Here is a 72089-nt window from a genome sequence, read left to right as displayed (position 1 = left end):
TTTGTTGGTCTCTGAGAACACCTGCTTCCTACATGCTCGCAGACAGTTTTGGCTAGACTAAGGAAGAAATGATCAGTGGCTCGTACATATTTGCCATTCACTAAGACTTTGCTAGAGGACATCGCTTACAGAAAACTTTAGAAGTTTCCAGGATGTCTTGAGAATCAGATTTAACCAACATTTATGGAGTTAAGAACATACCTGTGTGCAACAAGGCGAGTGCTATTCTCCATGGCGCTATTCTTGTTTTCCTGTTAGTGCCATGTAGAAAAATTATTTTTCTCCACTACTATAATGTCATTTCATAAAAACTTTTAACAAAATAGCTTTGTAGGGCGTGCAAATAAATATAGAGAGCAATGTGATGGACATCAAGCAAATCTTGGCATGAGCAAAGTGTACCTCGCGTGACAAAGACCTCACTGACTGCACTGATAGGTCGCTTAACTCAAGCATAACATTCTGATTTTGCAGTTGTGGTAGTGGATTTCCTATTTGCTTGTCGCTTTTTAACAGAGAAGCTGTTAAGCCAGCCGTGTTTTGTGGTTCGTATCAAGAAATAAAAGAGAATAAACTTTCTCGTCAAGGCGGGATTCGAACCCGCGAACCCACGGTTCCAAGGCGAGCTTCGTAACCACTAGGCTATAGAGCCACTTTTTTTTTTTTTTTTGAACATGGTATTTATGATTTGGAAGAGCAGAAGCCTGCAACATGTTTTTGGCAACCAAAGTTTTCTATGTCTTTCAGGTTCTTCACTGCGCAAGGCTTTACATTCAACGTTTTCATCGGATTTTTTTTTATCGTTCATATGGTCTTCCAGTTTTGAACCTATGAGACGCGACAACATTTTTCGACCAGTGAGTGCTGGAGGGCTAGGCTTGGTGCATTTATATGTGCGACAGTTGGTCTCGCGCTTTTTCTTTTTTCGGGATAGCTCTCATCCGGTATTACGAGCTTTCATGCAGGTTAACCTGGTTCATGTCCTGCCAGAATTGGTGGTGTCCTCAGATTTATTTCTAGACCTTGTTTATGGGGGTTTATGCGTGAGGTTTATTTTTCTATTTCTTTTCTGACTGTTCGATTTTCTAAAGATTATTTGTTTACTGTGTCACGAAAAAATATTTACAACGATTTAATATTGATGTTGTTCCCTTCGCCGTTTTATCGATCCGCATACATCACATTACCTGGACGTGATGTGCTCGCGAGAGTGCGCAAAATGCCAGTTCCCCCTTCTACAAAAACTTTTTTTTACAAAATACACACTGAAACATTGCCCGTTAAACATGGCTGCATAAAAAGAATATTTTCGTTTCGTCTGTTAACTGTCGCCTATGTGACGTGCCTGAAACCATTGAACACTGTTTTATTGTTTGTAAAGATGCCATTTTATTTTGGGATGTTATCCATAGAAATTTGCAAAAATATTTTGATCTAAATTCTCACAGTATCCGATATCTTGTTGCACCGTATGAAGATGTTCCATTCGATGCTTTTACTGATAGGCCTTCATAGCCTATGGAAATCTCGTATGCAAGACCGAAATGCAGAAAAAAACAATTTCCTCGAGATCACATTTCGTTCAGATGATCATACACTTAAAGGACTTTTACGACCAAGAAGAATGTCAGCCGGCTTGGTATCCACTTTTGATTAGGTGTTTAACTTCCCCTTACAAGTTTTTGCTGTGAAGGACGGTGTTGCTGTGTGTGACGTTATCTTCATGTGGACTGCTCGTTGACGTTTGATTAGTTATGTCCACCTAGTGCTCATATTATTGTAAATAGTTCCTGTAAATACAACATTTCATTCATTGAAATAAATACCATGTTCAAAAAAAAAAGTGGCTGTATGGCCTAGTGGTTACGACGCTCGCTTTGGGACGGGGGGCACGCGGGCTCGAACCCGGCCTAGGCAATATAGTTTATTTTATTTTCTGCCTTGTTGGTTTTTTGATACGCACCACGAACCACAAATTACGGCTGGCTTAAACAGCGTCGCTGTTAAAAGTTTTATGTGATGAAGTTGCGTCGTACCGCCAATAGGTATCCGTTGCCGTCACCGGCGTGCGCCTTTGCTGCTTTATCTGGTCGATCGCGGTGCGCGAGTGTCCTCACCTAAAAAAGATATCTATCGTACACCGTGGCCTACAGTTACCAATTTTAATGCGATGGCGTTCAAGGCCCCGTGTCGCAGAAAATCCAGTGTCGGCGTCCGCGGCCGAGAAAATCATCCCCAAGAGAGAGAATAAACTTTATTACATATATCGTGGAGACCAGTTGTGCCTCGAAGGTCCGGGACCTTAGTCCGGGACCCCATAGGTAGCAGCCACCGCCTCGTCACGGTCGACCAGCCATTGCTGGCCAGTGGCCGTCGCGTCGGTCAGCCGCTCCTCCCAGGTAGTGAGGGTGGGTTTCGGAAGGGAAGGAACGTTGGGAATGTCTTGGCAAAGCCAGACCATATGCAGTTGGGTGGGGCGGTCGCCGCAGTGCTGGGCATTATGCTGGACCACGGGAGGGGTAGAAGTAGGAATAGAAAGGGGTGTCGGGAAAGTATTTGTATGTAGTTGTTGCCAACAGACGAGACTGTCGGCGAGTAAGGGAAAGATTAAGGGGGGGGGGGGGGCGTAGTGTTGCCGAGTGAGGCGTATCTGAGCAAGTTAAGGTGCGTACGAGAAAGGTTGCGGTCGGATGATGGCAGAGCGATATCCCAGTGGCTCGGTATGAGAGTTCTCGGGCCAGCGAATGAGCGCGCTCATTACCGGGGATCGCTGCGTGCCCAGGCACCCAGACCAACCAAAAATTATGCGAGGTGGATGATAGAAAGGACTGGAGTATGGACGTGATGGTAGGATGTAAAGTGTTGAAAAGAAAACGGCCGACAAGCTGCCTGGGAGTCTGTGAGAATATGATTGGGGGTAGAAGGAGGGAGAGAAGAGGTGGAAAGGATTACCCTAGCAATCGCACGTTCTTCCGGCAGGGAGATATCGGTTAATGAACGTTCCGAGGCTGCCAATACAGTCATGAGTTCAGAGTCCACTGCTACCGTGACTGCCCCACGAACAGCGCTGCAGCCCACGGGGCATTCGCGCCGCAAGTAACGCAACCGATGATCCCGGCGGGCAGTATAGCATATAGGGTGCATATGGCGGGGAATATGAGATACCATGAGCTTGGCACGCGCTGCTGGGGAAAGGCCCGTCGATGTAAGGACTCTAGCGCTGGGTGGGCAACCAAGTGAATTAAGAAGATTCCGTCGCTGAGGCGTAGTACTCAAGCACGTCAGCTGGGCGGCCTGGTGGGCTTTTATAAGTTCCTCTAAAGTGTTAGTCATCCCAAGGCGCTCCATGCTAAGAGCAACCGTGTGCATAGGAAGGCCAATTGCAAGTTTCTGCGCTTTCCGTAATACGGTAGACATACGTGCGCGTTCAGTGTGAGTTAAGTTGTGGTAAGGTAGGTAGTATAGTAGGCGTGAGTGTATCAAGGCCTCTACAAGGTGTAAGGCAACAGGCTCTTTGAAGCCCTGTCGGTGGTTAGACACTCCCCGAAGCATATGCATGATTTGGTTACATTGGGTGGTAAGTTGGCGAAGTGTATGTGTTGCTTCAGCGTTGGCTTGTAAAGTGAAACCAAACACCTTTATGAACGATTTACGTTTAACGGGTTTCGGCATCTAATGTGATGTTACGAGACAAGTCTTTCTGTCCGCGAGCGTGTTTTGTGACGAGGAGTAGCTCCGACTTGGCAGGGTAACATGTGAGACATCCACGCCGACGTATTGCTCGATGGTGGTAGCTGCTTCCTACAAAGGGGTTTAAATGTGCCCGAGGGAGCCTGTCGTAACCCAGACAGTGATATCGGCTGCATAAAGAGCCTGATGAACATCCGAGATCTGATCGAGGAGGAGAGGGAGACCTCGCATGGCAAGGTTGAATAGGAGTGGAGACAGCACGGAGCTTTGCGTAGTGCCGCGGTTTAAGACGAATTCAGTAGGGGAGCGGAGATCACCGATGACAAGGCTGGCAGATCAGTCACGAAGAATGTTTCGGACGTAGTTATACACATAACTGTTCAAGAATCAAATCGTGGGAGAGGTTTTCGAACGCCGCCGTTGAAGTCTATGGCTAAGACGGCGCGATATTGTGTAGAACTTGGTAAGTTTATGACATTGTGTTTCAGGCGGAGCACTATGTCCTGTGTAGATATGCCACCACGATAACCATAACGGGCGTAGGGAAGCGCGTAGGTGTCAGAAAGAAATTTATGCAAGCGGAGCTGCACAATTTTCTCGGGGACTTTGCCAAGGCCCGAGGTGAAAGAAATCGGGCGCATGTTCTCTAAGGAGAGGGGTTTTCCTGGCTTGGGAATCAGAACTACTGTGGCCTCTTTACACTCGTTTGGTAAGGTACGGGATTTCCATACTTCATTCAAGTAACTCGTAAGTTTATTGGTGTCAGAATCAGAGAGGTTATAAAGTAACGAATATCGGATTCGGTCGGGACCAGGGGATGTGTTACGACGAATGTCGGTGAGCACAGCGCGAAGCTCAGTGACAGTTATAGGTGCGTTAAGATAAGCCAGTGTGTTGGGAGGACCCGTGTACGCCGCGTAGCGTGGCGCGTCTGGTGGTGGGAGATACCGACGTCGTAACTGTGCAAGGCATTCAGTGTCTGAAATGTTAGTTATGTGGAGAAGTTTTCTAATGCTTCTGGATTTCTCTGATTTTGCTTGGCCGGGCTCTATTAGATGGCGTAGCAGAGACCAGGTACGCGTAGTACTTAGATTTCATTAAGTTTATCACACAGTGAGTGCCAGTTTTGACTGGTAAGGCTCTCAGCGTAACGAACAGCCTCAGCAGAGAGCTGTGCGATGCGCAGCCTCAGCTTTCTGTTATGACGCTGGTGGTGCCGCCGTTTGCTTATGCTACGGCGCGCGTCCCATAAGTGGACGAAGTGGGCATCGGTGTCTGGTGCATCAGACGTTGTGGTGAGGGTGTACGTGTGAACATATAGCCGTGCTTGCAGTGTCTGAACCCAATCGGTAAGCGTGTCGGTTGCGGAAGTGGTGCCAAAGGCTGCGTGGAAGGCAGGACCAGTCTGTTAGTCGGATCTGGCGTGCCTCCCCCACAAAGTCTTTTGTATTATTTCGGGTAGCAATGATTAAGTGGTCACTACCTAAGTACTCGTCAAAGTTGTGCCAGGTGCAGGAATGACGACCATGATAAAGGGTAAGATCTGGGCAATGTGTCCCGAGAAACGCTTGTGCGTGGTAGACTAGGAAGGGTGCGAGGTTTCTGAAGGAATATGACGTTCGGTGGAGCAATGTGTGTTTGAAGATACTGTATGGGGCTTCCACGCTTCTTTCTGAAGCTACGGAAGTTTCACTGCCACACCGTGAGTTCCGAACAGGCGCTTGGTGTGGCGGGTACCTGCGCGTTACATTTCGCCATTTTGTGAAATTGTCCTGCTGGACCAAAGTGTGGAGCTTGCGGCCTTTGGGTGTGTCATGAAGATATCCCCAAGTGGTATGAGGGGCGGTGAAGTCACCCGCGATAAGTGTAGATCTACCCTTACACTGCGCTACTTCAAACAATATGTCGAAACGTGCATGGCATTCTTTGGGGCGGCTATAAGCATTAAGCAGGCGGAGAGGTTGTGTGTTGCACTTGCGGGCGCTGCTGGGAAGAAGCTCAAGCAGGACATGTGGAATGTCTTGGTTATCCAATGTATAGTCGACCACCACATGTGCCCGCCTGACTAGCGTAGTCACGAGGTGGTGCCAATTGGGATCATTATTTATGTGCAGCGTATAGTACGTATCCAGGTAGACTAGGAAGGGTGCGAAGGTTCCTGAAGGAATATGACGTTCGGTGGAGAAATGTGGGTTTGAAGATACTGTATGCATGGGGCTTCGACGCTTCCTTCTGAAGCTACGGCAGTTCCACTGCCACACCGTGAGTTCCGAACAGACGCTTGGTGTGGCAGGTACCTGCGCGTTACATTTCGCCATCACTGTGACTTGGGCTATCTTGACGGGATGAAGTTTAGCTGCATCCCGCTATAAAGGAAGGCGGTGCGCCCGTTTCGGTCGGCGTGCTACGAGTTCGGCTACAGTGTCTGTCAATTTAGCAATGGCGACTTCAAGGCGTGTAAGTCGATCCTCCGTATACAGAGGCCGGATGTAGAAACTGTTGTTCGAGTAATGTGGTGAGAGTGTCAAGGCTCTGCTCAAGCCGGGTGACGCGCGTCGCTAACATAGCCATAGGATCAGCGTCAATAGGCTCTGGTATATCCATGGGGGCTGGCTGTGAAATCGGAGTTACAGGGGTGGGGTTGGGCAAAGATGTTGTTGTTGGGAGGTTGGAGTAGCTAGGTGTTGTGAATACGCAGGGGATGAAAGAGGGGTGGTTGAAGCGGCCGACCAACTTACACGATACGGAGGTACTGTGGCCTCTGACAGGAGCCTCCGACCCGCAGTTCTCGGAAGGTTTGCACTGGAAGGTCGAGGTCGCGACTTGCTGCGCGACTTGTGGCTTCTCTTAGTTCGGGATTTGGACCGTCGGCGACGATGAGCGAGGAGTCCTGCTCCTAGAGCGGCTGGACGAACGGCGCTGAAGGAGTGTTGGATCTGGAAGCGGCCACGTCTGGTGAAAACGATGGTGGTGGTGGGCGTGGTGAACGCCGGAGTCGGGTAGCTTGATAATCAGCTTTGTTTGCTGCCTGTATACTTGGACAGGCTGGATCTGTAGCAGGGTGAGCGCCGTTGCAGTTGGCGCAGTTCGGGGCACATGGGTGAGGGGCATTGCGCACCGGCAGAGCGACAGCGCCGATGGGGCAGCGAAGATGCTGTGGCGTCAGGCAAACGTCAGCCATGTGGCCGAGTTTAAGACATATTATGCATTGTTGCGCACGGGGATAGTGTGGCTTACACTGGTATATTGCCCTCTGTATATAGGGCATGGTGTATGGTATTATATGGCCATGAAAACTTATCAGAGCTGTTTCCGTCTTTCCCATCATCGGGGCAGACAATATCGTGAAACCCGGGGGTGTCCAGGTTGCGTATTTCTATTTACGCCAAAGCCAAGTGCTCGACCGCTGGCGCCGCCATGCGCCGCTCACGCGTACCATGTTTCTAGCCGTACGGCCGCCTGGATCGGCGCGCGGCGCCGATTCAGGCGACCGTGCTAGCCGCCGCCAGTTGGAACGGAGAACACGCTCTGCTGGTGGTGACTAGGCACAACTGTGGCTGCTGTTAAGGGCTCGATGCTATTCTAAATAAACGCATCACTGTTTTGATGATCCAAATATAATCTCACTATCAGGGAGGGAGCAGTTTACCTGACTGGAGCAGTATTTTTTTATTTGGGGGGTTGCTACGCTGCACTCCGCAACACCCCGACGACCGCCGCTTCGCGTCGGCGCCCGACACCATGGCTGCCGCCGTGGCACAGTGGTTCAACCGACCGCACCACCAAAATGAGAGGAAAAAAAGGAAATGGTGATACAAAAAAAAAACAAAAAAGTTTCAAGCCAAGGTGGGATTCGAACCCGCGTACCACGCAGTTCCTAAGCGAGCGTCGTAACCACTACGCCATAAAGCCACTTTTTTTTTCTTTCTTTCATGGTATTTATTACGAATACGTAAGATATTTTCATAGCGGCCATAACAGTTTTAGCCGCGTCTATAAGCACAAAGAAAACACTTCACAGTACAATTATTACAGTAAGAGTCTCTAAAAGGGAGGCAAAAGGATACACTTCATCAACAATGGATACCTGTCTGGTTGGGAGTCTCCTGATCATAAAAGTCTTTCAGTTGTGAAATCATCCGAATGAAACGTGACTTCGAAGATACATTTGGTTCTGCATTCCGGTATAGCATGCGAGTTTTCCATAAACTGTGCAACGCCATAAGTAGGAGCATGTCAAATACGCCATACAGCCACTCTTCCGGAGCGCGCATTCATGCGAACCATATGATTGCGTTCGAGCACCTTCGGCGAAAGAAACCACCTTGAAACATGGTACGCGCGAGCGGCGCATGGCGGCGCCAGCGGTCGAGCACTGAGCTTGGGCGCAAATACAAAAACGCGTCCAGGTTGGCCATTAATTCTGCTGAGGTCGTGTGGGCTTCGAATCCGTGTACAACTCTGCGTAAGGAATTGTCTGGGGGTGCCAGATAGCTGGAGACTTGGTGGGAGGTGGCTTGAATGGTGAGAGTAGTGAGCTGGGCCAGTTTTTAGGTTACACATTTCCGTGTGGATACAAAGAAAGACAGCCGGGTGCTTATGTTCCTGTATTTCGACTTGCGTTTTTTTGTATTCGTTGTGGGTGAGGGAAGCCGCAGCACTCACCGCAGACATGAGTTGGTCAGGTCACTGGGTGGTCACGACAAAGTCTCCTTGCGGTCGCAAGATGACCTTGTGGCCATGAAGTCGGGAGGAGAAGCTAGTCGTGGCTGTAGGCTTGTTGACGGCGTGTTCTTCCGCCGATTCACAAGCGTCCAACCTTAAAAATCAGGCTTAGATCCCTAGGAGGCGAGCGTTGAAGAAAGTCACATGCGTTGAACGTGGGAACGATGAACGCTGAACAGACGCGGGGCAACCGGGGCTGCAGTGGCCAGGCGTCGGAGACGAACGCGGCCTCCGATGCCTTGCTACGGCCTTTCACCTCTACAATGCTTCGTCGAGAGACCCAGGAAGGAGAGATGCAAACATAGCGAAAATGGCCAGGAATCAGTCGGTAGGCTCAGGTATTTCACCTTCCCGTAGTCCAGGCGATGAGAGCAAGCGACTGGTGGTACTCACATTACAAAGAATACAGAGGTAATGGTGTTAGGAGTGAAAACCGGCGGAGCGTGAAGAAGATGCGTTTGGCAATAACGAACCCCGGCAGCATCTCAACATCATCCCCAACCACACAGGCCATCCGAATGTATTTAGGTACATGTATATGCCACGCCTTCTTATATGACGTGCGGTATATGGGTGTTATATATTGCCACATCATTCTATCATTAATGTTGCTCATACCTTGTCTTGCATTCTTCGCAAAGCTATTCATTGGAATTTTGAGAATGACAATCCACAAGCAAATGTCATGAAACAAAACACCCACAGCGCATGCCTTTTATGTTAAAACTTCTCAGACTAAAAAATTAAAAGTACGAACCAAAATCGGAAACCTCAAAATTATGTCATTTTTTTGGCGTGGCTTTGCACTATCTCCGAGATCGCCACACGCAAGAGGCCGCATTTCTACCAGAAAGCTCGCCTTCGTGCATAGCGTTCGCCGCCAATGTTTCCCGATAACCATTACGGTTGCATAAGCTGCAGTAGTTAGGAAGCGTGAGAAGCAGTCGGGGGTCTTTGAATACTATCGCGTTCCACTCTTAAAAGCGAAGCGTAAGCCACAGAGCACCCATACAAACTTAGAGAAGGGAAATTGTACCGTCCACTGTACAATGAAAATAAGTGTAGCGGTGGCCTTGTGAACTAAAATATGACACCGAGAGATGGCACTGGCAAATTCAAAACTACTATCATCATCATTACGTAGTGAGCAGTATGGCCGCTATGGTAGCGGTTCGTGGGGGTGCGACTGTTTTCACAACAAATCCGCGCAGAGGCGGGGTCTCGCCTCGATGACGTTTTACCATTTTCTTGTTTTTTCTTCCTCTCTGTTTGGTGGCGTTCCAACGCCGCCGTTGGAGCGGAGAACACGCTGGGCTGGTGGTGACTAGGCACCACTGTGGCTGCTGTTAATGGATCGATGGTATTCCTAAATAAACGCATCACTGTTTTGATACAAATATAATCTCACTATCAGGGAGGGAGCAGTCTACCTGACTGGAGCAGCATCTTTTTATTTGGGGTGTTTCGCGTGGGTACCCGTCACCGCGGCTTCCGCCGTGGCACCGGGGTACAACCGACCACACCGCCAAACAGAGAAGAAAAAAAGAAAACGGTGATATCAAGCGAAAAAAAAGTTTCAAGCCGAGGCGGGAATCGAACCCACATGCCCCCGGTCTCTAAGCGAGCGTCGTAACCACTAGGTCACAAGGCCACATTGTCTTTCTTTATTAAATGGGAGCAGAATCTTCAGCAACGCAAGAAACAAGGCGCTACAGGTACATACTCAAAAGTCAGGCAAGCATGTGCACGCGTCCAATAAAGGCATCCAGTCCGGCGCTGTTCCTTGAGCAGCGTTCACACTACGAACGTAGGCAGCAGATTCCCGAAAAAACGACCGAGTGCTTCGCAGTGGTTCAGCGTATCTGTCACACATTCTACTGAGCCAGAGATTATCTAGACCAACTACTATGAACATGTCATATGGTGGGTCACAGGTATCTTTAAAAGGTAAGAAACGAATTGTGTATGGTGGGATGTCTAAATCTTTTTTAAGTGTTCTTTGGAGAATGTCCCAGAAGAACACGGCATCCCTACAATCGACAAAACAGTGATCAATCGTATCAGCATGTGGACACAAACTGCAGTTTGTAGACCACGGCACGAAACAGCCCCTTTTTTTCTAACCAGGTTTTGACAGGAAGGGTTGCCGAATGTAAGTTAAAGAAAAAAGTTTTGATCCCTGGAGGAATGATCATTCGACGCACACGCTTAACTACATCTAAGTAGCAACCTTCGAAATAAGGCGCACGATAATGGGGAACAGGAAATAATGTGTCTATCAGTGCTGCAGAAATTTTTTTACGGGATGCAGTGAAAATATAATCCAAGCTAAAGCGAGCTGTAAGAAAGAGAAAGCCTTCGAAAACCCGTTTCAAGAAGCCCCAAGGAGCAGGTGGCGCATCTCTGACAGATGACGACACAACTATTTCTCGAAGGTAATTCATTAATCGAAGTTCTAACATCTGTCTTAGAAAAGGACTGTTTACATCACGAAAGAAGAATAACCGGGAGACAAGTTGCCTAACAAAAAGGTGAACTAGGACTAGACCACACAGCTACGCTTCCAGATAATGCGTCCATACGAACAGGGGTACAACCGACCGGTTTAAAGCCGAGGCGGGCGTCGTTACGTCATCGGGGCGAGGCCCCTCCCCTGCATAGATTTGTTGTGAAAACAGTCGCAACCGGTTCGTGAGACTCGTCGCGCTGCGCACTCGCTGGTTTTGGGTGTTTTGTTACCGCTTTCGGGGCGGTATTTGTGTGTACTGTACTCTAACATGACTGCAGATTTCCTTATTATGTCGCCAGGTGACCGAGAGGCCTCATCTGGCACTAAAACACTTCAAACAAGTAAGCTTACATTGTTTACTGTCAATGGTGAATGAAGCAGTACATGCTCACAATTTTAGTACGGCTCAGGAGACTTTGTCCGTCACTGAGTTTACAACATAAATAAACACACATAGCCATCTATTTAATGGAATCCAAAGCTGAAATCGCGCAAAGTTTTCTCATCGTGTTCGGCGTGCCGCTAAAGCAAGGGGAACAAAGCTTCAGACAGCGATATTTATGTTATATTGATTTATTACCCTCGTACTTGTATTGCGTACAGTGCGAAAAGCGCTAGGAACAAAAAATGAACACAGAATCTAGTGGCTAAGCAAAGATACTTAGGTAACTTTCTTTGACAATACAATTTACCCTGCTTTCACTAGATTTGCGAGCGTTGATATTGCAATTTTCTGTGCACAGAAACTACTGTTTGTGTGCTTTTTTCAGTGTAAGGGCCCTAGCAAACAACCTTTTGTTCACGGGAGGCAGGTGATCATTCACATAAATTGCCCTATCGGAGCTACCAGAGAAGCCAACATCAGAAGTGCTCGGACGGACCTTACGCGCTTTACGGACAAAGTCGTTTTTCTTGTCCCGGCAACAAAACCGCGTGAAAATGTTCTTTTCATCTGTTTTAGTTGAGACGCGATGAATTGTATCAAAGTCGCTGGGCGTTAGAGGACATTGAATAGCTTCACCCAACCGTTTCACAATGGCCGCACAGTTTTCTCCCTGAGCGACTGGTACGCCCCTAATTTCAACATTATTTACCCGCGAGTACTGCTAGAGTTCCGCAACTCCTCTAGTTAGAGCCTCATTTTGCGCAACAAGTTACTTGTTGGCTAGTGTCAATTCATCCTGTTTTACCTTAATATAATCAAAACTGTCACACAGAAATCGCACACTCTCACTTAGGTACGCATGTTCCCCGAGGCCTTCGTTAGCCAACTTCTCCTTAATTTTGACTGTTAAATCATTAGCGAGAGTGTCAAGACTAGAGCGAAGCAGTGACTCAAGTAATTCAATTTTTTTCGCCAGCTCCGCATTAGACGGCATGATTAGCAAAGGTAGCAAAAACACCCACGAAAAAAGTAACGTACAAGGAGGCAGCAGTCACGGCAAGAAGCAATACAACAATCGCGTGTAGAAAACAGACACCAACCTGCAGAGCAAGTAGGAATCAGTCAGCACAGGTTCTAGTTGCCGGAACCGCTGCCTCAAAAATAACCAACAAAAAACCACCTGCGTTCTGTTTTCCAGAAAGAGGGGTCTGCACCCCGATACTGACATTGAGTTGCAGGGTGAACACGTGCCCGAAAGAACAGAACATACATTTTTAGGCGTGATTCTAGATACGAAGCTTACATTTGTGGCACACATACGGTATGTAAGAAAGAAATGTATGAAAACAATGAATATTCTAAAAGTGTTGTCACGCACCGCTTGGGGTAGTGACACAAAATGTCTTTTGAATTTGTATAAGAGCCTCATGCTCACAAGATTAGATTACGGCACCATAGTGTACCATTCCGCTATGCCAAGCGCCCTAAGGATGCTGGATCCTGCACACCATCTAGGCATCCGCCTAGCCACTGGTGCCTTCAGGACAAGTCCTGTGGCAAGCCTTTATGTACAGGTGGACGTGTGGTCCCTTGACATGCAACGTTCCTCCTTAAGCCTCAACTATTTCCTGAAAGCAAACTCGAATCCGGAACATCCGTCCTTCTCAACCGTAAATGATATGACCAGTGTCACACTCTTTAATAACCAGCCGACATCAAGAGAACCCTTCTCACTGCATGTAAGGAAAATTAGTGAAGAAATGGACATCCCACTGCTTGAAAATACTTTGATGGCCCCAGCAAAGCCAGTGCCACCGTGGCTGTGGCAACTCATAGAGTGTGATACCTCGTTTGTAGAGGTCACAAAAGACGCTCCAGAGGCACACGTCCAGATGCATTTTCTAGAAATCCAGTTCAAGTACTCGTCCTGCACTCAGTTTTACACTGACGCTTTCAAGTCACATGCAGAGGTATCTTATGCAGTAGGCGGCCCATCGTTCTCCGAGTCCGATGTACTGCACCCGGAAACAAGCATTTTTACGGCTGAGGCCTATGCACTTTTATCGGTTGTGAAGAGTATAGGCAAATCAAAAATGAAAACATCAATATTATTTACAGACTCCCTAAGCGTCGTAAAAGCCTTAATGACTCTACATAGACACAAAAACGCTGTACTTATTGAATTATATTCTGCTCTGTGCAAAACATACATGTCTAACCAGCATATTATTATATGCTGGGTGCCTGGCCATAGAGGCATCGAGGGAAATGTCCTGGCTGATCAAATGGTCACACCAACTGCATCGCGAGCCCTTAACCCTACCGCTTTTATTCCTGTCAGAGATCTGAAGCCCTACTTGAGAAAGAAACTTCGAAGCCACTGGCAGCGCATGTGGGATGCCGAAGCGAACAATAAGCTCCACTTAATTAAGCTGCAGATAGGTCCCTGGCATCCCGTTACGGAAATACGAAGAACTAAGGTCCTATTCTCTCATCTGAGAATAGGACATACATATGGCAGCCACAATTTCCTCTTAACTAGCAATGACCTGCCAACCTGTGGTAGATGTGGAGAGAGGCTTACCGTGCTCCACGTCCTCGCGGAGTGCAGGGAAGCCGAAAGAGAGAGAAAAAGGCACTTTCCTCTAGCGTACCGGTACCGTGTCCCTCTCCATCCCGCTATGTTTCTTGGTGACGAACCTCTGTTTAACACCAAAGCTGTCCTGGATTTTCTGAGCGATGTTGTATTGCATGTTATTTGCCCAATAGTTTCGTAGCACATCCTCTCTCTAGATGATGTCGCCGCGATAGTAGTTTTGCATAGCACGTGCCTCCAGGCCCTAGCGCTTCAAGGGGTGTGTCAAGGCAGTAGAGCTTTTTGAAAAGTTTTATCTGTGATATACTTTTGTTTATCGTCATTATCTTGCAATTTGTTCTTTAGTGTTCATTAGTGCACCTTATTAGTCATTGCCATAATTTTATTACATATATGTTTTACGCATTTTACTGCGACTGTTTTTGGGCCCTTTTACAGCCATGACACATATATCTTTCGCAGTTCACCGCTCCATTGTCAACTCATGAACATTGGCCTGGCACTCTTTGGACATACCTGGCCCTTGCGCCATTAAACACCATACATCATCATGAACGTCTGGTGATACTGAAACTATGTGCAATATTCCAAATTGTTTGAAACAATAAATAAAATGTATACCTCAAAAATGTGTATTTTTGTTTGAATATATCGTCCTTGCGTGGCATGAAAATACATTTGACATTAAATAAATCGTACAATCTAGTTTTGACAAAAATGTTTTCATGCAAGATAACCTTAACCCCTCTTGTGGCTTAAAAACAACTGTGAGCTTTCTGAGATGGTTTATAATATTCACATCGAATGCAAACCCAAATTCAATTCATGTGTCACAAGTACAACTTAGAATTGTCGTAACGCTATAAATTTTAAATTCGTAAGCATTTTTATGCCTACAGAACGAGGCAACCCGCGCGTTCGTCTGTCACGTACGACGAATCGCTATAAGCTAATGTAGAAAACAAAATAAGTTGGAAAGGTGCTGCGTTTAAAAACTACGACCCCACGCTCGGAATCCGAGCGGCTTACCCCCTCGGCAAAACACCCACTCTTGCCGAAGGTGAATATATCTGAACCATATGAATGTATTGTACTGCTGGCACAAAACAAATGGGAAAGACACAGATGGTGCTACAGTACACACGCTGCAACGATGTTGGCGGCACGGTTCGGCTCATAGTGGAGGGCAGGGTCCCGCTGAAGGCTGCGGAAGCGGCTCTTCAGCAGCCCAATGCACCGCTCCAACACGGGCCGCATGGCAGCACATGCACTATTGTACCTGCCTTCGGCATTGTGCGTCGGAGGATTGCTTGGGACCGGAGTCCGGAGCCATGGTCTCAGAGCGTAGCCAACGTCCCCTGCGTGATCATCAAAATGTTATTAAATCATATCTGTCTGCAGAAGGTTGAATCAGTGACACCTGGGTTATGTAACATACGCCTACTACAGTGAGGCTGTAATAAAAGAATGTACAGGCCGAGCACCTGACGCTGCTGTAATCAACACATGTTACAATAGCTGGTACATAGAAAATAGTAATATGTATCATACAGCAAGGTGGCTGTCCAGGCGAGTAGGTCTTCATTTTTGAATATCAGCGAAAAAAGAATGTGACAAGACATGCGCTGTAGCTCAACCTGCACATAATCATCATGCTAGCGCGAGGGCTTCAGAAGCCCAGGCGAAACGTCAGCGAAGAGTCGTGGACACCCAATTAAGGGAGCGCGATGTTGAGGCCAAACGTGAGCGTCGTCTTGCCCTCTAGGAACCCGACAACGGTGGTGCACGCCTCGGCGACGCTAACGTCAACTTGCCCGGTGCGACGGCCAGGTTTCCAAGCGAATTTCTCAACCGGAACGCTCATGATAGACGTGTTCGGTTGGGTGATGCCCAACGACGATACGCCCGTTCTCATCGTGGGGGCAATATTCACTACAGCAGACCCACCATAGTCGCTGGCTTCCATCTTCTCAGAATTTTTTTTTTTGGCTTCTACTGCTGAACTGCGCACGGTCTTGGTGCGGAATCGTTTTATTACTTAGCAAAAATGATTGCCAACCATCTTTAACAAGCCTCCACCAAATCTGTGCCACATGAAATTTCATAAAATAGACGCAAGACGACCGGTGATGTGAGGAAATGTTTATGTTGTTCTATATAAATGCTCGTTCCGGGATTTTTGTGCATTCATCCAACGTTGTGGCACCAGGTATAGCAGCAGTAGTTTACGTATGAAGCTCCACCGGACAGCATCAGCAGAAAAAAAGTTAATTACAAGCGTGTATTATTTTAGTATTTAGACAATATAGGAATACTGCGTGTAGAGCCGAAACGTGCGAAAGCGGTGAATGAGCGGCATTATGAACAAAAGCAATTCGCTTTTACATAGATGGTGTAAAAAATAAACGACTCGTCCCAAACCATACTTAAAATACGAATAAAACATCTGATTTCCAAGCATTTTCCCGTTACTTGGCCTTATTTCGTGCAATATAATAGCACAACTACACGGGCGACTGCACGTTTCCAAAACAACTTGGCATAAGCCGACGCGATGGTACGTTACGTACACAGAGATGGCCAAAACAGGCTCCCAGCCAGACCATGCTACTCGCTTACAGAATGCCGTGCTCGCACTCAAGACAAATGCGTGGGTTCAAAGCCTGTTTTAAGTCGACCAGAAGAACGAATTTTCAAGTGACAAGTTCCTGGTTTTGAGCTCCCCGGTGTTATCATTTGCGCGTTCTGCCGGCGCAAGCAACACACTCCCGTGTTATCACTCTTGGGAATCACTCGTCGCGTTTTCGACAAGCGTGAGTAGGAAAAGAAGGTACATGTTGTATGGGGGCCATAAAAAGCGTCAAAAACTTGTCCCACTAATATTCAGTACAGGCGAAACTAAATCTGTCCCCAAGACCAAGCTGTTTTTCGCTAACTGCGTCACAACGCAAGGCGCGGCGGGCGTGCCGCAAAAGTAATCCAAAAATTAACGAAATAATTACAATAATGTTAGGGGGTCAGAGAAAGCGTCAGAAACGTGTCCTAGTAAGATTCAGTGCACGCGAAACTGACTGCGTCACACGGTCGAACTGCTTTTCGCTAACTGCGTCACAAAGGCGGGTATGGCGGAGCGTCCAAAAAAAAAAAGAAAACTACCGAAATAAGTTACAATAATATTGGGGCTGGTAGGAGGCGTCGCAAACATGTCCCAGTACGATTAATTATCTCAATTTAACTGCGCCAGCACGCCCGAGCTGTTTTAACGCGAAAGCATCATAAGCCCCATTACGCGAAAATCCGGCGTTGTCGGCGGCATGACCGAAAGATCGTACCAATAATGGCCCACGGCGCGAAGAATAAAAACACGCCAGAATTGTTCGGAGTGATGTCAAATTTGTCACGTAGGTTTCTGGAAACAAAGTCAGTTATTGGAAATTAGACAGAAATTGGAAATTTCTGTCTAGCTGGAAATCGAACCCGGGCCTCCAGGGCGCGAGACGAGCACGTTTCCACAACGCCACGGTGACTCCACAATTACGCTTCACTAAAGTTGTGCATAGTGCGTGCTTCATTGGAAACGGCACGTCAGTGCTTCCGTCACTGCCACCCACGTGTCACTTGCTCTTCGGATTTCACCGGCGTTGTGTCTACGGCAATGCACTCTTGACACCAAATCATGAGTGTATAAAATGAGGTGTGCCTAGGGCGTGCGTCAAGGCACATTTCACGTCGCAGCCTCCCGCATGTCACTTTCTCTTCGGATTTCATTGTTGCTGTGTCTACTCCATGGGATGCTCTCCGAAGCGTCTAGTTCAGCGGCAGCTGGGAAACGTGGTCGCCCACAGCATTTCTATGCCTACACAGCGAGAAAACCCATCCGACTTTCCGTCGGTCCGTCCGTCCGTCACGTAAGACAATATCTATATCAACATAGGGCCCGCAGCAGCGAGATAAGTGACCTTTGAGCTACCTCTCGGTTCAACGCGAACTGCGGATGGCGCGCAGTTTAAGTCTGGTTCGAATTCTGAGGAAGATGTGAAAGAAGACAGCTGTATTAAGGCAGCATCGAATTAACAAACACTGCAGGCTACGTTGCTGCCTAAACAACATGGTGGCTGAGCAGGATCCTTCATTTCAAATACATGTAGAACGCAGAAATGCTCACGTGACATTTCTAAAATTTGGCTTCGTTCCATGTTTTCGATTTCGTCATTCACGTGCTTTTTCCCCTTCGTCATACTCTGTTCCTTTCTTCGCGTCAGTAATGGGGTTAAGCTATTCGGCTTGTTTTGTTTGGTCGAAAAACTATGAGCCTTTGCATTTCGATGCTATTTCAATAACTTCTCTTAATTACTTCACCAATAGGTCACAGTGTGGTAAACTTGATCACATATACGTAATCCTAGGTCAGTGAAATTTGGTGTAGCACAGAAAAGTAGACGCGGTCATCACCATGCTTGATCACGTGGTGATGCGTCCATGGCTTGCCTCCTTTGCTTCTGTTGCCTCTGTGTTTACAATGAATGTGCATAACGCCGGTGTGGCTAAGCAAGCCCCTCTTTTTGGAGGATATTGTTGACGGTGACTGGGTGGACGGCACGAAGCTTTGGCCGCAGCTTCAGATGACATGTAAAAACGTTTTCGGAGCTCATTACGCTTTGTACTAACGCCGCCACCAGCGTACACGGTGCTGGTAGTATAAGTACGGCGTGAAATGTATTCCAAGCTTTCCAAACTTTCTGCTTCTGAATGAAATCATGATCAGGGTCTATTGTTCTTCGTTCTTTATTTGCCAATCACACTAATGCAGCGGCTTGTCATGTTTCTGACTTAGTAACGTTCCTCAGTGTAATCCCTGTTCGATTGCTTATTCTCTGAATAATTTCTCGCTCATGTGCACAGTTTCGGTACACTTTATCTTGCCGCGAACAATGCTTGGAACGTTGATGGACTGCACTTTGTAATAGCTTGTAGCAAAGACGTAATATCTCTACTCACTCCCTTACTCTCTTTACCGTCACGAAACGTTCAGTTTCAAACATTCGGGCGCTTTCGGTGCAGTTGTCACGCATGCTTCTGAGCATTGATTCAAGAGGGTTCATTCACTTATTCTTGATACGTGGGCGATGTAGTAGGCATAATTTGCGTGCAATGTGGGGTGGATGCTTGTAGGTAAAGTCAGGAAGTGACAATATTCCTTTTGTCACTGTGTGACGAGCGGCCCACTCTTGCCGAGATTCCAAGGTTGAAGCTCTTTCTGTGATAATTACTTATACAGCGTTGGCGGATGAGCCATTTTTTTATCCTCGAAGGCTGCAGTACATCTCAAAGTGCCGGCAACACGGGCAGATGCAGCAGTGGTCCATGAAATTGGCAACACAAATTAATTCCATTCCTTCAAAAAATTACGGGCGATGCTTAAAACTTTCGAAGAATGGGAAGGTGAAAGCCTAGTTGGACCCACGGCGATGTGGAATGAAGCTCTGATCCAACGCGGCGACGTATAAAAGGCGCGCGAGCGCGCTGCGAGCGTGCTTCCGCTAAAGACCCTATATAAGAAATTGCGCTACTGAGCACGAGATCGCGGGATCGAATCCCGGCCGCGGCGGCCGCATTTCGATGGAGGGGAAATGCAAAAACGCCCGTGTGCTTGCGTTGTAGTGCACGTTAAAGAACCCCAGGCGGTCAAAATTAATCCGGATACCTCCACTACGGCGTGCCTCATAATCAGAACTGGTTTTGGCACGTAAAACCCCATAAAGAAGAAGTATATAAGTACCGCCATCCTTTGATCAAAGCCGCTTCTCTCTCTCCTGTATCTCCGATTGGACGATGAAAGCGCACGCTTTCACTTCTTTATAGTTAGTTTTTTTTTTCCGCCTCAGAGCCATGTTGAAAGTCACACTGCGCAGCCGCAGTCGCCGGCGGCGCGGTGGCGCGCGCCCGGCCTGAAAGCTTCAACATGGACTTTCTAGTTGCGCCACCGTCGACTTGCTTGCGCAAGCAAAAATTAAAGAAAAAAAAAGAGCTTTAGGAGAGGAGATGGCGGAGGAAAGAGTACATGGCGGTACTTTTACTATTGACCCTTTTCACGGAGCAGTTTGCTCTAGAGGAACGAGATGGCGCTTTCCGCCGCGCGCCATACGCTGCCTCAGCGAATGCGCACGAATACGAAACCATTACTGCTTCTACCCTGCTAATGCGCGATCGATCAGCTGTCGAAAATGCAACTGGGTGTGCGCTAATGCACTGTGCCCAATTCCGACTGCAAAATGTGTAACGATAAAGGCAAGACGTGTGCGGTAGTTCGATGCAAAAATAGTGATTCACATATTAATGAATGGAATCAACCTGTGTCGCCGCTGCTATATACATAAGGACTGCCTGTGTTGCCGCCCTTCGCGAAGCACGGCTTTCCTCAAGGATAAAAAAATATAATTCATCCGCCTGCGCTTTATTGCTAACCTCCAAAGAAAGGACTTCAACTCCCAAACGTCGGCACTTGGGAGTGAGTACCACTCGTTACAAAATGAAGTAGTGCCATTTACTGGTATAGTAAGTTTCCCGCACGTTATCTACACACATCCACCCTTACTCGCACGAAATCATACGCCCACCCTATCGCCAACGTGTGAGTGAATAGGCGCACACTTGAATCAATGTGCCGAAGCATGAGTGACGGCGACTACACTGACAAGACACGAATATTGGAAGCTTGATGTTTCGTGACGGTCCATAGATTAAGCAAGGGACTAGCGATAATACGTCTTTGCTACGAGCTACCGCAAAGTACAAAACATTTAGATTCCTAGCTTTGTGCGCAGCAAGAACAAATTTATCGCAGCAGAGCACACCCGCGAGTGATTACGCTGAAAATAAACAATCAGATAGTGGCCGCATCGAGGAAATTTACTGAGTCAGAAATATGATAAGCCCCTGGTTCGAAATGTCTGCCAAATAAAGAACACAGAGCACTGATCCCGATTTAATTTATAAGCGGAAAGTTTGGACAGCTTGGAATACATTTCTAGCCCCGCTTTTAGTAGAAGCACCGTATACGCTGCTCGCGCCGTTTGGACAAGGCGTAATGAGCTCTGAAAGCACTTACATGTCCTCTAAAGCTGTGGCCAAAGCTTCGTCGTGCACGCAGTCACCGTCTACGATACGCGTCGAAACAGAGGTTTGCTGCGCCGCGCCGGCGTCACGCGCTTCCATTGTAAACGCGGAGGCAACGGAGGCGCCTGAGGCAAGCAATGGACGCGTCACCACGTGATCAAACATGGCAGCGCCCACGGGAGCGCCGCGAAAAGGGTCAATATAGGGACTTTAGCTTCCGCCGGTTCTACGGGCGGCGGCGCTGACATTTCCTTCCTCCTCCCCAGCGCTGCAAGCGCGCTTCCCCTCAATGCCCCTACTGCGCGGCTGCTGACATTTCTTCCTGCTACCCAGTGCCACCGTTGCCTATTTCCTCAACGCCCTCCGGCTTTCCGCGTGAGGGACAGTATGGGAACGCTAGCACAGAATTACATTTGTAAACGTTAGCGCTGGCCCCATTACTCTTATCCGGATACCACACACCGCCTCATATTTACTGTAGCCCCAAAGTCGTCTATATTGCATTATTGCCGCGCTTCGCTTCCCGTTTATTTTACGATAAGCGGCGTCGGATCTCGCTGTGGTAGAAGACAAATATGCGAGCAGTGGCACGAGCGCGAGGCAAACGCGAGGCGCGAGGCAAACTCGCTCACTTTTAACAGCGGAGCTGTTTAAGCCGGCCGTAATGTGTGCCGCCTGCCACTGCGTTGCCTAGCAACCACCTCGTGGAGCGTGGCGTGCTATGCTCGGGAGAGAGAAAGAGAAAATGAGAGCGAGAGAGTGAGAAAGAAATTGTAGCAGCACCAACGAGGCAACGCGCAGATGTGCTGCCGATGCCATCCGCGCTTCCCCAGTTTCCCCGCATTAGCGCTGAACGTTCGCGGTGTCCGTGACTACAGCAGGCGCCTCTGGCTAAGGGTTCGGCTGAGCTCCCACCAGCTGAGCGCTACTGCGCATGCGCCGTGCCATCATTCCCGCGTGTCGTCTGCTGCACGCCGCCCGTACACTGTGCATAGCTTTCGCCCCACTTCCCCTACGTGTTCTCGGACTGCAAATGCTTCGCGAGGCGTTCCCCGATGCCACGGACCACGAGGAAATGCTTATACACTTTGTATAACTTAGCATCACTTGGCATTACTTCGTCAGAACTTAGCCTCACTTCGTATAGCCAGGACCAGCGAGGAACCGATCCGCTCCGCTGTGTCTTTAGCCTTGCTCCACTAGTGCAGGCTACTCCGATTTTCTTCTGCACGACACCGCGACCTCGAATTATTGAGATTTAAAGGGGCCCTGAACCACCTTTTGTAGAAGTAGAGAAAACATTTGAAGTGAAAATATGCTATTTCAAAAATACTTTGCCGCAAAAAGTACTTCAATGTGTTCAACAGAAGCGGAGTAATTGGCAATCAAACCCAACCTGCGCTGTGCTCCCCCTACTTTCTTCAATGCCTTGCACTGCGAAGGCTACGGCGGAGTGGGGCGGGGCCAGAACGCTCTGCCTTCAAAACGTCACCGTGGCGCGCAGTTCACATTTTTGATTTCGGCGTCTACGCCACGCTCAACGTAAGCCACACGCGGTTGCCCTCGTAGAGCTGCAGTGCGCTTAGCCAGTGGACTCGTGGCGGCAGAACGCGGCGGCGGCGGTGTAACCGACCGCAGCGAATAATAGCAGCCGCGTATTGGAATGTGCTTTATTGCGCAAAAAAGCACACAGAAGAGAGTGAGGATCATGGCTCTGTTGAAACGAGGGCGTTTGAGAGAATGGCGACTTCGCGCTCCGCTTGCGAGCTCCACGCACTGCGTACGACAGCAAAACATGGCTGAGATGTTCGCCGCAGCGTATGCTACCCGCGGAATATTTTATTTCACCAAGCCCGAGGGCTGGTTCAGGGCCCCTTTAAGGCTTTCGCCTTAATATAACATTGACTATTTTTGCAGCCATTGCACACGTCTTTCCTATATACCGCTTCAACAATGCACCATGTACAGAGCGCAGTGCGTTAGCCAACAGTCAGTTGCATTTTCGACAGCTCATCGCATAGTAGCACGGCAGAACGGATGATGGTTTAGTATTCGCGCGCTTTCACCAAGGCAACGTCCAGCACGCCGCCGGAGTGTGCACCTTGTTCCACTGGAGCACACTGCTCCGCGAAAGGGGCCTACAGTTTTCAGCGAAAAGGGCCTACATGTTCCGAATTCAGAGCTACTGAAGTTCACATAGAGTATTTCAATACACAGACGATGCAGCATTGACTCTTGAGGCTAGTGCTATGACATAGGAATGGGAACTTTGCAAGCGGACATCAGCAAAGCAGTTGTCTAGCTAGTTCTCGCAGAATCCAATATTTATAAATCTCCAGAAAACAAATTACACAAGCGTTAAGAATACTCATCAAGCGATTTGGTTCTCTAAACAACTATTTTTATCCTCATCCAATTGTTATCTATTAAATGTACTTGTCTCTCATTCAGTATTTCAGTATTCAGTATTTCAGTATTTTCTTTTATCAGCACTTGAAGTGAAACCACTATATTGAAACCACTTTCTAAATATACAAGAGCCACGGCGGCCATGGTGTACCATCTGAGACGAAAGTACCGGGTTTATCTTATGTGTATAATCTATACGTCTATGTTAGAATCTCCTGCTACATATGGATGGAATTACATTACGCGGTAATTGCTCAGACTATAAGATGCAAGTATTAGGCTCTCTAACAAAAAACAAAAAAAAAAAACTCACAGATTAACTTACGGGACTTATCTGCAGATCAGCCACCATTAAAGATAAGGTCGGCGTTCCTAGGAGCGTCGTTTGTTCGGGAAGTTTTATACCTCATGGTACTTACACGCTATAAATACAAAATAACTACACACCACGGCAAACAAGGACGTCACACTGCACACAACAGAACGGTATATCAAACTATGTGTTTACTAAGCACTACTGTAAGAATGTGCGAAGCATCTATATACGAGATCTATTTACCGAGCTTCACGGTAACATCTTCTGCATTGTTATAAAAAATGATCAAAGATATTATAAACAGGCTTGCGCAACTGTAGGCGTTCTATACATATTTGAGCTTTTTCCTTGACTGACAAAATTTGTTAATTGTTTTTCGTTGAATTAAATATTTGTGGGGAGGAGGAGCAAGAAAGGGAACGCAGTGAGGTTAACCAGAATAACGAAACATTTGTGAATGCTTCAGCTACCTATAGTACACAATGCATTCATCTTTCTCGTTATAAATATAAACTCAGCGTGCTGACCTCCACCTACGACCTGATCTGCCAAACAAGCGCATTGTGCTTTGACGAATCAGCATAATGTATGTATATATCGAATTGAGTAAAACTGTATTTTATTGTATTGTGTCATCGAAACGCTTAGTTTGTTCACGCCACAGGAATATTTATTATGCTGCGGAGTAGACGCGCAAACAAAGTCAGCTCAAGGACATTTTGACTGCCTCCTCGTTGCTTTGGCGTTTTCGAATGTACATTTTGGGTAGCAGCATTAAAGTCGGATTAATGAAGCTGATAGCGGCTCGGGGACAATGGGATTTCTGCGCTGTGTATTGCTGACATCTCGATATACGGCGGAATGGCAATGATATAACCACGACAGCCAGAGGGCAACAAGAGGACGACGATAACATGACCATAATATGACGACCAGCATACGAAGACGATGGCGCGGTGACAACGGCATGACGGGAATCGGATGACGGAGCTTGAATGACGATATGATGGACTGGATGATGGACTGGTATGACAATGAATGTATGGCGCCGTAATGACAACATTGGCAGAGTAGCGCCGTCATAATCACGACTGAACGTAAGTGAGCATACTTACGAGGGAAGGAACGACGAAGGAATTACGTCAGTGGAACGAACAAGGTGGGTCGACGACGATCGAACAAGCACGACGACGTTATAAAAACATATGCGTGACGACGTGACGCAATGGTGATGATTCCTTGAAAATGGAATCATAATCACGGTTTGATAGCCACTGCACGATTACTACGTTTTGACAAAGAAGGAATGATTCCGATACAACGACGGTAGTTTGCAATAGCTGTGTTTCGTTAGTTGTGATGCACGGAGGACAACGCTATCCGGTGGTATTAGGGAGAACTTTGCTCTGATTCCCGTCACCGAACAACACTGCTCGCTCATTGGTGAAAATACATGCGGGTTCGCGTGTACTTCTACCAATGAAAGCACCTTCTCGCGCCTCTACATAGCAACATAGCTAACCGTGCGGTGCCGAGCAACGAGGGAAGAAAACCTAACCCTTTGAAAATAAGAGCTTGCTTAAACAAATGAAACGATATTCACAGCGACGAGAATGTCACTACTACGTGCACCATGAATACTACTTAGCCTGAAGGTTTGTCATGAAAACATCTGCTGGCGCTCACTAACGACATCTTAGTAAAGGTGAGCAGACAGCTAAATGAAAGTAACTTGACAACCTAGACTAATGTATTGACTTCCCTTGTTTTTCGTAAAGTTTCTGTTACGTCAGAGCATTGGTGACTTCCCCGTTAAAAGGTTAAATAAATTATTGCAAAGACAGCTCTCTGTACGAAATGGCTGGTGTTCGTGAACAACTTCTGCAAAAATTTTCAATTAGCATTCTTTTCGCCAATCGCAATTGTTTCTAACATGTTCGGATCTATGACGCCACCGCGCCATTGCTATCTGTGGCCTTGGCCACTAATCGGGACGCATGATGAGAATAAAAAATGAAACGGGACGTTAAAAAATGGCCTGCAGCTGTACAAAGGTTTGAAGGTTGCCATGGCCATATCCGTCACTCGTTCATTTTTAGCAGCAACATAACAATAGAAAGAGAATAAGCCTCTAACAATGGCAATAGAACTACATGCCTGCCAGCCACAAAGGGCAAAATGCTTGTCCGGAAAAGTGAGTGAACACTTGCCATTCACATGAGATGACTAGATGCCCTGGAGCGACTGATATAAGAAATCATTGACTTATTTTTCCTGAGCACACATGACCAAAATAAGCTTTTCCTCAGCATTAAATTAAATTCTGTGTGGATTATTTGCAACATCCATGAACATTGCTCACTTAAACAGGAGGTCGGTTCGGATCAAAAGCCTTTGCCTAGATAAATTCGTCATAAAATTTTCGGTTGGTTTTCTGTTATTACGTTAAGTGAAACCTGGAGCTTAGGCACTCGTGGCACATTTAGGCAGCGGAATTACAAAACGTATTACCTGATTTTATTAAAAAGTGGTGGTGGTGGCGGTGCATTCTTGGTGCCTAATGGCGTTGAACGCAATATATTACAATATTATAGTGCCATTACACCTAACTGTAAAGTGTTTTCTTTGTGTACTGGGCATATATTGTACGCTGCAGTATCTATGTTTAGTGGGCGATAACGCTACGCAATGTGTTATGGCACACCAAGCAGAGGTACTGCAGCAGTTCATGTACTTCTATTCGATAATTTCTTGTCATATATTGCCACCAATAGAGAAGTTCTTCTTGTCAAAGTCCAGAGAAGCATTGCTTTGTAAACTACTTTAGCTTAAAATGAGATTTTAAGCGTAATTATTGTGCCAACTCCGGTGACATACAAGCCAGTACACTCTAGAGTTGTTCATTATAAACTCCACGTCGAATGTACAAGTGGGTGCTGTTTATCGTTCTCTTAGCGATAATATACCAGGGTTTATGTCGTCCTTTGGCAGCTCGAGCAAAAAAAAATAACGTTCATCTCTTGAAAATTACGTTTAGCTGGCAAAAAGACTAATGCCGTTGATTTAGGAGTAAGCCTATCTTTAAAGTTCTCTGTAAAATATGCAAAACAAAATGGCATTATTACAATCAATGAGAACATGTTCAGTGTTCTGTGCTGTTTTGCACAGAATGCACATGCTTCCCCATAGCACACAAATCTTTTTTCCCCTTCAACCTCCTCTTAACAGACAAGGTTCCAATGTGAAGCTTGAAGAAAAATGTTTTAACATTCACCTCTATCCACATCTTCTTAACCATTTCGACCACGTCATTAGGCAACTAAGGCGGGTATTTGCCATCCAGCACGTCATGGTCGCTAGAGAGGTCGAGGTCGCCAGAGCTCAAGGGTTCCTGGCCACCTCCCACCTATACCGACCTAACGCATTTTAAGTCAAATTAATTTCCATTTTCTCTATCTCTCACTCGTGCCACCACCTACTAGCTGTTTTAGGTGGCCGTCACGTGCTCATTATGATGACGATATCTATACTATGGCACATAGCCACAACGCAGGCAGTACGTAGCATTCCATTGCCAACAGTCTCTTCGATATGATCGTCGCGTTTTCATGATGTTTAGGGATTTCCAATTATGGTGATGACACATAATATGACACATGCCCGCAACGCAGGATTGACCAGAATGATATCAGTGCATATTGTGCTATAAACTGACTTTTCCATATATATATATATATATATATATATATATATATATGTGTGTGTGTGTGTGTGTGTGTGTGTGTGTGTGTGTGTGTGTGTGTGTGTGTGTGCGTTGGTTGCTAGCACGGGTGAACAGCAATGAGACCGTGAGCGATGAGTTCCAAACAAAGACTAAACTTTTATTATTCTCTCACGAGACACGGGGAGGCGCATAGGCCACCAGACTTGTCTTTCAGGTGCTTAACGTGGTGTTCAAGAGTGGCGCTATAAACTAGCCATTTAAACGCGGGCCAGTTATAGCGGCGCACGGATGGCGTTCATTACAGGCCCATGTTGATGACAATTAATTTCTATATTATAGCGCATACCACCAACAGGCGATCAGCCAAGAAGCGGCGGCACATTTAAAATAAGAAGATACAAAGAAATGCAAGAAAATTTGATATTTGTCACACTGCGTAGCACCGGTGAGCGAAAGCACGTACGTGGGCCAGTAACATTTACGCCAAAAGCGCAGATATATCATGGACAACCTTATAGAATTTCATAAGGTGCATCACGAAAGCTTCACTTCGCATAGATTCCAAGTTACGCGTTCAATCTACATGATACCTTTGTGAGCGTATACGGGAAAGATACTCTAAGTCTTCATTGCATTCCCAACAGGAACACATTTGGCTATTACGTTTTCCGATTCTGTATAAGAAGAACTTCGTGTAGGCTGTGCCGACACGTAATCTATGTACGAGTAAGATCGATTTTATAGTGCAGTTGGCCTAGATCGGTATGCATCAACTTCATAAGTGGATATCTCCTGAATAATGTGCAACACTGCGTGCTACCGTCAGATGGATGGCAATTTTCTCTTGCGGGCTTCCCCACAACTGATTGGCTATATGCAGTGTTCCTGTCCTCCTAGTTGTCCATCAATTCGGCCTCACACAGCAATCTGCAAGCCTCTATGTTTAGTCGAGGAGGCAGAGCATCTGCTCTGGAAAGAAGTTGGTCCCGATTTTAGTCCCCCCCCCCCCCCCCCCCCAACAAAATAAGGACGAATTCATATTCAACTGCGAAGCCTTCCATCTGCGAAACACGCAAGGGTTTCCTTTGCAGCCACGTTCTACACTCACATGCATCACAATTTTCCCTTTCATGCACTATATATATATATATATATATATATATATATATATATATATATATATTGCGTGCTTCCACACAGCTGGTTTTTCATATTCAGTGTGCCTGTGCTTCGAGTTGCCTACCAATTCGGCCTGACGCAGCTATTTACTAACCTCGCTGTGCTCAGGTGGCACAGCGACCGCCCCGGAAAGGTCCTGGACCCGCTGCAGTGGCTTAGCAGTCACGGGATAAGATCCAGGCCGCGGTGGTTGTTTTTCGATGGGGGCAAAATGCTAAAACACCCGTGGCCCGTGCATTGGGGGCATACTAAGGATTCTCTGGTGGTGCAAATGAAATCATAGTACTCCTATATGGCGTGCCTCATAATGAAATCGTGCTTTTGACGCGTTAGCCAGAATTTATTTTAACATCTGATCTCTCACACGAAGCTTCGTCGTGGTAAGCCACAGACTGAGACGGAACGGCTACAGCGCGAGACGCCACAGCAGAGCGAAGAGCAACATTCAATTTGAATGTCAATTCTAAAAAGTATTTGTCTAATAATCATGAGAATCATAGCTCAGCCGGCATGTCAGCTCTAGCCAACGTGAGAAACCTATAGGCTATAGGCGAAACCTATATGGCCCAATGACGGTCTAAGGTTGACAGCGGCTCGCCAATGTGGACAGTGTCATTCTTATTCCTGGTCACGCTGGCGGCCACCATCTTTGTGGTGGGATGAGCTCGGGAACACAGGAACCTACATCTTACAAAGGTTAGTGCATTTGTTTTGTGCTTGTTGCAGGTGTTGTAGGGTGCGAAGTGGGAGTTTATTTGAAAACGGTGCATAAATGTTTCAGACTTTTTAAACAAACTTTTGTTTGATGAACTAAATTGCTGATAAGGCCTACGTGAATATGTGGGAGATTGATGATAGAAAAATAGGCAACAAATTGCTCTTGTAAGAAATCACCACTTAGATCACTACATGATAAGAACAGCGAGCTGCTTTACATCGCTTCACGTATTTGTGTGTCACCGCCAATACAACCAGTTGCTGTCAGTTAAACTCAAGCATTCACCTCAAAAATACTATTATGTGTCGAGTATGCAGTACAGTGGCGATTGTCGTTTAATTTCTAGAGTTTGTGAAACCTAACACCTAACTATGACAATCGTTGTGGCGTGTAAAGCTGTCTCGTTAGAACGGTAATCTATAAAATCATTGGAAAGGAGCACTACAAGCTAGAAAAATGAAATATGTCTGAACTTGCGCTGGCAGTTAGGACATTTCATAAAGTTATAAGGGGCTTGTCTGTCTAAGAAAGCTATTTCTCTGTTCAATATATACTCTCCTACTGCAATCAACCATATTTATTTTATTTATTTTTATTTTATAAATACTGCAATCACCATGCGGTGATTTTAGCAGGGCGGTACAAACATAATGAATACATTGGTATGTACAGAAAATGCAAAAGGTAATAACAAAACTGTTATTTAAATAAATACAAAGCATACAGGTTGGGAACATGCAACGTTACACTAAAGAAGTAAAACACTGTCACTGCAAACATGGTACAAACAAAATAATGTCACTGTAAACATGATAAGAAAGAAGTTAATGTTGGCGCAGAGACGACGTCATTTTTTAGCTGGTCCCAGTCCACTATTGTGCGCGGGAAAAAAGAATACTTAAAAGAGTTGCTGCGTGAGGAAAAAGGAGTTATAGTGAAATTATGTCTGCCGAGTAGCGTATCCGGAGGAGAAGGCTACGATCTTTGTTATGTCCATCTTATAATGCCCCTTTATTAGTTGATACAAGAACTTCAATCGTGAACAACGATTTATTTGTGCCAAAGAAGGAAGATTAGCCCGGTTTAAAAGTTCTGTAGCAGAAGTTCTCGTAAATGAGTTATAAATAAAACGCACGGCTCTTTTTTGAACCTGTTCTAGTTTGGCAATGTTAGTTTTTGTAAAAGGGTCCCATATAACTGCAGCGTAATCTAAAATGGGCAGTACAATGGATTTGTAAGCCAGGAGGCGAACAGAAGGGGAGGAAAACTTAAGAGCTTGCCTTAGGAAAAAGAGTTTACGGTTAGCGTTTGTAGTTACATAATCAATATGAGTATTCCAATTAAGATCGTTTGAAATCCACAGCCCTAAATATTTACACTTACTAACTTCAGAGAGGAAAGTGTTATTAATACTGTATTCAAACTGCAAAGGTTTCTTTTTATGTGTTATTCTCATGAAAACTGTTTTTTCAACGTTGATCACCATCTGCCATTCGCGGCACCAGGAAGCAACCTTCTGAAGTGCACGGTTAAGCAATAATTGATCCAATTTGGTGTTGATTTCGGAGTACAAAACACAATCGTCAGCAAAAAGTTTGATGTGAACTGGAATATCTCGTACAATATCATTGATGTATATGAGAAACAAAAGTGGCCCTAACACCGAACCCTGGGGTACTCCAGAATCCACCGCTACTGATGCAGATAAACTGTTACGAAAGGATACAAACTGTTTTCTGCGGGTTAGGTACGCAGCGATCCATTAAATTAACTGATCATTTTTTAAAACATTATGCAATTTATAGAGCAGCTTTTTGTGAGAAACTTTGTCAAATGCCTTAGAAAAATCTATTAATATATAGCGTCGATTTGCGTACAATTGTCAATTGATGTTGCAAAATCGTGGATTGTTTCTGTCAGCTGAGTACACGTCGAGAATCCTTTTCTAAAACCGTGTTGATAATTGCTTAAAAAGTTATGGTTATCAAGAAAATTTAGCATTTCAGTATCTATCAGTAGCATTTCAGTATGTGTTCGAGTAATTTGCAAGCTGTTGATGTTAGTGAAATCGGATGATAGTTGTTAATGTTCTTTGTCCTTCCACTTTTATGTAACGGTTTGATTCTGGCTGTCACCCAGTCATTCGGTAGTTCACCGTCGCGTAATGATTTATTAAATAAAACATGCAAATACTGGGACACCCACTCGGCATATTTTTGAAGAAACGAATTTGGGATGTTGTCTGGCCCTCGGGACTTCTTTACATTCAGTTTTAACAGCATAATGAAGATACCTTGTTCTGAGATTATGACGTCTGGCATACGTGGCAAGGAGACATCAAAAGAGGATAGGGCATCATCATCTTTAGTAAAAACAGATTTAAAGTGGTCGTTAAATGAATTGGATATTAATTCAAAATTATTTACAGGTTCCCAGTTAATTTCGAAGGTATCGCAGTCCAATGATTTAGGCAAAATAGCTCTCCAAAAGTTTTCCGGTGATGCTGTAATAAATTAGGTAGTGATTCCCCGAAGTAACGCTTCTTGTCTATGGCTACTTGATTCTTAATTTCAGAGGGCAAATCTGAAATGAGATTTGCACAATATGTATCGTTGGACGACGATTTTTTCCTTTTGAGTCTCTTTACACGCCTCCGTAGTTTCAGTGTCTCCCTGGAAATCCACGGATTCTTACTTTTTGTTTTCTCAACAATGTTTGGCACAAAACGCATACAACTATCCACAATATGCTTAAACCGATGCCAAAGAATATGCACGTCATCAGAACTATTGGCAAAGTCCTCAATATGAAAAGAAAGGACATCTAATATTGACACGTCATCTGCTTTAGAAAAGTTAGGAAACGTAGAAGTTTTTCTGATTTCATTTGTAGCGATAGAAGATACATGAAGCAATACAGCACGGTGATCAGAAATACCAGGACTACTTCACAGAGGGCATTAGGAAAAATGCTTCCACTAACAAAACAAAGATCTAAAATTGATTTAGACATACCCTGCACCCTCGTGTGCTCTTCAACTACTTGTGAAAGGTCAAAATCAAAGCCGATATTCAAGAGTACATCACCCGTGGTATCACTGCGCTTACCACGCGACATAGAGGACCAGTTCACATTAGGCAAGTTAAAATCTCCTGCCAAAATAATTTAATCACCGGGTTTAACATATGCGTTCATGTATTCCCGTAATTTCTCTAGAATGGTTGCGGTCCCTGCTCCCACTGCTCCCACACTGCTCCCAAAACATATGCAACATTAACATAATACACCTTGCAAAAGATGAATTCTACATTAGGTACATCTGGCATTTTTTGAATATTTAAAGATGTCTTGAAAACAATACACACACCACCACCTTTAGTGCCACGATCTTTTCTAAACAGACTAAATCCCGGTGGGACAAATTCACTGTTGTATATTGCGCTGGTCAACCACGTCTCAGTAATAACAGCAATATCTGGATTATGTACCAGTAGAAGTCCCTCAAACTCAGTAGCCTTGTTTACAATACTCCTACAGTTAACATTGAGAATTGTGAGTGACGCTTTAGACTGCGTTGTCAATTCCGTTTTTTGTAGCGTTAGCTACACTGGCCTAGCCAAGCCCGTTTCGCGCGGCACATCAAGAGCCGTGCTGCGCATGCGTAAGGATCAGTGATGTCACACGGCTTGCGCACCGGAGCCATCGGAGCCGGCACCTCTCGCGCACTCCTCCGCCGCCGCGCGCGACTCACCGCCGCCGGTCTGCGCATTCCAGAGGAGTGACGTCGTAGCCGTGGTAGACGCACTGGCGCCGGCGCGCGCTCGCTGTGCAGTCGCCGTCTGACACTGCGCTGGAGCCGCTGCGCTTCTGACTGGCGTTTGCCAGTGTGGTATAGCCATGGAGAAGGAGAGCGCAAATGCTGCTCAACAGCGCAGAAGAACGGAGAAGCTTGACTCATCGGATCCCGAAGTAGTTGCCTGGCCATTAGCGGTTGAGCGTAGAAGGAATGAACAGAAGAAGGCTAAACGTGCTGCTGAGACACTGGAGCAAAGGGACGAACGTCTAGCAAAGCGGCGTCGCCAGGAGGCTGAGCGACGTGCCCGACCACCCCTGCAGCAACAACAAAACACCGTCGATGACGTCAATCGGCTGAACCTTTGCTAACGATACGTATATCCTGGCATAGCCGAGCTAAGCCACTGCAACTTTTTTTGTATTAAGGCGCTAACGAAAACCGTTTGCCTCATCCCATCCATACATGATGCCATCAACGTTTAACTTATCATATAGAAGCTTAACTTTCGCTGCGTTTGCTTTTTCATCCGAGGCGCTTTTCCATAACTGTTTGCGTATTTCACGCACCCTTTTGGAAAAATGCTCTGACACAGAATATGTACTGTCCTTTAGTGTACTACAGGCCTTCAGTATGGATGCTTTGTCACGGTAGTCCAAGAATTTTAAAATAACAGGACGCGTTTTATTTTTCATTTTTCGACCTAGTCTGTGTATCCTTTCGATACTCGCAACGTTTACACGCAATATCTTTTTAAATACTTCTTCAGTCACTACCCTTTCAAGCGCTTCGGTAGTTTCGTTTTCAGACTCGTCTACGCCGTAAATAATCAGGTTGTTCCTCCGTCCCCTGTTTTCAAGATCGTCGACCTTTTCTACCAGTGAAGTAAGTTGTTTGTTCAATGCAGATACCGTGGTGTCAACGTCGTTAACCTTGCTGTCCAGCGCAGCTATAGAGTTGATAATTGCTTCTCAACAAGGTCGATTCGACTAGTTAGGATAGACATTTTTTGTTCCATGTTTATTTGAGATGTCTTGATCTCCTCAATCGCAGACTGCACTTTGTTCTGGCCCTCGAATAACTTATGCAGCATTTCCTTTTCAGTTGGGCCGGGGTTTTGCTCGATATCGCCGCACAGTAAAAGATCGCTAGGCAAACAAGGTACGCAACTCAAAATACACTTGACACACAGTGGGCAGGGCAGCAGCAGCAAGCAACGGTCATCACTATGGAAGCATTTATAAGAGTAGTTATTGACCTGTAGTGCAAAGCAGAATGGGTTTTTTAGCATGATGCCGGTTGTGCTGCTACAATTCCCACTCATAATATATCTCATAATATATCTCATAATATACAAAGCAACTTACCAATCAACCTATCACCCAGGTCTGTCAACGCAAAGGTGTAAGTCTGCGCGTCTTCTGTGACAGAGAATCAGAAGTTAGGCTGGTATTTAATTTCTGTTATTTTTCGCCCATCACCCTGCGGTGTGACTATTGGCAGGTTGTTGTCGATCCCATGGACCGCGAGAAAACCGCATTTGTGACCCCTGACGGGATATATACAACTTTAATGTTATGCCCCACGGTCTAGGCAATGCGCCTGGCATATTTGAGCGCATGATGGATTCGCTCCTTCAAAGCTTCAAATAATCCACCTGCTTATGTTACCTAGATGACGTTATTGCTTTTTCAAGGACATTTGCCAGCCATATTCAGTGCCTGTCGGGCATTCTCCAAGTGTTCTGCTGCGCCGGTCTTCAGCTCAACTCATTCTAGTGCCACTTTGGTCGCCGCGGAATAACAGTGCTCGGTCACCTTGGTAATTGTGAAGGAATCCGACCTGACCCAGAAAAAATTTCGACGTGCAGCATTTGCCTGTACCTTGCTCAACCAAAGACGTTCGCTTCTTCATTGGCTTTCGTTCTTACTGCCGCCATCGCTTTGTCAAAAATTTAGCTGACATCGCCCGTGTGCTCACCGACCTTCTCAAGAAGGATGAATCCTTCTTCTGGGGCCATCAGAGGCTCATGCATTTTTGCGGTTATCCGCCTTCTGACGACTTCTCTGTAGGCCTACTTCGACCCATCAGCTCCTACGGATGTTCGGATGAATGCCAGTGGATACAGAATAGGCGCAGTCGTTGCCCAGCGCCAGCATGGTCGTGACTGTGACAGCGGACGCCAGCCGCCTGCTCTCCACCCCAGAGTGAAATTACTCAATTACCGAGTGTAATAATCTTGCCCTTGTTCGGGCCATCTCCCAATTACGGCCGTACCTCTTTGGCAGCCCATTCACGAAAGTGACGGACCACCATGCGCTCTGCTGGCTTTCCTCGCTGAAACATCCTACCACCGGGCTTTTCGGTTACAAGAGTACTCGTTTTCCGTCGTGCACAAGTCTCGTAATTACATCAGGACACGGACTACCTGTCCCGTTATCCCGTGGATCCACCCGACAGCAGGAACCCTGACACTGATGCCTGTGTTCGTTCTACATCTGCGTTTCTTCATTTCGGCGATGAACGGCGGTGGGATTCGGCGTTACGTTCCATCACCAACCGTCTCAGCTCCAGGGCCTCATACGAGTCGCTCAGAATGTTTACCTTCGATAGTGGAAGTTTATGCCGCCTGAGTTTATGCACAAAAGGTCCAGACCACTTGCTTGTGGTGCCCTCCCAGATGCGTTCTACTCTCATCCAGTAGCCTCACGACGAACCCACAGCAGGCCATCGTGGTGTAACACGCACTTATGAACGCGTGCGGCGTCGTTTCTTTTTTGGCCTGGCCTTTATCGCTCCCTACAGAAGTATATTGGCAGCTGCGAACTGTGCCAACGACGCAAGAGGCCGCCGTCGCTTCCCGCCGGCCTTGTTCAACCTATCGATGTTCCGGTTGAGCTGTTCTTACCCGTCGGCCTCGATCTGCTCGGACCTTTCCCTACATCAGCATCAGGGAACCAATGGTCGCATGTCGCGACAGACTATGCCACTCGTTGAGCTATTCCTCGCCGGCTTCCAACCAGCTGTGCTACCGATATTGCCAACTTCCTTCTCCACGTGATTCCGCATCATGGTGCTCCTCGCCAGCTCCTCACCGATCGTGGTCCTTACTTCTTGTCCCTTGTCATCGACGACCTTCTCCGCTCATGTTCCACAAAACGCAAGGTAACCACCGACTATCACATTTAGACAAACAGCCTCACCGAACGACTGAATCGCACCATAACCAACGTACTCTCCTTGTACGTTTCCGTCGACCACCGCGACTGGGATGCTACATTACCCTTTGTTATATTCGCCTATAATTCGTCACGCCACGATACTGCCGGTGGTTCACCGTTCTATCTTATTTTGGCCGTGAACCGACACTACCCATGTATACTTTACGACCAGTCGCTCCAAAACCATGAGAGTACACGCAACCTATCAACCTGGTCAGTCAACGCAGGTCTGTCTGCCCGTCTCTTGTGACATATAAGCATAAGTTAGGCTGTTAATAAATCTCAATCAAAATAGTATTGCTTGCATCCTAGTAGTGGTACGAGCTCTGTTGAAGGGGTCACACCATGTCAATGGGCAAACCATCTCTACATCCTGCGCTATGCATGTTGCATTGGTTTTCTAAATTGTATGTTTGTAAACGTTAGCAGTGAATGGTTCTTTACTGTATGAATAGAAGTATGAATAGAAGTATGAAAAGAACCCCCTAAAAATCAATATCGTGCCAGTGTTTCCCCACAAAGCTAACTTATAACCTATTTAGGCAAGTCTTAGTAATGCCAGTCCAATAATTCCCGCTTTGCAGCACGGCGGTACTATTATTGTTTATGACATGCGCGATCCGGTGCAAAACGATGGATGTCTATCTGGAATGGCAAGGCCGATACTCGCACCAAGCTTTTAACCATAAGTCGTTCTTGGGCCAGAAATCATATTGACAGTGCTACTATTGGCACCACTTTGTAAACCTTAGGCGTTCAATGACCAGTAACTATACCAATACCTTTTGAACGTTGGTGTCAACTGACGTGCCTACTGGGATGACGTAAAGTCCACCCGTTCCGAAATTATAACTTCCAAATCTGCGTGGCAACAATGAGTTGCTAGTTTATCGGTACCCTGTTCATTTGTCTTCTGTGGCGATATTTAAGCGCATTTTCTGCTTCAGATTCGTGAGATCATATTGGTATAATAAAATATATGCAATAATAGGTACCTTTGCAAACCTGTAGCATTAGATAGCCTGAATATACATTTCGACGAGAGCAGAATAAGTCTACTCGATTCCGTTGAAATTAAAAAAAAATGAAGCGCCAAATTGCGAAAGGAAACTATGCCAATTAATGAAACATTCCGTACTGTCCGTCGTTTCATATTATCGCTTAGTTATCTTAGTATGAAAATGCTTGCTGTCATGAGCGGTGATAAGTTTCTGGGTCAGAAATTAAATAACAGCACGTTGAGTGTACTTGTTCGTTAGAGAACGCCGAGTTATGCCATATTTGCAAGCCTTTTTCCGGCATTGGTGGTCTGCTGTCAAGTGCAAGTGCGGCCGGCATCGATAAGAACTGCGGAAATAAGTAAATTCCGACAAGTATGTCTTTGTTTTTTTTTTGTTTGCTGATAAGAGCAGCGAGTGCTCGCGTGAGTTTAAGTGCACCTGTCTTGAAGTGTGTTTCCTGGCAGAGTGATATGATGTGCATAGCTATGTTGCTAGTTTTAGGAGTCTGATACACAAACAAAACTAGACGGTACGGCTATCAAAAATGTAATAACGTAACAAGTGAAACAAGGCATTTTTTTTTACCTGCAGACTGACGCAATGGCTATACGCGTGGAGTTAAAAACGCCTGCCAACAAGCAGCCCTCTCAGCTGAGTGATCAGAGGCAGTGAGATGCAAAGTTCTAGTACTTTTTCCCTGGTCTTGCTCTTACCAGCCACCCTGGTCATGGGTGAGCTGGGCCCTCCGGGAGGACCCCTGAACCTTGACCACAAGTTGTACGACGCGGCAGACATTATAAAGGTAGCTAGTTCTCCTGAAGATACTACCTTGCAGTGTGCTACTTTCTAACTGTAGAAGCTTATAACTTTTGCACATGGTAGGACAGTGTGACTTGTTTTCTGTGCTCACGAGGGTTTCGACGGGAATTCAGGGCGCAGGCTCCTTTCCCAAGCGTATCACCCCTGAAGGAAGCCGAACGCCAAGCCGGGGTACGCTTGTACCCATTTGAACCAGTGGTAAGAGAATGTTGTTTACAAAGAGCAAAATTATTGAGCGGCTAGGGGGCCATTACTAGATAGTTGACATCGTGATTAGTTTCATACTCGAAGCAAACCCCCAATGTTCAGCTCACCAATTAACTGAGACGCCTTGGTTATTCCTTATTTTACGACTTTTGGTGACCTGTTTGCGGTCGCCCCGATTAGAGGACTTGCATTGTTACCATTGTACCGTGTGTGTGGTAACTCATAAGATTCGTTGCCGTTCGTATTGCGTTATAGTCATTCCACGCCAAGTACCACAGACGTAATGCTTACCATCTAAACATTTACTACTTTTCCCATAGTTATTTTGCAGTATATATTCACAGGAAAAAAATATATATGTATATTTCTTGTGACGTGAAGAGCTTCGAGTGTTTGCGAGAGTATGCGATACATGGTTATGCAAAATAATTACTGTACAAGGCATTTATTGAAATTATTTGATGGGCAATGATACAAACCTTGAAGATGAACAGACACTGGTCGTTTGTCACTATAGCTAAACTTCACATAGTTCCCACGCAATGACTTGAAAGTGTGTCTAAAGATTCGAAATTAGTTATAAAACTTTCTAATTTCTTTCGCTCAGCAGACACAAAAAGGAATGAGTATTTAAAACCCCTTGAATTGGTAGAAGACGAAGAAGAAGATACATTTGTGGCGCGGTTTCAACGCATCGCCACTGCAATTGAGACAGAATTCGGGAGAGTATTCACCTTCACGCTAGGAAAAACACTTTTATGTAGCGCGTATTGATAAGAGTAAGCTGTATCGGGAAGTGTTCATGTTGCTCTACAGTTTTCTCATTCACACTTTTCATGTAATTCTAATATGTTAGAAGTTGAAAAATTGGCGGCCGATCCACGAAGTGAATGCTGATGCTGGGGCGAAGCTCCTTGGACGATTACGGCTGCTGCTCGAGCTTTCGCTTCGGGGTCTTGCTGCCGTTGCCGGCGTGTTGCTGCTTCTCGTGCTCGTAGCTCGGGGTTAGCGTCGCGACGTTGCCGTTGGGCTGCCGCGTCTCGTTCTCTAAGTGTAGGATCAGAGACACGACGTTTGCGCTTTCGTTCGCGCTCCTCCATACTACAGTGCTAAGTGTAGCGACAGCGGCGAGGCGCCGGCGCAACACCTGCGCGCGGTCGGTATGCGCGCTGCGTGCGGTCTGCGAACGGTTCTGCGCAGGACGTCGTGCGCTTGCTCGGAGAGGGGTTTCGGAGCGGCACCGGTATAGCGCAACATCTGTGCGCGGTCGGTATGCGCACTGCGTGCGCGACGGGGAGCTACGACGACGACGGCGGCAACGGACATCGTGAGACTCCTGATAATTATTTACGACTAATTAAGAATTAGGCACAACGCAAATAATCAGTATCTCCAGGCGACGGAAAACACCATTACCTTGATTTGGTCCAGCTACGTGGCATTTGAACATTATTTAAGGTTACGCTAAAGTTAAGTGGGACAACCTCTACCAACTTTAGGTGCTGCGTTCGCTGCTGGCGTTGTGTGCCGCTTCTCCGCTGCCTGGGTTGACCCTTACGGGGCGCGTCCGTCGCCGAAATTCAGGGCGCGTTCCTTGTCGAGATGCGCTGCTCCGTCTTCCCGTCAGATTATAGCCTCGCTTAGAGCCACTGCGCTTGGTCCGAATGATTTTGCTGCGGAAACAGCGCTTGTTGGAAGTCTCCCAAAGACTTTTGTTTCATAACATCTACGTCATTGCCGGACCTGATGGCACCAGGCCCGCCCACTTCAGGCCAGAAGGGTAGCCGTATCTGTCCTGTTTCCGTTTTCGAAAGAAGCGAATGCCGTTGCAGACTTTCCCTACCCTTCATCTCACCTCGGAACAAAAGTTCGGGCGTTGTCTCTGATACCAAGAACCAATATCAAAAATATATCCAAGGAAAAATACGTAGCCTAGCGTAACACACAGGCTGCACGCCATTGTCACTGTCACACTTTGATGTAGCTTTAGTCAGTATGCGCTCTCCTCTCCTGCTAGTTTTCGCCTGAAAGTGATTGAAACATGGACAAGTGCACATACGCGTCAGTTTGTGCGCTTGTATCACTTTTTATAGATATAGGGGTACAATTGAAAAGGTCAAAACGCCACACTTTCTGCGTATCTCTGTACTATTTCAGAACGCTTAAATAAGAGAAATACACGTTGCGTAAAGAGGAGTGGTGCTAGTTATGCTTCCCTGCTGGAAGCATGACTCGGCGCCTACGATTGCAGACGCAGACATTCATAGAATGAGCAATTTGGCTGTTCCGTTTTTCCTTTGCTCGCAGCTGCACTTTTTGAGGCGATTCAAACGCTTATTCACTTCCAAAACTTACGAACATGAATGAGAATCTGAATTGTGATTGACTGGTGTAGCTTCAGGCAGCATACGCTAACACACATGGTTCCTTTGCTCGGGCATAAAAGTGCCCCTAAACCACTTCAGATACTTGTTGAACATTTAAAGTAAACCCGCAAATCACGCTCAGAATGCCGTCACGATCAACGAAATCAAAATAACAATGCCGTCCTCCTCTCCTGGCCTTTCCGGTATCCCCAGCGGTCGTCACGATGTCACCAGGGTGCATCTGGTGATGTCAACGGCGGTGACGATGTCCATTGGTCGAACAAGAACCTACGGCTTGCTGTTAGTCTGCTAGCAGGTACGCACGCTTTCCTGCTCGGCCTCGTGTTGCTCGCTTTATGCGCACTGGCGACATCGCAAGTGCCAAACTGGTAACGTTCCAACACAGGGCTTCTTCGATTTTCTACTTCTGGCTACCCACGGGCTGCCAGAGCCAGCCAGAGCGCCTTCATTTTTCTCGGGTTGCTCCGCCCACTGCGTGACGCACTTCCGCCGCGCGTTCGTTTTACTCGGGCTGGACGCCTCTGGCTACTCGCGGGCTGCCAGAACCTGCCAGGACGATTTTGTTCTGGCTGCTCTGTGGAAGTTCTCTGGCTAGCAGACGACAATGAGAGGCGATGAGCGCTCGCCGCCATCTTTGTGGGGACTTGACGGATTGCAGCGCGGGCGCTTGAGGACTTTTACCTCGCTCAGCCAACTGGCTTGCGTCGAACGCAGGCGCGCGCCGCCCCGGCTGTTGTGGTTTTGGACTTCGTCTCGCGTACTCGTCGGCGCGGTGCGTGGATCGCTGATTGCATACTTCTAGCGTTATGTTACTAGGGTTCTAACGCACCCTTCCGCCTTGCGAGGCGGTGCCATACGAGCGGCGGCGAACCATTTGAAGCTTCCTTTTGTGTGTGTGTATCCCGTGAATGCTTCTTCCCCGCCGTAACAGCGCGTGCGGCGCTGTCACGGTGGGCGCTGTCGATTATGCTTGCATGGTATTTTCATCGTGTTCCGCGCAAGTTGTTCGCGTAGTTGTAGACGCTCAATTGCCACACATCACGGTGCCTTTTCGGTTCATCTTTCTCTAATGGTATCCCTTTTCACATCGCTCTCGTATATGCGGGGATATCTTTTTTCTGCAGGTATATAGCGAAGACATCGCAGCTAGCCCGTGCTCGCTCCGTCTCTCCCTCGTATGCTTGGGTGGCAGCTCGAAACCGCCGTTGATGTTAAAAGAATGCACTGGTTGACATGAATAGTGGCCACACGTATATTAGGTTAATTATTGCTCTCATGATCGACTCAATACTATTTTTTCGCGTAAAGATTTTTCGCTGGTCACAGGTGGCGTGCATTTTTCATGCGCAAGCCGCAGCCCCAGCTCCTTCAGCACAGGAGCGGAATTTAGAGGAGCACTATCAACTGAAACACACTTTCTGAAATCGAATTCAAGCATGTCGATCGGCACGAAATTTTACCCGTTATGATGTACCCGCTTTTTCGTGTCTTATTAAATGACTTCAAATGTCGCCGGTGGGCAACCTCTCGAGGCATCCTCGAGCGATCGCTCTTTCGCGATTATTTACGTGCGATTTTGCGTCTTGGCATCGGACGCGTCGCAGGCCGTTTGTTACGCTGTGCAAAGAGAGATGCCCAGTCGCGCGAAATCTCACAAAAGGGGTCGTATTCCCGAATACAGCTGTATATTTTCAAGGTGGCAAAGCAGAAATGGGCCGACTACGCCGCGCGCGCACGGCTCATGTCGGTCGGTGCCATGCTGGTAGCATGTTTACATTTGTCCCGCGGCCAGCGCTGTCCCGGTGTTCGATTTTGCGAACCTCGGGCCGCTCCGGGTTGTCTTAGGATCCCAGCCCACGTGACTTCCTATGAGAATCGGAACTAGCTGGCTGCCGTCTGGCTGCCAGCGGGCTGCCAGAACTCCGAAAACCGCAGACGCTGACAGTCGTGCTTAGCGGTCTGATTAGCTGCGCGAACAGTCCGACGCCGTTGGCCTTTCTACACGTGCGCGGAACACAGGTTCCACAGCGGCACGCTTCGCATGAGCACGGGCCGGCACGGCAGCAACAGCGGGTAGCCGAGAAGTGCTGAGTCGCGGCCACGGAGGTCGTTACCGGCACGGTAACTCGCCGCACGCCGTTGGCCATTCGCGGGCCGCCGTTCGGCGGCGGTTTTGCTCGCGAACGGCGAGATTTCCTTGCCGTAGAGAGAATGAGACCGGGACCCATTTGTGCGGCAGCCTCACCGCCGCTGATCGCTCGACGGCGCCGATATCGTCGCTACGCCTTTTCCGGTTCACTTCAAAGCTAAAGCGGACTGCGCTTCGGAATGAATTACCGACGCTCACAAGCCGCAATATTTTCTTATCGTTGCTATCGCTCTTCGCAATTATTGTACACAAAGAAGAAAATACGCTGATATTAGCAGCACCGTCGGCTGCGATGCGAGCATAGCCGAGCCGGTCGTCTCCCGTCGGTAGCCGTGCACTGCAGCTGAGGTCGACAAGTATCGGAGCTCTCGTTCATGTTTAACGTTTGGCAGTGGATGACGTTGTTCATAAAATGTATAATTTATGCATCGCTTTCTCTAGAGGAAATTATTTTGCTTGGAACAGAAGCTGCAGCCGATGTTTGTGTCACCGGCGGCGGAGGCGCGCAGCTTCGCGGTCGTCGATTGGCCCGTTCATAGTGCTGCGGGCGGTGCGCCGGCCGAACTGCCGTCTACTTTCGACACCTCTCGCGCGGCAGACGTTCTACGAATTGACCTTCTGGAAGCCAGTTCGCCGTCGGTATATTTGCCACTAGCGTGGGCGTGCCTTCAACGGAAGTGGACAGTGTTTTGAGAAGCGCGTTGACGATGACGTTTGTCACGAGACATTTGGAGGAGCACTCGGCGAGGAGGAGAGACCAGCCGACGAGGAGAGTAGCGAAGGAAAGAGCGAAACGAGCGAGGGCCGTGTTTCTATCATCAAACGCGTGTAACTCCGCTATTACGGCACCATTTTCGGAAAATTCTCGCGGCTACGTGTTCGTTGTAGACTCGCGCACAACCGCAACACCACAACTAAGTTTCGTCCTCTGGGTGGTTTAGGGGGCCTTTAAAGCTCGGACATGCCGAAGAGTTCTGTGACTATTTCTCACCGCGTCCTCTACGTTGTTGAGTTGCATGTGGCTAAATGTCACTCTGCTTCAGTGACATCTGGAAAAACCCCGCATGTCTCTGTCAAGATCCACATTTAGGAGTTTCCTAAATATTTCGTGACTTCTTGTTCATGCTGTGTCATTACTGAGCCTTACTGAACATCTTGAACGATGGGGGTTGCTATTCATATTCTCTTTCTTTTGTTATGCGTTAAGGTAGCCCTCCTAAAGAGATGCATCCATCAGCATGATTCACTTAACTTTCTACCCAACAATTCTTTGACCAACTAAGCATATTCTTGCCGCCTGGGCTATGCTTTCCCAATGCTCTGTCCTTTCAAGGGTAATTCATATTTCATTGCCATATAATACCAAGTCTATTTATGAATATTTTGGCTATTTGTATGGGAATCAGCGCCCAAATATTCTACGGCATGCAAGGGTATGCAAGTTTGGTTCAGAACTAAAATAGCTGTACACATTTGTCCCTGTTATAATAGATTCGACGGAGTCCTCCCGCTTAGTCCTACGGGTCGAGACAGAATGCACAATAAGACGCCAAATATTTGGCAACGAAAGCTGCGTTTCAGTATTGAGCTATTCTTTGCATAAGGTGAACCTCCAGAGATAAGTTAATACATATAGGTAGTGCAGATAATGAGTTGGCTTTAGAAATGCTTGCGCATAACGTTTTTACGCTAGAATAAGAAGTGCTTTTACACTATACATAATTAGTTAGAACAATCTGTGGTAGATAGCACAATGATTGTCCTTGAGCTGTATAAGTTGAAGAGGGGGAAATTACTAGCACTAATAAGAAAAACGGATAATTACCGAAATAACAAAATGACATTACCTACATTCTTAACTACGTACTCGTATTTTGCTTACGGCACAGATCGCAATCGCAATTTCCGACGGGGTATGTATTAACTTCGAAAAAATTCTCAGGATGACACTTTAGGGAAGATATTCATCCCTAAAGTGTGCGCCGGAATGCATTGGCGTTCCAGTTCTGTGCTTGGTTGCATGAGAGAACATTTTGTCAAAAAAATAAGTGAGACAGTGCATTTTTACAACAGGTCTCACGGCGCATATAATAAAACCAGTGGCATCCTCATAAGTCGTTCCTAGTTGTAGTCTCGTAAACTCACCGGTAAGAATTCGTCAATTCCAATTTATACCAGAAAGTAATTAGAATCTAATTAGTAAATGTTTATTAATGGTCTTATAGGCATTCCTTTTTTGTGCAAATAATATCTTGCTTTTGGGGCATCCAAGTCACGAAATAGAATTATCACACCTGCCACAGATAACGTTCTGAAATTCTGCATAACCTGATAGTTTATAAAACCTTTTATACGTGAACACAGTATGCTGGTCAATCACCTGTAAGGAACATATTTTCGCTTGTAGCGAACTTTTATTCAAATGAAGGAATACGCGACGGTAGGATCCCACTCACGTTATCGCTGGCTTTCTTCCTTCAAAGAGTGCTGAGTTTAACAAGACGAATGAAATGTAATTTCTTTGCAGTTAATATCGACCTTCGACTATCTTGTGGCTATATCTGATGCGGACAACGACACAATTTTTGAGTGTATGTCTGCCAAGCGAGTGGAATTTGATCCCGAAGTATTGTCAGCCACGTATCTCTGGGTGTTCCCGTCAACAGGGTAAGCACAATCTACTAGGAGCATAAAAAACGTGTCAAGCGAAAAGAACAAGGAAGATATCCTGATATATGTAGGTCTCGGTTAAGTATCCAACACTCACTCGCCTTTAGCGGTTCTGATATACCAGAATACGTGTCTACCGTACTGTGTATATTAATGTGTAATCCAGATACATGCATAAATAATAACTGCGCTGTAGAAAATACAGTACTTCATACTCCTAGCTGCACTGCGGCTGATGATGATGATGATGATGTCTTCAGCACATGGCTCGTACCCACTTCGGGGGATTGGCCAAGAATTGAGCATAACTCCGGCTCATAATAGTTATTCGTCTTCTTTGTTCTCGTATGAATCGTAACATCATATGCCCAATTGTCAGTGATCACTTCTTCCTTGGGCGTACGCTCTTACCGTCACAATGTGCTCTATAATAATCACATCAGTATCGCCGCGCTGTAATTGTTGGAGCCTAGAACGCTTACAATATATTCGCGTATTTAACTTCCAAAGAACATTTTTATACGAGCCAACTGTAGCCTCTCTATTGCAGTTTTTCCTAAAGGCCGCTATGTTTGTGTATCTGCGTCACAGAGACAAATAGAAATGTGTCACAACGTTGCCGGCTGTCGAGGTAGTCTATATTGCCATTCTTTTTCATAGTTTTCATAAATACCGTATCAGGTGCGGCTGTATAATTATTACACAGAGTCATGCCTGCTCTCCGTACTGATGGGAATGCTTGTTTTATGTGATATATGTAATCAATCTTTGAACACCGCAATTACTAGATGGTGGCCTGTTAATGAGCCAAAGTACAGCACGAGGCAATTTTCAACGTGCTGGTTGCTGACCAAAAACGCTACAAAGCATAATATGTGGGTAAGATGTGTGGTTACAAAAAAAAAATCACCAGCCCTTCCCCTGTCGACAAAACGGGCGTAGGCGAAGCTTGTCGTGTGTGTTTCTGACCTTCGTGCTGATTTTCTTTATTTATCTCTCTTTCTCTCTCTTCCTTTCTCTATCTCCTTTCTTCCATTCTCTCTCTATTTCTCGTTCTTTCTCTGACCTTCGTGGTGACTTTCTTTATCTCTCTTTCTTTCTCTTTATGTCTCTCTATTTTTTCTTCTCTCTCTATTTCTTTCTTTCTGTCCCTCTCTATTTGTCTCGTTCTCTTTCTCTGTTTCTTTCTCTGGCCTTCGTGATGACTTTCTTTCTCTCTTTCTCTCTCTCTTTCTCACTCTCTCTTTCTTTCTCTTTCTTTCTTTTTCTCTTCCTTTCTCTGTTTCTTTCTCTCTCTTTCTCTTTTTGTTCCTGGTATGTGCCATTCAGCTTGGACCTTTTCTGCACTATCACCAGGATCGGCCCACTTTTCAGCGTCACACCACCACCACCACCACCACCGCCGACACTTGTGAGCCTACAAAGCTTAGCTTAAAAAATCGCAGTTTCGCCCGAAAGGCGAAGCACCAATAGCGATTGTAAATTAGTAGAGAGCTATTTAGAGTAAGGCTAGTAGTTTTATCTGCTGTATAAACATGGACGTTCGCTTAGGTTAGTGCGTTAGGACGTACATTAGTGCGTACGCTTACTAACTGAATTAGCAAGCATGGTGTCAGCGTGCACAAGCAAACATGAATAGGTCACACTAGATGACCACACACAACCGCTGTCAAAACGGTGGCTAAGCAAGCGCGGCCGCAGCAGTGAGCGAAGGTTAGTGCGGCCTATCGCTTCAACGGAAACTGAGCGGCCAAAGCGCAGCACATACAATGGTAGGAGTCGTGTGCAGATCGCTTTCAAGATACGGTGCGCGCGAGTGCCCACAGCCGCGCAAAGTACAAGTACGCAGTTGCTGGCAGTTCCTACCACGCTGCCTTGTCAATTTGCTCCTTTCGCGTGCGAGATTGCGTCACCAGTTCCCCTTGCGCCCGGTCGCAAGATACACAGTTGGTGCCACAGCATAACGTCACCCCCGCCCTCTTCCATCTCCCCACGGCCTTTCGCTCAACGGAAGACGTCGCGTTTGCTCTCCACCGTGCGTTCGTTCTCCTTGAAAGCACGCGTCCCTCGCGTGCTTTCGCGCGCACATACAGCATACGGAGTAGCGACGATTTTATCGCCCTTAGACTTTATGCGGAACCTCACGGTGATGGCGACGCCGACAGCACTAATCCGCTTGGAGTGCCCATATAATTGCTATCGCAATAAGATTCTCCGACGAATATGATACTGCCAAATGCGAAATTTGAGCACTCTATACGCGTTTTTATTTCACGATATATTGGCTGGCGTGAACAATCTGTCTCGTGCGGCACGTCCGAAACGGAGCGAAGTGCGGCGAGACTGCCTCCCTAATCGGGAGATCGCGAGATGCAGCGCGTCGCTGACGCGTGGGTGCGGCTCACAGCTGTCGCAGCAGACAGACCTCCGCTCATGCAGCGCTTTGGAAAATGGTGACGCGTAGAGTGAATCGATGGGCGAGCCCCCGCGAACGGAGCGTAGGCGAGCGTGCGCATCGCGGCACCCTAAAGACGCGCGCTACTCTAGCGCCATGTCGTTGCCATCATCGCCATAGGCAGTTCTGCGCGGCACTACGCTTTTCTTCTCACTATTTCGCCATACCCTCCTCCACTTTGCTCCTCGCGCTCTCTTCACTCTCGCCGTCCTTCATCACCCGCGGCTCTCCGCGTTCGCTCTCATCTTTCGTTGTGCTCGTTGGCTTGGTTACGAGGATGACGCCGATATTCGCCACAGGAACGGGCACCCAAAAGTTACTCTCTAAAAGTGCTTTCGCACTAATTGGAACCGAAAGTTGGTTTTCAAGATTTCATGAACTACCATGTCAAGATACTACCGACGGGATCCTTCTTAGGCAGGCATTTGGCGGAATCGGATGACGTCTGTGAATGTACCCGATTCCTAGTCCATGATTTTGTTTTCGCACCTGCACGCGCAGAACATTCTAGCAAACAGTATTTCCGGTCAGTAAGATTTGCTTAGCTATGTAGGCTTAAAGTTCGACCTATATCCTGTTTACAGCGGCGGTAGATAACCACACATTTAACGCAGAAGTTCCTAAGTCCCTGTAACATGTGATTCTCGGCTATGCAAGTTTTACTACTGACGGAATAATAGACACCAGATCTTTTCTAGCGCTACAACATCAAATGGACGTTATCCCTGACACAAATTTCAGGTTTATATATTTAGACATACCACCTATTTACCTTTCTCATGGACGGAAGGAATGCGCGTACGCTCGAAAGAAACTGGTAATAATGCAGCCAGTTGCTTAATTCTTTGAGGTTGTTATTTGTGAAGAGAGAGAAGCTTCAATATCGACTGCGACGGCCTAATGGGGCAAACCATGAAATTAAAGAACCCTAGCCGTACTGAGATTTCAATGTACTCTGAAGAACAGTATGCAATGAGGACTAATACAGAATCCTTTAGCAATATGTTCAGCAATCTGTAGCAATATGTTAAGAAAAATGCTTCAGATTTCGCTTGCTCAATTTCCAGGAGAGATCGCTGTTTGCTTTTATATGTCCATTCACATATAAAGTATTCGCGAATTTATTTGCTAATGTTTTCAAATATGACACAAAACGGCGTTTGTCGGCGGCGGAAAGATATTTCTTATGATGGAGATATGAAGTACCTCAACATTTTTTCCTTAGCAAACACAAATACTATCATGAAGCGGTGCATGTACAATAAATAGCGCAACATCGGCAATTGTGTGTTTTCCATATGAAGCGAGTTGCCTCCTAACTACTTCTGAACGATTATATGTATGAAATTCTGGTTTCCAGGATGGCTATAAAGAAAAGAACATTCACGGTTATAGAATGGCAAGCTGGTGCCTGGTCGCTTATGGGCTAAGAAGGGATGGTCAGCAGCACGTTATTGACGCATACAATGAATTCATAGCAATATGCACTTTATCTCCAGGGTTGAAGTTCCCATTTATATACATCTGGGTGGCCCCCTAGGGAAAGTGCAGTTTACGATACCACAAGGTAAGAAAAATACCTGGTTTTGCAGCACCTGCGTTAACACCGTTCACTCTGTCGAGTTCTAGCACCATCCAGTGGGCACTCAAGTTTATCTTTTGAGAGTTGGCCAATTTATTTGAGAAAGGTGTGGAGTTCATTACGTTTGCTCTATGTATGATCTGCTAGAAATGCACGCTGTACACTTGGCGATTATCAGACATGTTTTCGCCTACTGAGAAAAAGCGCAATGTGAACTGAAGAAACGCCTAATTGCGTTTAAGTAAAAAGTATATCACACACTGCTTATATATAGGCATATTAATAAATGATATATTTCGCATTGCTCACTATTGCTACGCATGCATTGAAAACTAAGTGATGGCTTCATGCAAAGATTCTTCAAGCATAGAACATAAAGTTGTGCATAAGTAAATGTAGCACGAGTTCACAACATGCCCTTACGTTCATATTTATTGAATTAAGTGCAAACAGTGCTTTTATTTTCAGACAATTGCAGATGCCATCTTTATTTACTCCTTTACAGCGTTTCAAAGTATGCTCAACTTAAATTTTTCATGGTTGTACCGCGAATGCGGTACAACTATGCACCGATGCTGAAATTTCAAAACATGCTTTATTGACAAGGCAATAAAAAGCGTATCAATGTGTTAGAAGTAAGCCATTGAAACCTTCAAACTTTATTTTCTTTTATGAAATCTTGCAGATAAAATTCCCAGGGAAGGCATTGTATACTATTCAAACTACAAGAACTGCGTGGTGGTTGAGGCGGAGTTGTACGGACAGCGTAAGGAATGAGATGAAGATGCCTTCATTTGTGTGTGTATGTGTGTGAGTGTGCGTGTGCGTGTGTTCTTCTTCTTCTTTCTGGCGTCTTACGTGCCAGAACCAGTTCTGATTATGAGGCACGTCGTAGTGGAAGGCTCCGGATTAATTTTGGCCACCTGGTGTGTGCGTGCGTGTGCGTGTGTGTTTGTGTGTATGCACGCTCGACGCGTGATTAATAACAGTCATAATGCCGAGTAATGAAACAAGCTGCACAAAGATTAAAATTACGGACTGTAGCAGGATGTGTGTTAACACAAAGCTCTGAGAGACTCTACACCAATAAAAATAATGTTCCGAGAGACCATACCAAACAAAATGCAATGACCACGTACTGACAAGATGCTGCGAATGGCATATAAGTTGCAATTTGGTCTCACGTGGAGGAAATTATGGATCACACAGAATGCAAAAAAATACTTCTTTATGCCGTCGGAAAAAATATTGCCGTTGAAAAATCCTTGAGTCGTTTGTACTGGACTCGGAAGTACAGACTGGCTTCTACGCCTGGCCATACAAGCAGCAATCAGCCCTTTAGAAAACAGGAAGTTCCAGTGAGAAGACACGCTTCGCGAATTTTCCATTGGCGTGTGATGACAGGAGGACGAGAGAAAACGTAAAAAACGGAAGAATCACATAGCGCTAAATTTTATGAATCAAGCTCGAGCACTGCCACAAGCTAAAAGAATCACGTGGTTTCATCCCTACTAGCGCTGCAAGGGTACGCCTGTGTGCTAATTAGCGGCCAGAAAATCATGGGAGAATAATTCAGGATGACCACTCTGGAATTTCTCACTTTTCAGCGCTCTCTGCCTGTGCCACCTAAATCGCATATGGTGCAAGCTATGCAAGTCTCGGTTAGGATAAGCACAGAAACGGGAGAAAACAAAATTTCTGATTGTATTACGTGACTGCTGTAATACAATTAGAACATGAGATTATTATAGAAGCCACAAGTTCTCATAACCCTTCGGACACTTAAGCAATGAGGGCTATGCAAGCATTGGAAAGTTTTAGACGTAGGTCGGCGAAAATGATCAGGTAGGTGTACTCACACTCACTCACACTCAAAGCCAGCCGTCAGTGCGAATGAGCCCCATTGAGTGCAAGTAGGGTTTGAGTCTGAAAGGGAATTAATCATACTCTGTCTGAGTGGATGTGAGCCTTCATCTAAATGTGTTAACTCAGTGTAAGTGTAAGCTTCTATAGTAGCTGGTATGTCGGTTTATGTCGGCCTGTGTTCAAGTGTTCCGAAGTTTCAGTGCATCAGAGCTTGTGCGAGCCTGAGTGAGCTTAAGAAACTGCGTAAGAAATTATGTTCCAGGTATTTTTTTAGTCAATGCGATGTCTAACGAGGGTGAGTGGCCTATAATTAAGTAATACTCACTGAATAGGTCATGCTATGAGTTTGAGTAAGTTAGATAAACTACGTATTTACTTACCATGTAGGTCACTACTTTTTTTGAGGGGGGGGGGGGATAACTATTTTTCTAAGTCGAGTGTCGGCTTAGATTCGGTGATGCCGTTTGGTTACAACTGCACGACGCCTAACATGATCGGCCAAATTATGATGGGAAGAACTAAACAAATTTTTCATACGTAAAGCAACATAGGCAGCTTTCACCGGACTACTCTAACAATTCGCATAAATACGGTAGCAGTTCATAACCCATGAGTCAGGTGAGCCCGCCAGGTAGGATTCGGTTGCTCAGAGTGTGAGTTAGGTATCGTTAGTCCCTCTCAGAGTAAGATGTGCTGAGACCTGATCTTGGACAGTTTCAGTCTGTGTGGGACCGCTTAACGATTTTAGTGAGCCTCAGTGAGCGCTAAAACTGACGTCATATTTTATAGTGCTTTTAGGAGCGAAGCTCCTTATAGCGGCACCCGTTCCGTCCCCGTCGTAGTAGTAGTAGTGTGTAACCAGTCTGAGAAAAATGATAAAAAAAATCCGAAGTTGTGTCCGTAGCGCGGAATTGAACCAGGGACCCCTCGCTTCCGAGCGCGCGGCGTTAGCCCACTACGCCACGAAGCGCACATAGACACACGCACCACGATGGCAATAAATACCCAACATTAACGAAAGGCCGCGTTTCTAGCGCGTTTCTAACGCGTTTGTGCTAGCGCGTTACGGCCCGTGCAAGAAGCTGGTGTAAGACGCTGTGGCCTCTCCGCCTTACCTTCAACGCGTTTCGAACGCGCTGCCCAAGGTGGTGGCAAGTCAAGTTCAAGTCGAGGAGCGTTTATGAATACGGGGGGTATACTCTCTCAGCAGTCATGTGATGGCGTCGGCAAACGCGGTGCACGTTCCGGCATGTGTAAATGGCTGCGTAAGACGCTGTGGCCGCTCCCCCTTACTAGAGAGTACTGCACGTTTCTAACGCGTTTCTGCTAGCGTCCCCTTAAGCGGGAGATCCGATGATTCCCTCCGGAGCTTCGCCCACTCATCAGCATTCACCCCGTGGATATGCTGTGATTTTTTTAGTGAACCCGGGACTGAAAGCGAAATCCACGAGGGGCCAACGAGGCTGGAACCTTTTATTAGGTGCTCCAAAAGCTAAAAACGTCTTCCTTTCCGATGACGTAGGAAAACGAATAGAACGCTCCCCAAACAGCGGCTGAGGCAAAAAGAAGCTGAAATGAACCCCTAGAAGAATTCATGTTTTAGGCAAGGTTGATGGTTGGGCGAAGACTATACCGCAGAAACTTATCTAAAGAGCCTGCGTATGTCACCGATTTCAGAGAGATTCCAGGTATGGCCATGTGCTTGCTGGTAGCAGGTCGACGGGTATTAGCCAAAGCCGAAGGAAGGAAAATGCGAGAACAAGCAATAGAGCACAACATTGGTAATAAAGATCGGCAGCAGAGAAAATAATCTACATGCTCTTCAGTGATGAGTTGTCGCATCTTGCTCAAAAGCTTCAGGCCTACCAGTCTTGTCAATCCTAAAACAAAAACAGCGGCGTAAGACATTCGTAATCCTGTACTATGGCAGGTAACAAACTACGCAAAACAAAAAATTCGATTCCGGCGACGTTCGCTGTTAAATAACTTGCAACAACAAAGTGGGGTCGTCCTTGGAAACATATAAATGCAAAAAGTTCTTGACATGTTCTTGCAACAAATCTTATTTCTCCTTGGTTTTACGAAACTTTGTAATGTTTTTAGGTTGATCCTTTTAATTGTTGAACTGTTTGATAGGTTACCATATCACATTGCCGGGCTACCTATTTTTCTTTAGAAAAGGTTTCTTGAGCTAAAATAGCTTGTTAGACATAAGGTTGCCTCTCAGTTCTGTGTTCAATAAATTTCAACCATCTTTGTAACATCTTGCCGATGCATTCTGTTTTGTTCTGCGAACTGTCCGTGGCCGTCATGAGGAGGGCGTAGCCACTTCTCCGAGCTACTCGGTGTAATACCTTTTTGTGACTGCTCCTTTCTTTCTTTGAAGGAAAGACAAATAAAGCACTGAACTGAATAGAATTGCATTGAATAAAAAATTGTGCTGAAAATACTGTGCTAAGGCAAGCATTTTGATTTTGTAACGTGGCTATGGGCTGCATCCTTTTCATCAACTGTTTTAATTTCTCTATTTTCTTGCATTGTCATTGCCTTGTCGACTGTGTTGCCCCTCCTCCATGGGCCAGTATGTTGGCCTGCAGTATGAATAAATTAATAAATAACAATTTGCAGTTGTAGAATTCATGAACACTGAAAAATGTACTCGGGACAATGCTTAAAAAAGCCTCGATGATAACCAAGCAAGCAGGAAGTGCCTGCTCTGGACAGCCCAAATATACCATATCGCTGCCAAAACTGAAACGACGAGCGTTGGCACAACGCTTTAACAAATCTGCACAAGAAATAGTGTTTATTAGGCTTCCACTTACCGAAAGCACACTTAATCTTATTTTATAGCATAATGAGCATGGACATGACTCTTTTTATCCTGTGTTCGAAGTCCACAAGACTGCCGGGCAGAAAAAAACCGACGAGGTTTTTCGTTACTATAAGCGAGGAGAGTAGCTGCATTTTGTTTTCGCTCACAAGTCAGTTAAAAAAGTTCGGATTCCGCGAGAACTAAACAGAATGATCAACCCTGTGGCCGTGCTTAAATGCCAATCTCAGTTGGTAATGATCTTAGAGTAAGTTGCTAGGGCAGGAGACATTCCAAAAATATCTGGGAGAAAAATAAGGTACTCTGTTCAGGCGTGACATCATTATTCATGACGAATAGTAGCAAATATAAGCTGTAAGACTCTCGCATAAGTAATACCAGGCAACGTAGGTGTGTCTGCGCATATCAGAGCAATCGAAATGTTTTTTTGTGGTAATAATAGCTAATAAGGGGGGGGGAGGGGGGGGCTAAAACTTAAGACGAGAGAAAATTGGCATTGAAAGCCATCCGATGAGACAAATGATATAAAATACAGAGAAGGTAATTGCAGACTGAACACTAAGATGCCTCACTAAGAATCGTGACCGACATACCCTTGTCTGGAGCGCTTGCTTGCTATACAGCGCAAACACGAATGCGGGTAGCGAGTTGCCTTCATATATTTTGTGGTCTAGCTGCCATTACATCACATTCTGTTTTGCGGTTTTTAAAGAATTAGTCAATTGTTCACTGCGAGTTTCTTATCACACTCTATTCAGAAAAAATGCTGAACCTAGTGACCTCCCAGGCCTCTTCCCGTAGAAAAAGAATTGAAATTATTGAAAATGTTAAGATATCCATGACCATGATAATATCGACAAAGCCGCCGTTTGGGGGTGATGTTTTACAGGAAAGCGAATGTTTTCTATCTATTCATCCTCACAAAATAATGTTCGGCCAGGAGTGAAATGCTAATTGAATATTTTACAGCAATACACAAGTTTCAACAAACTTGATATTAGTCGAGTCTCTCTTAACGTCATTTTAAACCTTATTGCAATCGTTCTCCAAATACAAACGGCTCTAATGCCAAGCCGTGAAGCACAAAAAGCAATGTACATATGGAATGCTAGTAAAAACATGTGCTGTAATGGTTTTGCTTTCTTTTTTATCGTGATGAACAGAATGCGTACTGTGGACCAGTACAGATGTTAAGGACAACGTGCCGCAAGACTGCATCGACAACTTTGTGGACACGTGCGGAGTAATTGTGCCAAAGCACAGCCGAGACTTGTGCCCGGACGGCGAAGGCGACTACTAGTGTCGAAAGCGCCGCTCCAACAGATGATATTATAAGAAGCAAGTTCGTTAAGCTCATCAGGAGAATAACGGTGTATAGGTATACACGAAAAATAAACTTCATGCAGTGAAGCAATGCATGGCGGACCGACTTATTTAGATGTCTAGTAATGTTAACGCGATAGCGTCTATAGGGCCCCGTGTCGCCGAAAATCCGGCGTCGGCAACCGGCGTGTGATCGCTGGTTGCAGAGAAAATCATCCAACCACATCGACCACGCAGGCCCTTCAAGGGGGGCGCAAGGTTTTGGTGAACAAGAATTGAATTTCTCGCAGTGAAATCTGTCAGAAAAATGGTAAAGTACGGCTGTACCATTAGGCGTCGGATTCGCCGTCGGATTGTTTACCAATCGGCGTCGTATTGTAATTTGAATGTACGAGAAAACCTAATTATGCTACGAGGAAACTTAAACATTTCTACCCGACCTGCGCACGTCGGGGCAATAGCGCACAATTAATGAAATAATAAAAAAAGGTGCAACGGCCTTCACATTTTAGTTAGTATAAGACCACTTATTTTGCCCCTGAAAAAACGTCTTTGCAGCAGTGCATTTTAGTTTAAACGTGAAGCCGATTTTAAGGAGGTTGGTGTAAGCTTGGTCGTTGTAAGTTGGCGTTCCCACGTTCAGTGTTGCAGTGAATGAAGCCTACTTGCCGTATGCGAACGATGCGATACGAACGGGTCCCCATAACGCTATCGCAGTCTACTCTTAAAGGCGAAGCTTAAGCGTCCTTCAAGTTTTTTAGGAGCCAAGCTCCTTATAGCGGCACCCGTTCCGTCCCCGTCGTCGTAGTAGTAGTGTGTAACCAGTCTGAGAAAAATGAGAAAAAAAATTCCGAAGTTGTGTCCGTAGCGCGGAATCGAACCAGGGACCCCTCGCTTCCGAGCGCGCGGCGTTAGCCCACTACGCCACGAAGCGTTCATAGGCACACGCACCACGATGGCAATAAATACCCAACATTAACGAAAGGCCGCGTTTCTAGCGCGTTTCTAACGCGTTTGTGCTAGCGCGTTACGGCCCGTGTAAGAAGCTGGTGTAAGACGCTGTGGCCTCTCCGCCTTACCTTCAACGCGTTTCGAACGCGCTGCCCAAGGCGGTGGCAAGTCAAGTTCAAGTCGAGGAGCGTTTATGAATACGGGGGGTATACTCTCTCAGCAGTCATGTGATGGCGTCGGCAAACGCCGTGCACGTTCCGGCAGGAGCAAATGGCTGCGTAAGACGCTGTGGCCGCTCCCCCTTACTAGAGAGTACTGTACGTTTCTAACGCGTTTGTGCTAGCGTCCCCTTAAGCGGGAGATCCAATGATTCCTTCCGGAGCTTCGCCCACTCATCATCATTCACCCCGTGGATATGCTGTGATTTTTTTATATCACATGGTCCGAATGTGTATTTTTTAATTATGAATGCGTTTTGACATTTTACGTTTACTCTCTGTTTGTATTTCTTGCTGAAGATACATATTCTCCGTAAAGCACATGGGCCAATCCTGGCATCCCAGCTGTATCGTTGCTCGGGCAAAAACTTGAGTTGGTGTAATTCGTGTTACTTATGAAGTCTCACAACACCCCTCTTATACCTATATTTGCTCTGTATAAAAATATGCAGACTACAATGCTAATTCATTTCTCTAAACTGATTTTCTGTTCAACCACACCCATCGGACGCCAGATACCAGCCTTGACCGGCGCATTGTTCAGTGGCAGCAGAACGTAAAGGCACGCATTGCCACCTGCTCTAATTTAGTGCGGTTAAGTAGTCGAGCACATGGCATGGCTAAACACGTCAGGCGTTTGTGTTCTTCATTCGAAGTATTACCCTACAATCTTAAATTATATACCATGTAATTTTAGCGCTACTGCAGAGCAGGGTTAATTACCCTACTCTATGTGCACGCTGCATTTGAATGAGGGGAACCAAGTAGGTTGAATTTTTTTTCAACCTCTTTGACCGGGGAACAAAGAGCATTTATTAACAGGCTGTTTTGTTAACACTAAACGGAATTTTTAAAATTACCTGTGGCAAATAACACCACTTTATGAACTATGAAGAAAAAATACTCCTGCTCTAGATATTTAAATGCAAAATACACCAATTGACAAATGTAGGCTAAATAATTTCGTACTAATTACGTTAGACAAGAAAAAAAATGTCGCAGTTTCACCAGAAAGGCGAAGCATCAATTGCGATAGCAACTCAGCAGAGAGCTATACGGAGTAAGGATAGTAGTTTTATCAGTTGTATAAACTTGGACATGCAGCTCCAGCAACGCGCACCAGCAACGCGCAGCCGTTTTGCCCGTGTTCGCAAGAACGCGCGCGGCGTTGGTGACTGTTTCCAGGGCCTCTGAGGGCGGCTCGGAGGTTTTCGACGAGATCAGAAGGCGAAACTCATCGAGCAGCGTTGCAAGTCTTTAGCGCCTTCTCGGCTCGCAACGTTTTTATATAAATACGCATTTGGTGCCGCAACTAAATGTCGCCTTCCGTCCCCCAACAGCCTTTCGCGCGCCGGAAGAAGTCGCGTTTGATCTATATATATATATGGTGATTATAAAGGAGGAAAGAGACGCTTAATTCTGCAGCCCTTCAGGGAGGACGGCGCAGAACGCGCGTTTGTTCTCCGCCGTGCGTTCGCGCCTCGTGAAAGCGCGCGTCCATCGCTCCATTTCACTCGCACATACAGCGTCCGGCGCGCGGCGACGATTTTATCGCCGTTCACAACATACGGAACCTCACGGCGACGGCGACGACGACGCCGACCGCAGAAATCCTCTTTACGTGTTCATATAATTAAAATGACTCCCCATTACTGTATTTCACATACTTATAGAGAACCGTTTGCGAGGAATAGGCGACTTTTAGAAGAGTTTACCGCATTTGAGGGCTCTTAATTTGTCGACGTTCGATTGATCTTTATGCGCTATTCGTCGTGCTTCTAACACTAATAGTTCACTAGCTAATCACCCTTGTTATAGCTTTTAAAGACGATAGTCTTTCTTGGGGAACTTATACGCTGAAAATTTGTTCTGTCTGTGTGTCTGTCTGTCTGTTTGTCTGTCTGTCACACATCACACTCATATGCGCGAGAAGACCTCCACAAGCGAACACACACAAATTTACTAAACAACACTTTCTAAGGCAGTGGGAGGCATGGCTTGCGGACGAGGAACAGGACAGTCAGCTGGCTCTCCTGGACCAAGCCCAGCGAGCCGCTCAAGCCAGTGGGGCCCTGGACTAGGGGCTCCACCCACATTTTCCTTGCTTTTTTTGCCTTTCCCCATTAAAGTTTACTCTCTCTCTCTGTCTGTCACCCGATTCAGCCACCCGGCCAAAGTTGGACCACTTGCTTACCGCCCACACTACTTAAACTGGTACGGCTGTTCATACTTGTGAACGTTATCGATCACAAAGTAAATATTACGCATATCTGAGGCGGAACATCACTAGGTAAGTATTAGGAGGTGTGTTCCTTTAATAGAAAATACATAGATACGTAACTCTAAAGACCCTAGTTTCTTAAGCTGCGCTGAAAATGCCCTGCTATGTGCGCCGACGAACGACGTTCCCCGACTGCGCGCCGACGAGCGCCCTCTGCCATGGAGGAAGTAAACCCTCTGCACGAGCTCATGTTTCCCGATGTATTGCCAGATGGCGTCCATGTCTCACGCAGCGCCTCCTCAATTTTATCAATGCCAGCCAGATGCGGCCGATTCAACATAAAGGAAGCGCTGTCTGAGGCAGGGCAAAACATTAATGGCCGCTTGATGAAATAATGCGGTAAAATGAAATCTGTTCAAACAAACCTTCATGCCAGGACGGAAATGGTACGAGAACAGCATCACGGGTGGCCGCGGATCAGACCAGCACTCATGTAGTACGGCCGGCAGAAGACTATCGTCTTTCGACGACATTTGCAGCGAAGCACGCAGATACGCGGCAAATTTTTAAGGTAAGAAGTCAACTTCCGGATAAAAAAAAAGTTGTCGCAGTTTCACCTGAAAGGCGAAGCATCAATTGCGATAGCAAACTTGTAGAGAGCTATACGGAGTAATGATATTAGCTTTATCAGCTGTATAAACTTGGACATGCAGCAGCATCGGCAACACGCAGAACTGTTGTCGACGCCATCGGCGTTTTGCCCGCGTTCGCTCAAAATGCGTGCGGCGTTGGTGACTGTTGCCGGAGCCTCTGATATAAATAGGCACTTGGTGCCGCAGCTAAACGTCGCCTCCCTTCCCTCCCCCACGGCCTCTCGCGCGTCGGAAGAAGGCGCGTTTGCTCTACACATATGGTGATTGTAAAGGAGAAAAGAGACGCCTAATTCTGCAGCCCTTAAGCGAGCACGGTGCAGAACGCGCGTTTGTTCTCCGCCGTGCGTTCACTCCCCGTGAAAGACGCGCCCCTCGCGCCCTTTCACTCGCACATACAGCGTTCGGCGGCGCGCGGCGATATGATGCGATTTGATCTCCAAATGACGTCATACGGAACCTCACGCCGACAGCGACGGCGACGGCGACGCAGACGGCAGAAATCTGCTTTTGAGTGTCCATATAATTTCTATCGCAATAAAATGCTGGCTCTCCCGTAATCGAGAGTAGTTGTATAAGCATGAAATGACTACCATATGGCGTCTTTTGCTGCCTGTGGTGCTAACGCTTTTAACCGCGTAGACGACGCTAGGGGGCCAAACGGAGCGGTCACGCTTCGCATGAGCTCCGGCCTCGACGCCTCATTTCACCTGGAAAACCTCGACGTCGCCGAAAATGCAGTACTCCATCGTCTTCTACTAATCAAGCGAAATCCGTGGATAACCGGTTTCTCCATTCTCCATTCTTTGCTTGTTCGAAGAACCCAAGGAGGAATTTTTAGGGGCGAAGCTTCTTATAGCGGCACCCGTTCGTCCCCGTCGTAGTAGGTAGCCACGTCTAGTTTTATGAATTGCTCAATAGATGGCGTTGTGTGTCCGTATATGTATGTATACCCATATATACATATATATGTATACGTATAGTATAACCGGAAGCCGACTTCCGCTTCCGGTTCCACTTCCGGTTCCGCTTGCGGTTCCGGAAGCCAGCTTCCGGCTTCCGGAGAACGCTTCCGGCGTTTTATGAAAAAAAAGTTATCGCAGTTTCACCCGAAAGGCGAAGCATCAATTGCGATAGCAACTTAGTAGAGAGCTATACGGAGTAAGGATAGTAGTTTTATCCGCTGTACAAACTTGGACATGCAGCAGCACCGGCAACACACAGCACTGTTGTCGACGCCGTCGGCGTTTTGCCCGCGTTCGCACAAAATGCGTGCGGCGTTGGTGACTGTTGCCGGAGCCTCTGATATAAATAGGCACTTGGTGCCGCAGCTAAACGTCGCCTTGGAGTGTCCATATAAAATCTGCTTTGGAGTGTCCATATAATTGCTATCGCAATAAAAATTCCGAAAATTGTGTCCGTAGCGCGGAATCGAAACAGGGACCCCTCGCTTCCGAACGCGCGGCGCTAACCACTACGCCACGAAGCGCACATAGACACACGCACCACGATGGCAATAAATACCCAACATTAACGAAAGGCCGCGTTTCTAGCGCGTTTCTAACGCGTTTGTGCTAGCGCGTTACGGCCCGTTTAAGAAGCTGGTGTAAGACGCTGTGGCCTCTCCGCCTTACCTTCAACGCGTTTCGAACGCGCTGCCCAAGGCGGTGATGATGATGATGATGATAAGTGGTTCTTGAGGGAAAGGGAAAGGTTGGCGCTATCTTCTGCAAGTCAAGTTCAAGTCGAGGAGCGTTTATGAATACGGGGGGTATACTCTCTCAGCAGTCATGTGATGGCGTCGGCAAACGCGGTGCACGTTCCGGCATGTGTAAATGGCTGCGTAAGACGCTGTGGCCGCTCCCCCTTACTAGAGAGTACTGCACGTTTCTAACGCGTTTGTGCTAGCGTCCCCTTAAGCGGGAGATCCGATGATTCCCTCCGGAGCTTCGCCCACTCATCATCATTCACCCCGTGGATATGCTGTGATTTTATTGCGATAGCAATTATATGGACACTCAAAAGCAGATTTCTGCCGTCGGCGTCGCCGTCGCCGTCGCCGTGAGGTTCCGTATGACGTCATTTGGAGAAGAAATCGTCGCCGCGCGCCGAACGCTGTATGTGCGAGTGAAAGGGAGCGAGGGGCGCGTCTTTCACGGGGAGTGAACGCACGGCGGAGAACAAACGCGCGTTCTGCGCCGTGCTCGCTTAAGGGCTGCAGAAGTAGGCGTCTCTGTTCTCCTTCACAATCACCATGTATGTAGAGCAAACGCGCCTTCTTCCGACGAGCGAGAGGCCGTGGGGGAGGGGGAGGGAAGGGAGGCGACGTTTAGCTGCGGCACGCAGTGCCTATTTATATCAGAGGTTTTAAATCCTCCTTAGAAGAACAAGGAGGATTTAAAAAAATGCTATAGTGGAGCTGCCGTCTCAAAAGTGAAGCCGGACCGCCGCCATCTTACCAGAGGCAAGTAATAACGTTAGCAAATAGCGGGGAATACACGAAGCACTTTCTTCCCACTCCGTGCTGTTTTAGGTAGACAATTTAGCCGTGCAGATATCGTTGGACGTCTTCCTTTCTGTCACTGGTTTCAGAAGAAAGCTTTAAGTTATTTTCAAATTTTATGGCACATCATGATATTAATACACAGACAATGGTAATATTTTAAGCGAAAGGTTCGAGCTGTTAATTTCAAATTAGCCTAGCATTTGCAATAACTGACCAAAAAAACGTGAGCTGCTAGCAGATTACAGCTGTCACGGCCCTCTTTCAGAGTAGAAGTATGGGCAAACTGTGGCTTCACCTGTGCTGGTAAGAAACTGCGGGGACTGCCACTCCAGAATTTTTTTAAAATCCTCCTTAGAAGAACCGCGGAGAAGAACGCTGCTCTATAAGCCTAAGCGGCGTCGGGCCGTCGGCCCTACGGAACGCTGCTCCAGCTAGTGCGGGACACGCCAGGATGGCTTACGACGACGCGTCTGCGACGATCAGAGCCAAGACGCCGATCGAAAAGAACCCACAACGCGAAGACAACCTTGGTGTGCTGCAGAGTCTGCAGGGGTGTTGTGCCAGGCTGGTCAGGCCCGGGGTGGGGTGGGAGGCCGTGAGGCCTTCCCGCTTGTAGAAATGTCCTTAGAGGCGTGCAGAGAGCCCTGACGAGTCAAGGAACTCCACGACGCCTCGAAGTGCAGAAAGGTGGTGTCGGCCGGGGAAGAGGAGATCTTCCTCCTCGCCAGAGGGGAGGCCCAGGCGGCGGAACTCCTGCAGGAGTGGGCCCCGCTGCGCGCTGTATGTGCGAGTGAAAGGGCGCGAGGGACGCGCGCTTTCAAGGGGAGTGAACGCACGGCGGAGAACAAACGCGCGTTCTGCGCCGTGCTCGCTTAAGGGCTGCAGAAGTAAGCGTCTCTTTCCTCCTTTACAATCACCATATATGTAGAGCAAACGCGCCTTCTTCCGACGCACGAGAGGCCGAGGGGGAGGGGCAGGGGGGGGGAGGGAAGGGGGCGACGTTTAGCTGCGGCACCAAGTGCCTATTTATATCAGAGGCTCCGGCAACAGTCACCAACGCCGCACGCATTTTGAGCGAACGCGGGCAAAACGCCGAAGGCGTCGACAATAATTCTGCGTGTTGCCGGTGCTGCTGCATGTCCAAGTTTATACAGCTGATAAAGCTAATATCATTACTCCGTATAGCTCTCTACAAATTTGCTATCGCAATTGATGCTTCGCCTTTCAGGTGAAACTGCGACAACTTTTTTTTTATCCGGAAGTTGACTTCTTACCTTAAAAATTTGCCGCGTATCTGCGTGCTTCGCTGCAAATGTCGTCGAAAGACCATAGTCTTCTGCCGGCCGTACTACATGAGTGCTGGTCTGATCCGCGGCCACCCGTGATGCTGTTCTCGTACCATTTCCGTCCTGGCATGAAGGTTTGTTTGAACAGATTTCATTTTACGGCATTATTTCATCAAGCGGCCATTTGTTTTGCCCTGCCTCAGACAGCGCTTCCTTTATGTTGAATCGGCCGCATCTGGCTGGCATTGATAAAATTGAGGAGGCGCTGCGTAAGACATGGACGCCATCTGGCAATACATCGGGAAACATGAGCTCGTGCAGAGGGTTTCCTTCCTCCATGGCAGAGGGCGCTCGTCGGCGCGCAGTCGGGGAACGTCGTTCGTCGGCGCGCATAGCATGGCATTTTCAGCGCAGCTTAAGAAACTAGGGTCTTTAGAGTTACGTATCTATGTATTTTCTATTAAAGGAACACACCTCCTAATACTTACCTAGTGATGTTCCGCCTCAGATATGCGTAATATTTACTTTGTGATCGATAACGTTCACAAGTATGAACAGCCGTACCAGTTTAAGTAGTGTGGGCGGTAAGCAAGTGGTCCAACTTTGGCCGGGTGGCTGAATCGGGTGACAGACAGACAGACAGACCAAATTTTCAGCGTTTAAGTTCCCCAAGAAAGACTATCGTCTTTAATACTACAACTCAAGGCTGATCGCCGTTCCGGAGACCGGGACCGAAGCGGTGGATAAGACAGCGTCGAGCCAGCCCAAACTAAAGGGGAATTGCCTTCGCCAAAAGAAGCTACCTCCACTGCCGAAGACCGATTTCAAAGTCATCATTAGACCGAAGAATGGGCTCAACATCAGTCAACTGAGCACGCATCAGATGGCCCGGCCAATAACCAAAGCATGTAGAAACCCAGACGTGTAACGAAGGCAACTTGCTTATACGGTTGCGCAAAGGATCGAACATCGCCTTAATCAGCACGCCAAGCATGGAGACTGCCAATGTTGTGCAGAGCGTTCCAAGTCTACGTTTTGGTGCAAAAGACTATGCAGTGACGGCGTACATGGCAGCGCCGGACAATTCATGTAAAGGTGTGATTCATGGACTGGACGCCGGTACAACGCCGACCGCGGATGGCTGACGAGGACGCGTCTGCGACGATCAGAGCCACGACGCCGATCGAAAAGAACCCCCAACGCGAAGACAACGCTACCGACCTCTCGCAAAAGAAAACCCTTGACAACGGGGGATGGCTTACTGCAAAATACTACAACTCAAGGCTGATCGCCGTTCCGGAGACCGGGACCGAAGCGGTGGATAAAGACAGCGTCGAGCCAGCCCAAAATAAAGGGGAATTCCCTTCGCCAAGAGAAGCTACCAAAAGAAATACTTTATGCACGAATGCTTGGAAACTCCCAAACCGCGGTCATTACCTTGTAGGGCAAGATCGTCTCCCGCTACGTTTACTACTACGGCGGTGAGACACGTTGCTAACTCTATCGGTCATCGCGGCAAGTCTGCTATATATGCTTCAAGCGGGGCATAGGGCGGATGTATGCCCCACACCTAACGCTGTTGTCTGCTCGAACTGCGCCGTACCAGTCATCGAGGACGGACACACCTGCAAGCCCAGGTGTGCGCTATGCAAGGAAGTGCACCCCACACGGGCAAATGAATGCAAGGAACGCCTCAGGAAACCGAGGAGCCCACGGGCGAGAAAACAAGAGGAACCTGACGCCGAAGCCAGGAACGCCGGCGGACGTGGCCGGACCAGGAAACACTGGTTCAGTAGAGACTCCAGCTCGACATCCAGGTCCAGATCAAGGTCGAGATCCGTTCCTAAGACCCGGCAGGCTCCGGAAACGAAAAAGAAGCAACAGAAGAAGACCATAACCAAGAAGGAAGAAGACAGCAAGGTGAGCTGGAAAGCGCATCTTTTCTCTGCTCCAAAGAACACGAACACGCAAACGACGAAGTAAATGAGCTTAGGCAAACTATTCAGACTCTCAGGGCAGAAAATGCTGAGCTTAGACAGAAGCTCAACGAGCTCATAGATGAACTTAAGGCACTGAGAACAGGGCAGCCAAACTCAAACCCGCAAACAGACGAAAATCAGTCGGCCACCATAGGGCGGCAGGAATTCACAACTGTCATGGTAGCCATGAACAATGCACTAGCGAATCTTAGCAACCTCGTTTCTAACCTCCAAGAGGAGGCGCGCAAGGATAGAGAACGCCTAGTACAATTTACGTGCATGAAATCCAGAACTAAACCCTATACTAGGCTATCAGTTAACCATGACGAGCTGCCGTAAATGCTCGATCACGTTGGAAATCCTCGATATATGGCAGTGGAAATGCCGTGGGATTCGCAGAAAGCAAGGTCTTCTTAAACAACACATCACTAACTGCAGAGCTCCGCCAAACATAATCGCCCCTACAGGAAACCGGCTGCTCACCCACTCTTGCGGGCAACTCAGTCTATGAGGGGCTCGACCAAAGTTAGGTCGCGACGCTGGTTGCCAATGCGGTCATCGCAATCAGACACGACATCGACGCAACGGACATTGACCACGTCTTTATTGAAATCTGTACGCAAAAAAGAAGCCAAGCAAGCATCTTTCTCCTCAACATTTACAGCCCCCCCCCCCCCCCCCCAGCTAGAGGAAAGCAAACTTCGGCTACGTGCTACGCAAGGCAGAACAAGCAACAGGCAAGAAGGGTCTCGTCATCCTGGGGGATTTTAATGCCTGGCACAAAAGCTGGGGCTTCGTTAAGGAAACTCAAAAAGGCAGGGTTCTAGCCACAGAAGCGGATCGCAGAAGGCTCAGTCTCATCATAGACCACACCCAACCCACGCGAGTGGGGAACAGTATCAACCGAGATTCATGCCCTGACTTGGCATTCGTCAGAGGGGTAAGGGATGCTCGATGGGAAAATGACGGGGAAACACTCGGCAGCGACAATTGCATTTTGCGCATCAAGAGAGAAACCCTCCCGATCAGGAAAAGACTTGGCCAGGCTAGGCTCACCGACTGGGTAGCCTATAGAAAAACTAGGACAGAGTCCGAAGACGCTGAGATCACAGACATTACAAGCTGGGTCGCAGGAATCAAGGCAGACTGCAAAAGGCTAATCCAAAAGGTAGCTCTCACCACCAACACACCCGAGGTGGATAAGCATCTGTTACACCTATGGGACGCCCAACGTGGGCTACTAAGAAGATGGAAATGGCAGAAGCACAGCAAGAAACTCAGACTTAAGATCGTCGAGGTCACCAGACAAGCAGAAGAATATGCGACAGAACTCCCACGGAGCAACTGGGACCAAAAATGCAACGAGCTACCGGGAACCCTAGGCTGGAAAAAGACATGGGCCTTGCTAAGGGCTCTTATAGACCCAACCATTACCAAGTCCGAAAATCGTAAGTCGACCCAACGGATTGCGCACCGATTTCAAGGCACAGATCGGGAATTGTTAGAGAACATCAAGCAGCGCTATGTTGGGGATACAACGGACGTCAACTGCAACTTGGCATACACGGGTGAAGCAAATCCCGCTCGAGGTGAACCCATTACCACAGAAGAAGTCAGACACGCTGGGATGTCTGCCACAAAGAACACCACAAAAGGGAATGATGGCATCACCAACGCCATGATAAGGAACCTAGACGAAAACTCGATCAAACGATTTACAGAATTCGTCAATAAGCACTGGGAATGGGGGACCATCCCGGACGACTGGAGACATGCGAAAATAGTAATGATTCCGAAGTCCGGAAAGACTCCCTGCCTGGAAAATATGCGGCCCATTTTACTAACGTCCTGCTTGGCAAAAGTATACGAGAGAATTGTGCTCCAGAGGTTGGAGGCCCACCTGGAGGATAACGAGCTCATGCCGCGCACTATGTTTGGATTCAGAAAATGCCTCTCAACACAGAACATCCTCCTGCAGATCAAGGAGGAGGTGCTTACTAACATCCCAAAATACGGAGAAAATATCTTGCTTGCGCTTGATCTTAAAGCGGCCTTCGACAATGTAAGTCATAGAGCTGTGCTAAAGGGGCTCAGCAACATTGGTTGCGGGCAGAGTATACACAACTACTTCAAAGCTTTCCTCAGTAACAGAACCGCCACCATTGGTATAGGAGGCATCAGGACTGACACCTGCAAAACGCCCCCAAAGGGAACGCCGCGAGGTTCTGTGATATCCCCTATGCTTTTTAACACTGTTATGATCGGCTTAGCACGAAACCTCGAAAAAATTGAAGCACTCAGGCATGCCATCTACGCAGACGACGTCACAATCTGGGTGACCAGGGGATCCTTAGGCGAAAAACAAGACCTTCTGCAGAGTGCAGCAGATACAGTCCACGTATACACCGAACACTGAGGACTTGCATGCTCCCCGGAGAAATCCGAAGTGCTCAGAGTCTACAGAAGAGGATGCAATCTGCAAAACTCCATAGACATCTACATAGGAGGGAAGAAGTTTCCGGAGGTATCCCAAGTTAAGATCCTTGGCATGTGGGGACAAAGCAACTGTCGTTTAGATCACACAATCAGACAGCTCGCAAACACCACAGCGCAGATCACGAGGATGATTGCAAGAATCTCAAACAGACGACGAGGTATGAAGGAAGAGGAGACATGTAGTCTAGTACAGGCCCTCGTGGTCAGTAGGATTGTATACAGTGCCCCCGATCAACCCCCACTAGATCAGGAAAAGGAACAATTAGAGGCAATCCTTAGGAAAGCTTATAAATGCGCTCTCAGACTGCCGGTCAACACCTTGACGGAGAAATTCCTTAAATTGGGCATAAGCAGTGCAAGAACACATCGAAGCTTACCTTCTCACGCAGAAAATGAGACTCATGCAGACCCCAACGGCTAGGAACACCCTGAAGATACTGGGCATGAGGGATGCCTGCAGGGAAATTAGCAGTACGGAAAGCATACCTCAAGATATTCGAAAGATCATTGAGATCAGCCCAATACCGAGAAACGTGCATCCTAAAATACACAAGGCCAGAAGAAAGGCAAGATCGGAAGCACACGCAAGATATTTCGCGGGGATAAAATACGTGTTATACGTCGACACGACCACATAGAAAGACCACTCCGGGGCGGTAGTCAGCGTTGTTGATCACCAGCTTAGGGACATCAATTGCGCTTCGATCAAAGGAAACAACATCATCGAGGCTGAGGAAGCGGCAATTGCACTCGCCATCACCCACGAGGGCGAAGATGCCACTACAGAAATTCTTACGGACTCGCAAGAAGCATGCATAAGGTACAGCAGTGGACACATATCCACTGTGGCCATCCGCATACTCAAGACGCGAAAGATCACCTTCTCCAGATGCTTGATTACGTGGACACCAGGCCATGAGACTGTGACAGGGAACCAGCGTGCCGACGCCAACGCCCAAGCATACGCCAACCGGGGGGCGCACCATGACGGAGAACCGAACACAGTCACCAGACGCTATGGAGCAATTTTAGAAAACAAGGAGCCCTAAGGAGGATTTACCCCCTCCCCACAAACACCTTAGTAGAGAGCAGTTGGTCGCCTGGAGACAACTGCAGACTAATACATACCCCAATCTGAGTTTACTAAGCAAAATCTATCCGGCAACATATGACAATAAATTCCCGCTATGCGGGGAAAACGCGATGCTTTACCACGTTACATGGGCTTGCCAAAAACTACATGTAGCGCCAGTACACAAAACACCAACACCGGAGCAGTGGGAGGCTGCGCTATCCTGCTCAAAGCCTGAAGAACAGCTCAAGCTGATCGACTAAGCTCGCAAGATGGCAAAGGCCACAGGGGTCCTGGCTGAGGGCTCCACCTACGCCGGGAAACCTTCTTTGTGAAAATAAAGTTTTAGATGCGAAGCATATTATGCTCGGGGCTATGTCACTCCCTCCCTCCCTCCGCCGTGCGGCGTCCACTTCCGTTTCCACTTCCGCTTCCGGTTCCGGTTCCGCTCCCGGTTCCGGAAGCCAGCTTCTGGCTTCCGAAGAACGCTTCCAGTGTTTTGCCCGAATGATCCCCAGGTGCTTCGCCCACTGATCATCATTCACTTCGTCCTCTCTTTCTCCTCCCGCAACGCCGCGATGAGTGCCACGGACAGCGCCGCGGAGAAGAGGGCTAGAGCCATTGCCACGAAACGGCAGCGGCGACAGGCCGATCTGAAAACTAATGAGAAATTGAGTCGACCCCATGGCTGCTTCGCATACAACTCAGGGTTCCTCTACGGGAAGATGGTGTAATTTTTTTCATTCATTTCAACCGAGTTTCTTCTAGCAATAATCCAACGCGCTCAGCGTCTGGCACCACGTTTTCTTCTTGTCGCGTGGAAGTGGTCGGCTGCAAATGCGTGGCCTAAGGTTGCCTATATCTGCCTTTTGATCGTTGCTATTGGAAATGACAAATAAAACTTGAGTGTACTAGCAGGTACAGCTTGAGTGATATTGTGAAGAAACAATAGGAAGAACTCAGAAGCAATGTTTTGTAACATCTTTGGAGAGTTATGTTATGCTATGTTTTGAGTGGTTGCCCACATGATCTCGTTTTGTTATCGAAACTTGCCGGCACGTTCTCGTTTTGGGTGCGCGGATAACGGCTCTCGATTTTGGCGCAAAGTCACTTGAAGATCACCGACAACGGGAGCTAAAAGAATTTCATGCTTAATAAATTACACCATCTTCCCGTAGGGGAACCCTGAGTAGTATGCGAAGCAGCCATGGGGTCGACTCAAGGCAGTTTTATCAGCTGTATAAACTTGGACATGCAGCAGCATCAGCAACGCACAGAACTGTTGTCGACGCCGTCGGCGTTTTGCCCGCGTTCGCACCGAACGCACGCGGCGTTGGTGACTGTTGCCGGTGCCTCTGGGGCGTCTACCGTCGCGCCTCTAACCTAAGCTGCTTCGCATTATCGCGCGCGGAACCGCAGGTGTTGCCATTCGTTGCACAATCCGGAGAGGAGAGGAGCGTCGGAGAGGAGAGGAGGAATGCAAAGAGGAGAGATGAGGAGAATGAGAGGACGAAGAGAATGATGAATGATGAGTGGGCGAAGCACCGGGGGATCATTCTGGCAAAACGCCGAAAGCGTTCTCGGGAAGCCGGAAGCTGGCTTCCGGAAGTGGACGCCGCACGGCGGAGGGAGGGAGGGACATAGCCCCGACCATAAGCTGCTTCGCATCTAAAAAATCACCGCCCAAACACACGGTACAGATGGTTAACCAGGGAAGCTGAAACATGCGGCCGCAGTGTTTAGCAGTGGGTTAATCCAGAAGCTGTATTGAAGCACTTCTCAATTATTGGTTACATGTCTGTGTTTCTAGCGGAACGCAAGCGCCAATGGAGGGCGGATGCTGCTACCCACGACGCCGAGCTAACTCGAGATTTCGAACGCATGCGACAATGGCGAGCCGAGGAGGCGGCGTTGCGGGCAGAGCAGTGTCAACGTGGCAGTGGCGGGAACGCGTTCACCGGGGCCAACGCCAGCTTTCGGAGGGAGTTATTTAGAGCGGCAATTTGGCTTCGGCTGCGACGAGACGTCCACGCTGAAATCGCGAATTGAAATGCAAGCGCCAATGGCGGGCGGATGCAGCTAACCACGACGCCGAGCTAACTCGAGATATCGAGCGCATGCGACAACGGCGAGACGAGGTGGTGGTGTGGTGGTGGTGGTTGGTGGTTGCGGGCAGAGTACCGTCAACGTGGCAATGGCGGGAACGCGTTCGCTAACGACGTCACTATACTCGCGGACAACTTTCTGTGGCAATGAAGCGAAAGCTACGGGCGCGTGGCTGCTGCATATGTGTTACCACGCGAAATAGTCCGGCAGCGTTTGACAGTGCTTTTGGTCGATCGGAACAGACGCTGAATCGGCGCAGCTTTGACGTGCAACGGTTGTGCGTTTGCTCAGACGCGCAAGGGAAAAGCTGCAAGATAAGCAAGCTTTTACACTGAGTGGTGTGTTCCGTTTTATTTAACTGTTGCTAATAAGGTGTTTATGTTTTCTCTTCTCCAGCCTAAACTAACGCGGATTTAAACGCGGGACTCTTTTCAGAAGCGCTCTCTCTTGTGGGCACTTTGCCTCCATAGTTTTCCCTTCATTGCCACAGAAAGTTGTCCGCGAGTATAGCGGCCCTGCCAATGGCGCGCGCGCTTGGGTGCGACGTAGAGAACGACGTAACTGACGGGGCATGCAATGGAGACGTTTAGCGAAACATGGACGAACGGTTTTTCGTTTCGCCTAGCCATATAGAGCTTTTGCTGTAAATTGTAGAATATATTGAATACATATTACTAGCTTCTGCTAAACAGCACATATTTTTGGGCATTTAAGGGCCCTATAATGTGTTACAATTGTTATTATTTTTTATTAGAAAAAAAGGGAATGTGGGTCGCACGCCAACACGCTTAACAATAATTTGCAGAACAATTTTGGCAGCAATGTAGGTGAGGCCTTTACTCTAAAATGAACAAAGGCTAAACGGATTATGGAATCCACCTAGCATACTGATTAAATAAGCAGACGATATGTTTTCCATTTCACACACTCT

General features: G+C 47.1%; 1 protein-coding gene across 1 annotated transcript; it reads left to right on the top strand.

Moving 5' to 3' along the window:
- Positions 1 to 37969: 37969 nt before the first annotated feature.
- Positions 37970 to 55781, top strand: LOC119461724 (uncharacterized). The gene is made up of 5 exons (XM_037723094.2): positions 37970 to 38184; positions 45472 to 45611; positions 49569 to 49636; positions 50337 to 50417; positions 55514 to 55781. The coding sequence occupies exons 1-5, from the start codon at positions 38056 to 38058 to the stop codon at positions 55648 to 55650; spliced, it is 555 nt and encodes a 184-aa protein (XP_037579022.1). The 5' UTR covers positions 37970 to 38055; the 3' UTR covers positions 55651 to 55781.
- The last annotated feature ends 16308 nt before the right edge of the window (positions 55782 to 72089 follow it).

Source organism: Dermacentor silvarum, chromosome 8 (assembly GCF_013339745.2).
Source record: "Dermacentor silvarum isolate Dsil-2018 chromosome 8, BIME_Dsil_1.4, whole genome shotgun sequence".
Taxonomy (NCBI): domain Eukaryota; kingdom Metazoa; phylum Arthropoda; class Arachnida; order Ixodida; family Ixodidae; genus Dermacentor; species Dermacentor silvarum.
The sequence above is the reverse complement of the archived record's forward strand: the minus strand, read 5'-3'. Positions and strand labels throughout refer to the sequence as shown.

Excerpts from the sequence above, each read along its gene's own strand:
- LOC119461724 (XM_037723094.2), top strand. The coding sequence starts at position 38,056 with ATGCAAAGTTCTAGTACTTTTTCCCTGGTCTTGCTCTTACCAGCCACC. Across the intron at positions 38,185-45,471 it reads ACGCGGCAGACATTATAAAG|TTAATATCGACCTTCGACTA; the intron begins GTAGCTAGTTCT and ends ATTTCTTTGCAG. Across the intron at positions 49,637-50,336 it reads GCAGTTTACGATACCACAAG|ATAAAATTCCCAGGGAAGGC; the intron begins GTAAGAAAAATA and ends GAAATCTTGCAG.